Here is a 72,089-nt window from a genome sequence, read left to right as displayed (position 1 = left end):
CCCAAATCTTTGCAAGTATTCGGCATGTGATGGACCCTGAATGGTTGGAATGTATGTGCACGGTAGCTAGAATTACTTATCATACTATATTGCATGCATGATCATGTTGGTTGAGTCTAGGTGAGCGACTTTTGTCTCTTTCCCTCTTACATATAAATTGCTTACCATTTGCTTTGTTGAGAGAAGAGTGACCCGGGAGAGTCCAATCTTGAAAGTCTTGCAAGGTCAAACGTTCAACATCTTTTTGGAATATGCATAAATTCGTTTGCGTGACATTGAGCTATTAGTAGTTGATTCATATGCATTAAATTGGTTTAAGAAGACGATTTTCAGTTTGTCCATGTTTTGCTCCTTTCTATCTAGATTTAGTTCTGCATTTAGTTTGCTTGGGGACAAGCAAAAGTTTGGTTTGGGGAAGTTTGATGCGTGTCTATAATATGATGTTTTACATCTTTATTTCCACGCATTTTATGTCTATTATATGTAGTTTATTCTACTATTTCCCCTATTTCTGTCTACTCCCGTATTTTTATGTAATATTGCAGATTATTGCGGAAATGAGCAGAAAATGAACCAAATCTTGACCCCGAAAGCTAAGCATAGGAAGGACATAAATACTTGACTCGGACTTGAAGTTTAGAATGCATTTCAAGGCCTAAAAGGTGTATTTGCGTGAGTTTTAGAAGTGGATTATCAGCAACAGTGGTCTATAGACTGACCTACATGGTCTATAGACCGTCAGAATGCTTCTCGACAATTGCAGGCTGCTTCAGATGGCTATATCTCGAGTTCTAGAGCAGATAATCGAGTGATTCTAATTGGAGGTGAAAGCTTATCCTCTTAGCTTTCCAACGCCGCGTAGAACGCCTGATTTGACCAAGTAACGAAGAAATGGCAGCTGTTTTAAGATCAGTGCGCGCTGCAGGAATCGTCAGAATGCAATTCTGTACAGCGCTGTTGGTCGATCGACTGGTCCAAGTGGTCGATCGACCACTCCACGAGTCTGACGAGAATTTAAAAACGGGATTTAGCTTAAGCCCATTGTATATTAGGTTTAGGAATAAGAGTTGCGTGATACTCCTATATAACGTAGCTTTAGCTTTCAATTTTATTCATTCAGTTTTTCATCATCTAGTTCCAAAAAGACAGTAGCTATGTCGTAGTTTAGAATTCTCAATAAAGTTCCTTGCTTGCTTTCGGATTCAATTCTTGCCCTCTACTTCGGTATTATTTCGTCCTTAATTTCAGTTTCTACTTTATTTTGTCATTAGCATAGAATTGATAGATTAGAATCCCGAACCCTAGCCTCTTTATTGCGTTTTATTGCTTTAATCATTCAAATTATGTTTTCCCATATCGTTTATTTCAATTTCGTTGTTGTTATCAATTTTAATATGCGTAGGTAATCACCCTTTGCTAAGATGTGAGGGAATTTGTGGCGTAGACGACGTAGAATAGGTAAACTGTTTCGGGGTTTGGTCGATCGACTGATGTCAATAGTCGATCGACTGAAAACCTGGTCGATCAACTGCCCCAGCTAGTCGATCGACTGCATCGCGTAAGAATTAGCATTGTTCAATTGATTTAATTGCAATTTTTGATAAAAGACCGAGAGGCTATTTGTTAAATTCTTAGGAATTGACCGACCCAATAGATCGAAAGAGAGGGGAGGGCAATAGACTACCAATTGAACAACTAAATTATACTAAGATCGTAAGATAAGTAAAATTTAGGCATTAGGAATCACGTTTCAGGGCGTGAGCTAGTATTAGTGAGACCTAGGGACTAGTAGCTTAGGCTGAGCGGCGCTACTTGTTAAGTTGGTCTGAGAGGACTTCTTATTTTCCCACCTTACGTGATTATTTCAGATTTACCTAGGACTTGCGTCGTCGTAGCTACAATGAACCGATCATCTTAGCATCCTTTTTATCATCGTCAGTTTCATTTGCCTATTTATTTATTTGCATTTAGTTTAATTATAAATCAATCAAAACCCCCCTCATTGTTACCCTTAGACTAAAATAGAAAGCAACTAATAATTCCCTACCTCCCTGTGGTTCGACCCTTACTATCACTATCTATAGTTTTAGTTCGGATTTATAAATTTAACTTTGATACTAAACGACTGTATCAGTCACCATGAAGATCCCTTCTTACTTGAACAGTTCATGTTGGCTTTGTCAAGACCGCATGGCTCAACTTCTATAACTTTGCTGAGAGGAGTCGAATTTGTAAAGTCATATCCAGCCTTTGCCAGTAACTTGTAAGCGTTGGAATAAAATATCCCCATATTTCCTTCCCTCACTTAAAGATTGACTAGATGAACAGCCAAAACCAGTAGGAGGAGGTCTCATAATCTTCGGTTGAGATGAACTTCGCAGAGGTGCGATGATTTTTGCCACCCATTCTTGCTTGATCACCTGACTCGACTTATTTTTGTCCTTAGGCCCTGTCTTTAATGTTGGTCACTATAAAAAAAGAATCTCTCCATATTTGCGGCGAGACTTTGAGATGTAGCGCAGTACTGACGGTGTAGTTTTGTGCGCCAACTCATCCTTTTTGGGTGATGCAACAGGAGTAGATGTTTTTTTAGCTTTACTTGCATTCAGCTGGACATAATATTCTTTATCAAGACTCGCAACTGCATCTTCCTTGATTCTGTTTTCACACTTACCTCTCTTTCCAAATGAAGAGATGGTGGTTGGCATGAACTCAGTAGAAGTACCATTGTCTTCAAAGAATTTTTCATCGGCGAAGAAAGAGTCGACCTTAGAGAAGGGTTTGGCGTCTCCATCTATTTTTATTTCGCCGCAACGATAGTACTTCAAGCATTGATGGAGGGTTGAGGCGACGACTTCTCGTGCTTTCAAGGTCGTGCAAGCAATAATTTGAATGATGACTTGCCTTCAATGACATGGAACAATGTGTCAGAAGAAAGATCACCCATGGTAAGGTTTACGCGGATCATGCCAACTATGCACTCCCCATTCAAGTTCAAAGCATGAATCACTGTTTGACTTCTGGAGAGTTCATCCATCGTGATCCCTAATTCGTTCATGGTGGCTTTTGGCATAAGATTGACTCCTGAGTTTCCATATATCAAGATGCGTTTAACTTTTTGCCCCCGGATGTACCCAGACACATAAATTGGCCTTTTATGAGGCTTAGATCCAAGAAGCAAATCCTCATCTGAAAAACTCAAGGCTGCATTACAGGAGACGCATCCAGTTGATTGCTTAGTAGGATCGATCTTGTCTTTCATCTTACCCGCGTACAAATCCGGCTTCTCAAGTCCTTGAAGTATCAGTTAACGCTTCTCTTTAGGTAGATGAAAGATTTGTTTCCACCCCATGTTTGTAGGAAGGGCGTCAAGAGCAACCACTATTTCGCTCTCCTTTTCAGAATGAGACTGTTGTGGTGATACCGCATCATGTAGGCCTCGTTCCTTTATTTTCTATTTATCATCACCACCTTTATTAGCTGAGATGGTGCACACGGTAACCTTGTTCAAGAAATATTGCGGGAAGAATTCTTTTAAGGTGATGGGACTCAGTGGTTCTTGCTCTAGCAGATCGATATGCAAGACATGTGGTTTGACCACTGTTTTAGACTTCTTCTTCCCTTTGGATCGGCGAGCCTTTGTCTTCCTTGATTGTTTTCTTCTGCGGCGGACGGGTTGTATTATCTGCCTTGTTTGTTTCTTTGACTTCTTGCGCGTCACCAAAGTCCACCCTTCATCATCATCTTCATCTTTCTTATCCTTATTCTTATCTTGAGGAACTAACTTTTCTTTCAGTAACACTGGCGGTAGTGATGACAATGACCCTGGGACCATAACGCCATAGGCTCTAAATCTCCGGACTGCAACATATGCACATACCATCCCTGGTGCATTGTCAGCTCCTTAAGCTGCTCCAAGACTACAGTAGTTTTATTTGTGGCTACTATTTCATCCAAGTCAAGAATGATCTTCCCCTCCTTAGAAAGCTGCATGATATTCTCCTTAAGTGTTATACACTTTTCAATAGGATGACTCACCAACCTGTGGTAGCAACAATAGTTAGGATCACTTGTCTTCTTTGCTTGCTTAGGGTTCTTGGACTCTGGCAATTGTATGACATTTTTCTCCAAGAAGTCATCAAGTATTCCCGACAAGTCATAATCTGGGAATGGATAGTTCTTTGCTTATAACTCCTTCAATGTAGGCTTTTCTCGTTGGTAATTGTAAGGGAATGACTCTTTCTTCTTTTCGTGTTTTGGCTTTGACGAGATCTTCACCGGCACGCCACTAGTTTTAATGACCTTCGTCTCTTTTGTCGCCGACTTGGAGTCCTTATCAGTTCTATTGAACTCCTTCTTTTAACTTGGCGCCTTAGAATAAGTTGATCGAGCATTGCCGCGTTTTTTTATTGTGATCTCTATGTCATGAGCACGGGTTGCCAGCTCTTGAAAGTTTTTTCCTTTGATCCCTTTCAAGATGTAGAGAATTTCCCAACTCATCCCATAGATGCACATCTCAACTGCTGTCATTTCACTTAAGCGGTCCTAGCGTTCCAGACTCAGTGCACGCCTTCTGTTAATGTAATGGACGATAAGTTCATCTTCCCATTGAGTTGTTTTTGCCTACTCGCTCATGCTAACGATACGTCTTGTACTGTAGAATCTTTTAAGGAATTCATCTCCCATGCGACGCCAGCGGTCAATTGACTCAGAGTCCAGATCTGTGTACCAGTCGAATGCGATCCCCTTGAGTGAACGTACGAATAGCTTCCTTAAACAATCTCCTTCAGTTCCAGCATTGTTGCATGTCTCGGCAAAGTGAGCAATGTGTTGCTTTGGGTTCCCCTTCCCGTTGAAAAGTTAAAACTTTAGAGGTTGATAACAAGGAGGCATACGCATGCTGTCAATCCTCTTAGTATAAGGCTTCATGTAGTGTCCACTGCTTGTCGAGCTTTCATCTAACTGACACTTGATCGTCTTGGCTATTATATCTTGCAGCTTCTCTTCAGTGAAACCGCTCATCTCATTGTTTGGATTTTCACTGTCATCCTTGCTAATATCCTTATCGCCGTCACCATCCTTGTCGGTGTCACTATGCTTGCTCTTGGTTTTCCTGTCACAGAGTGCCACCACCTTCTTCTGGAGCTCACCAATTTTCTTGTTCTTTTCTTCATTCTCCTTCATCATCTTTTCAAGGAGCTTATTCATGCTCTGGACTTGTTCCTCAAGAGTAGTGCCACTTATCACCGTGACTGAAGCAGCAGTAGGAGTAGAGGCTTCCTTCTTCTTCGGTGACGCCTTAAGTTTTCAAGGGGGGGCCTTGTTGTCAACCTTAAGACTTCTAGGCAATCAAGAGTGTTGTAGCACCAGCAGCTATGGAGGCGACAGAGATCTTGCGCGGCCTAGTAGGGACGTGTGAAGAGCGTAGACTGGCAGCATCAGCGTTGACAGCAGCCTTCTTCGCCATTCCTCTTGTGCAGATGCCAACTGACTGCGCGGCTGGGGAGGTAGTAGCAGTGGGAGTACACTGCAGGATATTTGCATAGGTCTTCTTGGATGCGCTGGAGGAGATGATTTGCTTGGTAGACTTCATTAAAACGGCAGTAGATATGAGAGGTAGATATTTTCACGTCGGTTCACCAAAATTTGTAACAACAAATTTTGTATTGCGACAACTCAAATACAAAACAAGGAAACAAATAAATTTTATTAAAAAATATCAAAAAGTATGCGTACAACCTCTAATGTATCCTCTGATTCTAATATGTTGTAAGGTGTACGTGTACGCGCGCGGTACACGAGAGGGGTGCGCTGTAGACAACTTAAATTAATCTACGATCAATGTTAATTTGATTTATTGATAAGGTCGCGATGACTCGGATCTCTCTTGAAAGTTCGAATTTTTGACTGAATCTTCAGCGCAGGTGGCACGATTTGTTGTGCTTGTTGACTACTTGCAATGATTTTGATAGAGAGAATTTGTAGGAATTTGTAACTTGTTCTCTCTAGCTCATTTGCAATTATGAATTTTCAACCATTGAAATTAATGAGGAGAGCTCTATTTATAGAGTTTTGATTCTCCTTGTGGGACTTTGGTAGTCAGAGGCCCGTTTGTGGGCTTATTAGTGAACTTGGCCCAAATTTGCTTCTTTCTGGGTTTAGAGATCCAAATATCTTCTTTTGTAATCCGAATCGACCCATATTTCATTTAATCGGGATAAAATAATTATATTAAGTTTAAATGTGGTATTAACTCAAAATAATTAATTTATTTGATTTATTCGGCACTTAAATAAATTTTCTGTGCCTACAGTAATTAATCTTAAATGACAACAGAGTTGCATTGTGGGTGATGTTGTGGCGTAGGAAAAAAGCTTTTTTTTTTAAGTTCAAAGCTGTCGATCTTGATTGATGATAAAGGTCGTCTATTGAACGTGTTTTGAGCTTAAATATATTGTAGAGGAATGTGAAAATCATTTGGTGATTGCTTTTCCTATCATTATACTGTTCTTTAAATTAGGTGACACCGTGTGTTAAATTAAGTAGTATATTTTTTATTGTGATACTATATTTCATCGAGGTAAATTAAACGAATTGATAAGAAAAGAACTTAGTTACATTAAACGGATTGATAAAAAAAGATTGAGTTAAATTAACTGGAGTAATGTAAAAGGAATAATAAAAGGAATAATAACAATAAAAATAAAAATAATAACAATAACAACAACAACAACAACAACAACAACAACAACAACAACAACAACAACAACAACAACAACAACAACAACAACTAAAAATAGTAATAATAATAATAATAATAATAATAATAATAATAATAATAATAATAATAATAATAATAATAATAATAATAATAATAATAATAATAATAATAATAATAATAATAATAGTAATAGTAATAATAATATTAATAATAATAGTAATAATAATAATAGTAATAATAAAAATAATAGTAATAATAGTAGTAATAGTAGTAATAATAGTAATAATAGTAATAGTAATAGTAATAATAATAATAATAGTAATAGTAATAGTAGTAATAGTAATAATAGTAGTAATAATAGTAGTAATAATAATAATAGTAGTAATAGTAGTAATAGTAATAATAGTAATAATAGTAATAATAGTAATAATAATAATAATAATAATAATAATAATAATAATAATAATAATAATAATAATAATAATAATAATAATAATAATAATAATAATAATAATAATAATAATAATAAGGTCGAGTTCCGGTGAGAACGGGTCTTTAGGTGAGAACGGTAAGAACAGATCTCAACCCTTCCTTTATCTTACTGAAATCAACGATCAAGATCTGACTTGGAAATGAACCCAAAATCCACGACAATCCTTTGTCACTTCTCACGTCAGTACGACGCCAATGCTTTGCCACATCAACAATCAAGATCAAGAACTTTTTCCTTTATCTCACTGAAATCAACGGTCAAAGAGAATAAGCGCCACCATGTCCCTCGTCAAACCATCTCAGCAACCTCGTCGACGTTTTCAACCTGCAAGCACCGGTCAAGCCACTACTATAACCTCCCATTCATCATGCCCTTCCCCCTCTTACCACTAGTCGTCATTGATGATGACCCTACTCCACCGTCAAACATGACAAAAGGCGGTGTCGTCACACCGTTGATGACCAATATACCATTACATCACTTCTCTTAAATTTCGTCATCATCTCCCTACGTCGTTTACCGGCCAATTGATTGACTTTAAAGCACGTAAGTTGACGCCCACTGGTAAACCAGTGAAGCCATGATCGCTCCTTGCTTAATCTCCACTTGTCTTTTTACTGTCATGTCTCACCCGACATTTCCCTCATTTTCGAAGCTTTGAATTTTTGAATATACTTCATGTGAAAGTTATATTGTATCCATTAAAGTTTTTATGCAATTTCAAAATATATCTTATATGTACGATAAAATGTTCATCATGTGTACATATAATGCACCTACACGGTAGGTAAATTAAACCTCAAATTAAATATACGTACATGCGCCAAGTGTATATGTAAAATGTACCACAAGTTTACATTAAATACACCTAATGTGTATATAAAATTAATGTACCTCATATATACGTAACATGACTAAATATATATGTAAAATGTACCTGATCTATGTGTAAAATTCACGTATATGTAAATTATTGTACCGAAGGTATATACAAATATGCCTCACATATATGTAAAATGAACTCGATGTATATATAAAATGTACTTAAGACATTTTTTTAATGTACCTAAGATTACGAATAATCTATGTAATATTTTACGTGTGTATAGCTAGGTAGCACGGACACTCCTCTTAATCAGCCGTCTTGTGTTCGACACAATATCGGACACCGAAACTCGTCGGACACACGCCTAAACGTGTCATACGCCTATAAAGCCGTGTCTAGCTTTCTTCATTTAGTTAGGCACGTGTTTGACGCATGTCCATGGTATTCGGTCTTGTGCCCGACGCTTGTCCTTGGTATTTGGGCATCATTTGGGCAAACTGATGTTCTTTAAACGAGAAATGAGCTGTCAAAAGAGATTGATTAGAAGATGGGTTTGGGTGGGAATGAAAATGAGTTATAATCAAGGTCAGGTTTTACCATCACTTATTTAAATTTAATATCAAATACTTTAAAAAAAATTGAATGACTATAACTATAAAATATATATTTTATTAAATTAAATAACGTGTCCCGTGTCCTAAATTTCATGGGATGCGTGTCATGTGTCCGTGTCATGTCCCTGTCCGTTTTGGTGTTACCTAGGTGTATAGTACATTTTCATTATATATATATGGTACATTTAAAATATGCATATACGTAAAATGCACCAAATATGTATATAAAGTTAATGTTCCTCACATATATACTTTAATATATAAAATGTACCTTTCAAGTATGTAAAATGTACATGTTTTATGTATAAATAGTAACTCACATATACGTAAAATATGCGGAGTATGTGTGTAAAGTATTCCCATGACATTGGTGATTTATGTTACAAATATTATTTAGTAATATAATTGATTTGAAGAACTTTCTAATAACTCAATTATTACGAGTACTTTAAAAAATGGTACCTTACGAATTCGGAGCAAGCTCGTGCTGATAACGTGTTAAAAATTACGATTGAGAGTGAAATGTTATGTCTTTTCTCATTTATCGGGTACAGTATTTATACAACATAATACGATGTGTATACATTAAATGCACTCAAGACATTTGCCATATTTATGAACTTTGGGGAGGACGGTGGAGTAAATTCCGGAGTTGATATTTTCACCTTTACTCTTATGTTTACAACAGACTCATCTTATATTTTAAGAATTTTAAGACTTTTAGATGATTTCTCTCTAAAACTTTCAAACAATGTTATTAGGGCATCAGCAATAAGGGGTTCATAAAGAGGTTTGTCCACTATTTAAGAGGTTTGTCGACAAACTTCTCTATTATTGGATAAAGTTAAGAAGTTTCATCTATGAGAATGGTTACATTTTTGTATCTACGTTTGTTGATAGTAAGTGGGTCCTTATGGGTAATAGTTTATTGTTGTGTATGTATTTTCTTTGTTTGTGGCCCATATTATGAACCTTCAAATTTTTGATCTATTGTTATAAAGAGGTTTATTGTTAGAAAGGCTTGTATGGTGAATGATTTGGCATGAGATGAACCTCAAAAGTGGTTTATCTATTACTAATGCTTTAGCATCATGTCCAAAGTATTGTATAACAATAGGGACCGAATCTTGTAGAAGAGAATGAGACATAGATGTACCCTCCCTCGCATTGAGATACCATAAGAACACCCTAATCAACTCCTAGAGCTAATAAATACTTTCTCCATTTCATTCAATTCTATACATTTACTTTTTGGGCACTATACATTAGTGGGAAAAATCTTTCATACAACTTCTAATATATATAGCATAAAAGATAGTCATGTGAGATCATTTTTAAATTGTCTTACCGTATACATTGTGAATATCAAATTTTTATAATGTTTATTAATACATAACTAAAAATATGAACCAAATAAAACAACTATTGATATACGTGTATAAAACAAATGTATAGAATTGAATGGAGTGGAGGAATTAGTCCGCTTGGTTGACATCTAGGTAGCACGGACACTCTGTAATACCCGTCCTCTTAGGGACCCGATTACCGACGTTGACTGACCTTGGACACCTGCCTTGGCCTTCGGAAACCTCACGAGTGATGACTTGTGAGGATGTGAGTCTTAGTGTGCATGTTACTCGATCAAGCTAAGGTTACTCAATCGAGTAGCTTGGGAGCTCGATCGAGTAGATGTCACTCGATCGATTAGCGAGTTTGCAGCGGGGAATTATAAATCGTAAATCGTGAAACCCAAATCATTTCTCTACCTTTCTTCCTAAACCTAAATGCAATCATTTCACTCCTCCTTCCCCATGGTTCACCTCCTTGAGACCTTTGTGAGTGATTACACCTTAGAGATGGGATGCTTGAGTCGGGTAGCGGTCTTGACGCCGGATTGCTTTGTATAGGTATGTTGTCACCATCATCATCGCCATCGTTAATTTCAAATATGGTTACGGTAGTAGTAATAGATGGTATAATGGTTGTTATAGGTTGTTTTGCTGGTTGATTGTTATCTTGTGATCGGACACGGAATCGTTGCGGTTTGCTAAAGGTAGGAGCCTACTCAGTACTGTTGATTGTCTAGAGGGTCTGTTGTTAATGTTTAATTGGATTGGTGTCTTTGTTGATGATCGGTTGTGGTAATAGTAGTTGGTGATTGTTGTTTGTATGGCTGATTGTGATTGTTGTATGTGGTTCTCGAGGTGCGTCCTCGACTGAGTGGAGTCACTTGCGGGGGTGGCTTCACGCCCTTGATTCTTCTTCTGTGGAACTCGCCACAGAAGGGATGTGCACATTAAGGAACATGGGTTTATCGCTCGAATTGATGAGCGGGGCTTAGGTGGGAGCGGCTGCGGTCCCCCACTGGCAGGACTGAACCTTTGGATAGTCAGAGGTGTGTGGATGGTTGGAGGAGGGGTTGTGTGTGTGTTGCTTCAGTTGCGTTTCGTCTGCTTTGTACTTGTTTCCTCAATTACTGACCTTGTGTAGTTTTGTTGTGTTGTCTCTTTGTTTTGTGTCTGTCTTGATCCACTTTGGTGAGCAGTCAGTCTTAGCAGGTTGGTCTTTGGATCATAGTTGGGTGCTTGGAAGGATGAGTGATGTGTTCATGATAAGTGCATATTTTATCTATTTTCATCCCCTATATTAGCTCCATTTTATTTGTTATTTAGCACTTATCACTAATATTTGTTGTTCTAGTATATTTGCTTGTCTTAACACGTTTTTGTAGAAATCTAAGCATTTAGAGGCTTTTTCCTATCATTTTGTACACTAAGTCCACTAAGCTAAACAAGACCTAATATTGGACTAGCATGGAAGTGTTTGAATGGGTGTTTGCATTAAGATTTGATGGATTGAAGTGAGAATTACAATTGAAGCCTAATGCAAAGTCAAGCCCAAAATGAAGGCCATATTAAGGTGCAAGCATTGGATACCAAGAAGCTTAGGATGCTAAGAATTTAAAGAATTACCGGATGATTAAGGAGCATTAAAGCACGAGCATTGGGATTCCTTAAACAATTAATCAAGAATTTAAGGAGAAAACCCGGAAATCACACGACCCCGATCGGGGTCGCCCAACCCTGATACCGGCTGCATGCTCATTGATTTCTTACGTTTTCTTCTTCCTCTCCTATAAACAGGAGAGGCATTCCAAGGCTTAGGGCATCCAATTTTACGTCTCATTTTACTTTACAATAGCCTTAAGCATTATATTTCTCTCATTAGTTTTCTCATTTTAGTTTACAAATTGTTAAGCCTTCCTTAATTTAATCCTTCAACATTTTGTTCTACACTCAAGTTATTGTTCAAGCTTTTCTTATTCAAGTTAATTTGGTTATTTGTTCTTCCTTGCAAGTCCAATTCTTTATGGTATTTCTACTTCTAGTTTATTATTTTACTTTTCTACTTTAGTTATCGTATAATTTATCATTAGTTCGATCATCATATCATTTTATCATTAGTTTTGTTTATGTTTCATCATTTAGATTCTATCATTCGTACAACCATGTTTAGCATTTCTTATATTATAGTTTGCAATTTATATTCCAACATGAGTAGCTAAATCCCCTAGTCTAAGGGTTGGGGGAGCCATGCAAAATCAAATATATAATATGTTAAAATAGGTTGATAAATTATATTGTTCAATTGTTTCTATCACATGTTTGCTCCATAATGTTTAATCTTTGTTTAAGGCCTTATTCATAGATTAAGTGTGTTCATTCGTTCTAAAAGTCGAGAGGCATGGAACCGAATTAGACAAATCATGTGTAGTAGGACGACATAGTCATGGACGAGAGTTTCTCTAGGACCCGGTCTATGGCTGATGCTAATGCCGCAAGGTGGGTATCTCTAAGCCTAAACAATTGACAATGTTATTAGTACCGAATTTATCATAATCATATGTTTACCTTTGCATGAGTGACCCAAACCCCTTAAACTTCCTTTTAATTATATAATTCATACCATAGTTTTTATTAGTCATCAAACAAACAAACCAAACGAAAAACAAAATCGACCTTGATAAGAATCTTTCCATAGCATTTCACGACGTAATTCCCGTTTCCTCGTGTTTGACCCATATTGCTACATTAACTTGTTGTTTAGGGTAATTATCTTTGCATAGGTACATGACAAGCCTATCAAATTTTGGCGCCGTTGCCGGGGAAACGGTTTTATTGCGTTTTGAATTGTCGATTTTTATCTTGTTTTCTTTTGTCTTAAGGAACACTTGTTCCTTAAGACCGTTACTTATCATTTCTCTAGAAATTGTTGTCTTATGCCCAGATCCTCTCGTCGTGGAGAATTGCTTTCACCGGATTCCGATCCCGAGAAAACCTTTAGGAGAAGACGACGTTTTTGGAAGGAAGTGAAAGAAGCCTCTTCTCCCGTCTAAGCTGAAAGTGCTAGAAAGTCTTACTTAGACGATCTAGAAGCCCTTGAAGAGGAGGAGGTTTCAAGTTCATCATCTCCACCGCCACCACCATCTACTACCAAAAAGATGGTGAAACTTTTCGATCACGCAAAGCCCACCGCGGCCATGCTTCCGGCCGGTATCACAACCACTCAAATCATCGCGCCGGACTTCGAGATAAAACAGGCTTTCATTAGCCTTGTGGAGAGGAAGCAATTTGGGGGAAGTCCTTTGGAGGATCCCAATTTGCATGTGCAAAATTTTTGTGACTATTGCTCCATGATCCGTCAAACGGGCGTCACTCAAGCCCAAATAAGGGAAATACTTTTCCCTTTCTCTTTGAAGGACAAGGCCAAGCTTTGGATCAATAGCCTTGACCTCACCGCCATGGGAATCACCAATTGGGAGACTTTGGCTCTTGCTTTCTATCAAAAGTTTTTTCCACCGGAGAAAACTCAAACTTTGAGGAGCCAAATCACCGGATTCCGTCAACAAGCTCTTGAGAGCTTATATGAGGCTTGGGATAGGTACAAGGAGCTTCAAAGACAATGCCTACATCATGGGCTAGATGATTGGTTTCTAGCAATAACATTCTGCAATGGATGCAGTGCCGAGTCCCGAAGGATTCTTGATTCCGCCAACAATGGGCGGTTTGATCAAATTGACACCGATATTGCTCATGCCATGATCAAATCTATGGCGGTCCATGATGACCAATATGTCAATTCCCGAAGTGTGCCACTCAAAGGTAAAGAAGAATCCTCCGAAAACTCCGTCTTGCTAGCTAAAATTGCCTTACTCCAACAACAATTGGTGGAAAGAGATGCTAAAGATTCCATTCAACAACTCAATACCGTGTCTTCAACAAGTCAAATCGTTGTTTGTGATGGTTGTGGAGGTGCGGGTCATTATGCCGCTCATTGCCGAGCTCCTAATGAAGAGGTAAATGCGTTTCAAGCTTTTAGACAAAGTTGAAATCCACCGGGTACATTTTGCAACACTTATAACCCGAATACAAAATTTCATCCGAACTTGTCTTACACTAGCAACAATGTGCTTAACCCTCAACCCCCACCACAACAAAATGCCTATATCCCTCAACAACAAAAATATGTCCCTCCACTGGGTTATCAAAATCAACAAAGGCCCCCACAAAATAATTACCAACAAAATCCACCACAAAATGGCCAACAAAACAATCAAGGAGGTGGTAAGCTTGAGGGCATGATAGTCCAAATGCAAAGGGAATTATTGGCTCAAATTCAAAAGAATGATCAAGCTCATAGTGCCGCGGTCAATATATTAGAACAACAAGTGGCTCAACTAGCCGCTTCTAACTCTCAAAGGAAGAATGGTCAACTACCTCCCCAAGGTGAGCAACCACACGAGACCGTCAATTCTATCTCCTTGAGAAGTGGTACAAGCTATGATGGGCCATCCATGACTTTGGATGATGAATTGGTTGTTAAAAAGGCCAAGCTTAGGGGAGATGACAAAAAGAAGGCTAGTGGAGAGCCTCTTGTGAGGGACCATGTACCATTTCCCCACCGGTTGTTGATGCTAAAGAGGAAGAGAAAGTTTGATGCCAAGGATGTTGAGTACCCTATGCCCAAAGGGAGTGACAAGGTGGTTGTTGAAGAAGTCTCTCCTAATGCTACGGAGAGTGATGCCGTTTTAAAGAAGGTCAGTGTTCCCAATGAGAAAGAGAACGTGAAAGATGTGGAGGATGCTCCTCCCAAGGAAGTTGTTCAAGTACCATTTCCCCATCGCCTACCAAAGCACAAGGAAGAAGGTAAGTTCGGTAAGTTCATGGAAATGTGTAAGAATTTACAAGTTACCATCCCGTTTATGGAATTGCTTACCCAAGTCCCTTCTTACGCAAAGTTTATGAAGGAAATCCTCTCAAAGAAGCGATCCTTCAATGAGGTTGAGACCATTGCTTTCACCGAAGAGTGTAGTGCACTCTTACAAAATAAGTCTCCCCCGAAACTTAAGGACCCCGGTAGCTATTCTATTCCTTGCACTATAGGCACATATACCATTGATAAGGCCCTTTGCGACCTAGGACTAGTGTAAGTGTCATGCCCTATTCCCTTTGTGAAAAACTTAACATGGGTGCTTTAAAATGCACAAGTACAACATTGCAAATGGCGGACCGTTCTTTAAAGTGACCTTTAGGTGTCTTAGAAGATGTACCCGTCAAAGTTGGCAAGTTTTTCATACCCGTTGACTTCCTCATACTTGATATGGCCGAGGACTCACAAACCCCAATTATATTGGGTAGGCCATTTTTACGCACCGCGGGTGCGCTAATTGATGTGAAAAATGGGAGGTTGACGTTGGAAGTGGGTGATAACCGGGTTTCCTTTAGCAAAAACAATACCATTAGTAGCCCAATGTTACAATAGTCTTGTTATTTATTTAGCACAATGGACTCTTCTCTTGCCTCTACTACACTTGGCTCCTTACTAATGGATCCGTTGGAGGACGATATTGGTGTTGGTTGTTTTGTAGGTGAAGATGCTAAGGGCATTATTGCTAAGAGTGTCAAAAAGAAAGGGAAATTTTATTTGAAAAATTTCAAATGGTTGTGGAATGCAAGAGGAGCTATGAAATGGAGCTTGGTTGGTGGCAAGCTCAATGACAAAATTGAATCAAATAACTTCTTACGTCGTGCGGGACGTTAGACCAGCGCTTCTTGGGAGGCAACCCAAGCTTTTTTTATTTGCTTTTATTTATTTCTTGCTTTTTATTTTCCGCAATTTATTGTTTTTCGTAGATTAGTAATAAAATACTCGACTTGACGATGTTTCTTTTTGTGATTTTTTGGTGAAAATGGAGAAAGGAGATTTAGAAGAGAATCTGGCACGCTTCCCCATACAACAACCCCGTTCGGGGATGTGGATTTCGAAAAACGAGAAAAGAATTAAATCAAATGAAGAAGCAAGTCAAAATCCGGAGAATGCGTCAACCCCGATCGGGGTTGGCGGGCCCGATCGGGGTCGTGGTTTTCTACATGGCTGCGTGTTTCTTTATACGGGTAAAAAAAAGAACGAGAAAAATTTTCTATCACTTTGCAAAAACCCGACGGTATCTCTCCTCCTTCCTTCTATCATATTTTCTAATTCTCTTCACCTAAATCACAAGGAAACATCATTCCCCGAATTCATGTTAGCTTGGGGGGAGGCTAGCAAGTCGAGTAAGTTTTTAATTGCTTTGCATTTTAGTTTAGGTCTTGCAACCCATTAAACATAACCTCTAATCCTTCTTGTTTTGTGCTTTGAGACATTTTTATGGTTTGATTGGGTAATTTGAATTGTTGGCACATTGAGGACAATGTGATGTTTAGCTTGGGGGGAGATTGCATTTTCATATAGTGTAGTTTGCATGTAGTGTAGAAAATTTGAAAAATTTTGAGAGAAATTTTTGCTTTGTGCTTGCTTGTAACCTTCTTTCCTCTTTGCTTATCCTAATAATGGCTTGTTGCTAATGATTTATTCTTTCATGATGGGATATTAGCTACATGGGGATGTCTTGACATAGTAGGTGGGAGATGGAGAATGAACCGAATAGGCTTAATCTTGACTTGTGACAAGCTACAAAATGGTAAGGTAGAGCCTCCTTTTGACCGATGCATCCATATCCGGTCTCTCTTAGGTGAGTGTAGGTGTCTCCTTATAATGTGTGTTTCATCAAAACGCACAAGTATGGTTCTCATGACATCTCTTGGTAAGCATGCACTCATTTGTTATAGCATTTTGGAGCCATTCACATGATATATTAGCTTTTTGACCCCTTCACAAAATTTATCCCTAGCTGCATCATTGAAATTGCCTACCCTTGTTGAGCTAGTAGCTTAGTTGGATAATGTTTGGGTGCTCATTGGGATATGGTTTATTGCAAAAACCCGACGGTATCTCTCCTCCTTCCTTCTATCATATTTTCTAATTCTCTTCACCTAAATCACAAGGAAACATCATTCCCCGAATTCATGCTAGCTTGGGGGGGAGGCTAGCAAGTCGAGTAAGTTTTTAATTGCTTTGCATTTTAGTTTAGGTCTTGCAACCCATTAAACATAACCTCTAATCCTTCTTGTTTTGTGCTTTGAGCCATTTTTATGGATTGATTGGGTAATTTGAATTGTTGGCACATTGAGGACAATGTGATGTTTAGCTTGGGGGGAGATTGCATTTTCATATAGTGTAGTTTGCATGTAGTGTAGAAAATTTGAAAAATTTTGAGAGAAATTTTTGCTTTGTGCTTGCTTGTAACCTTCTTTCCTCTTTGCTTATCCTAATAATGGCTTGATGCTAATGATTTATTCTTTCATGATGGGATATTAGCTACATGGGGATGTCTTGACATAGTAGGTGGGAGATGGAGAATGAACCGAATAGGCTTAATCTTGACTTGTGACAAGCTACAAAATGGTAAGGTAGAGCCTCCTTTTGACCGATGCATCCATATCCGGTCTCTCTTAGGTGAGTGTAGGTGTCTCCTTATAATGTGTGTTTCATCAAAACGCACAAGTATGGTTCTCATGACATCTCTTGGTAAGCATGCATTCATTTGTTATAGCATTTTGGAGCCATTCACATGATATATTAGCTTTTTGACCCCTTCACAAAATTTATCCCTCGCTACATCATTGAAATTGCTTACCCTTGTTGAGCTAGTAGCTTAGTTGGATAATGTTTGGGTGCTCATTGGGATATGGTTTATTGTTGGAAGTCATGTGAGCTTGGTCTTAATGCTCAAGAAAGAAAGAGAAAAAAAAAATGAAAAACAAGAGTTGAAATGATGAAAAATGAGAATGAAAAGATGAAAAAAATGAATGAGAAAAAAAGAAAAGAAAAAGCATTGAAAAAGAAGTATGCATTGAAAAGAAAACGAGAAGAAGAAAAGATGTGAGAAATTCTCAAGCATTATTCATATTATTTTAGAGAATTTTCTTATGATTTGAATTGAAAATTGGGTTAGAATTGAGATTGAGCATCCTTGCATTTTGGTAGTTTCTAGCTTAACTTAGCTCCACATTACCATAACTCTTTTGTTCCCTTTTCTTACCCATGTTTATTTGCCTTCTTCCTACCCTTTTTGGCTTCTTTATCATGCTTACATTTGATTGTCTTTGCTTACTAGTCTTGACATGTTTACCGTATTAGATTGCGGGCACATTGTTATAAGTTGAGGATAGTTAAGTGTTCATTCACAAAATTGTCCTTTCACATATAAAAGAGTTTGAATGCCCCGTGTGTGTTGCTTCAGTTGCGTTATGTCTGCTTTGTACTTGTTTCATCAATTACTGACCTTGTGTAGTTTTGTTGTTTTGTGTCTTTCGTGATCCACTATGGTGAGCAGTCAGTCTTAGCAGGTTGGTGTTTTGATCATAGCTGGGTGCTTGGAGGGACGAGTGATGTGTTCATGATAAGTGCATATTTTATCTACTTTCATCCCCTATATTAGCGCCATTTTATTTGTTATTTAGCACTTATCATAGTGTTATGAGCTAATAATTGTTCTTCTAGTATATTTGCTTGTCTTAACACGTTTTTGTAGGAATCTAAGCATTTAGAGGCTTTTTCCTATCATTTTGTACACTAAGTCTACTAAGCTAAACAAGACCTAATATTGGACTAGCGTGGAAGTGTTTGAATGGGTGTTTGCATGAAGATTTGATGGATTGAAGTGAGAATTACAATTGAAGCCTAATGCAAAGTCAAGCCCAAAATGAAGGTCCATATTAAGGTGCAAGCATTGGATACCAAGAAGCTTAGGATGCTAAGAATTTAGAGAATTACCGGATGATTAAGGAGCATTAAAGTACGAGCATTGGGATTCCTTAAGCAATTAATCAAGAATTTAAGGAGAAAACCCGGAAATCACACGACCCCGATCGGGGTCGCCCAACCCCGATCGGGGCTGCATGCTCATTGATTTCTTACATTTTCTTCTTCCTCTCCTATAAATAGGAGAGGCATTCCAAGGCTTAGGGAATCCAATTTTACGTCTCATTTTACTTTACAATAGCCTTAAGCATTATATTTCTCTCATTAGTTTTCTCATTTTAGTTTACAAATTGTTAAGCCTTCCTTAGTTTAATCCTTCAACATTTTGTTCTACACTCAAGTTATTGTTCAAGCTTTTCTTATTCAAGTTAATTTGGTTATTTGTTCTTCCTTGCAAGTCCAATTCGTTACGGTATTTCTACTTCTAGTTTACTATTTTACTTTTCTACTTTAGTTATCGTATAATTTATCATTAGCCCGATCATCATATCATTTTTTGTTTATGTTTCATCATTTAGATTCTATCATTCGTACAACCATGTTTAGCATTTCTTATATTATAGTTTGCAATTTATATTCCAACATGAGTAGCTAAATCCCCTAGTCTAAGGGTTAGAGGAGCCATGCAAAATCAAATATATAATATGTTAAAATAGGTTGATAAATAATATTGTTCAATTGTTTCTATCACATGTTTGCTCCATAATGTTTAATCTTTGTTTAAGGCCTTATTCATATATTAAGTGTGTTCATTCGTTCTAAAAGTCGAGAGGCATGGAACCGAATTAGACAAAGCATGTGTAGTAGGACGACCTAATAATGGACGAGAGTTTCTCTAGGACCCGGTCTACGGTTGATGTTAATGCCGCAAGGTGGGTATCTCTAAGCCTAATCAATTGACAATGTTATTAGTATCGAATTTATCATAATCATATGTTTACATTTGCATGAGTGACCCGAACCCCTTAGACTTCCTTTTAATTATATAATTCATAACATAGTTTTTATTAGTCATCAAACAAACAAACCAAACCAAAAACGAAATCGACCTTGATAAGAATCTTTCCATAGCATTTGACAACGTAATTCCCGTTTCCTCGTGTTCGACCCCTATTGCTACATTAACTTGTTGTTTACGGTAATTATCTTTGCATAGGTACACGACAAGCCTATCAGTTCATTTTATATATACTTTTACCCCTCGTTTTAGCTCGGGTTTGATTGCATATCATACTTTAATTAGTATATTTGTGAGCTAATATTGCATTCTAGGTGTATTGCTCGTATTTGTTATATTTTGTAGGAATCTAAGCGATCGGAAGCTTTTTCCCGTCATTTTAGCAAACATCGGAATTTGCATGGCTAAGTAGAGGCAAGCTTGATCATGGCTGATGAGTAATATTTTAGTCGTATTTTACCCCGCATTTATAGCTTATTCCGACTCGATTTTTGGATGCTTAATTGTTTAATTAGCTCATTTATTTACTAATTTATAATAATTAGGTGTCTTAGTCGTATTTAATATTTAATCGTATTTTTATTGTAATATTCGCATTGCTATTTATTAATAATTTGTAATAGTTAGTCGTATTAGTTATATTTAATAATTAATCGTATTTTAATAATATTAATATTACTTTTGTTTTATTAATTATAATTTATAGGTGAGGCGGAATAATAAGGAGGAGATTCGAGCTAGAGGAACAATGAGACGGAAATTGGTGAGCAAATTAGGTTGAGAGGATCTTAAATATTGATTCATGTGGAAGAAAGTCAAGCATTGACTTTCATATTTTTTACCATTGAATAACTGCTTCATTCACCTGCAAGATCACAGTTATTCATCATCACCATTCGACAACAGTCCACCTTCACCGAGCAAGCAACAGCAGCAACTCGACTTCAGACCACCGTGAGCAGGCCTGCCATCATCACCGACTCGCTCCGCTGCCCTTGCTGCTCCATCATCCCACTCGGCATCAACCCGCATCAACATCTTACATCCACCATACATCACCATTTTCATTCATCTCCATTCCACCTGCACACAAACACCGCAACCACCACTCCTCCGTTTCACCTCCATCACCTGCACCATTTTTAACCATCATCACCATCGTCATTCGTACTTTTCACCATTATCAATCCATGAACACCACAACCGAGCATTCCCTGCTCCTCCATCTCCTCTGTTCTCCTCTGTTCGCACATCACCAGCAACAACATCGACAACCCATCGACATCTTCCTCACCAACAAACCTTCATCACCATTGAACCCGCACCTCCATTCACCATTCGTACCACCACCGTCACACAACCTCAATCACCATCACCATCAATCTTGACACCCACCATTAAACCCGCCCTCCTTCTCCGTTTTCATCATCACCACGACAGCAAACAAACCATCACCAGCCATTAGTGCATCACTAATCCGATTTCAACCCGACTATTAGCATATATATTGTATATATTGTTTTAGCCTTTTTTAGTTAAGTATATATCCTAGTTTGTAGTGTTCACATTGTAATTAGGTATGCTTTCCCTAAGTTGTAGCTAACCAAAGATTATGTACTTTACTATATATTGGAAATAAACTAACAACCCTAATCAAGGGACTGAACACTTTCATGGTATCATGTTGAATTTTCCGATCCTCCTGCATCCTCATTCTATTTGCCTCCGGCAACTGGTCGTGCCCTCCTCCTCATCCTAGCCTCACGCTACAATGGTTGACGGAGACACATCGATCCCACCGAAGCCTGCGCTTCACCCCGTCTACACCGTCACCAACATCCAAAATAAGGTCCGTGTGTTAGACGGCGTTAAGGTATCCTATGCATCGTGGGTGAACCTCTTCACCCTCCATGCTCGGGGATACAAAGTCCTTCATCACATTGATGATACACCCGCTCCGCCAAAGACCGATCCGCAATATAACGCGTGGTATGAAATCGACGCTCACATTCTACAGTGGATCTATGGCACTATGTCGGATGATTTGTTGCCGCGTGTTCTTGAACCCGACTCCACTGCTCAAGAGGCCTGGAACCGTGTCAAGAATATTTTTTTCAACAATAAGGGTGCTAGAGCCGCCAGTCTCGAGAGCGAGTTACACGCTCTTAAACTCGGTAAGTTTCCGTCTTTTGATGCTTATTGTCAACGTCTTCGCGAGTTGTCTGGTCAATTAAAAGACATCGGCGCTGCAATTACAGATCAGCGTTTGGTTCTCCGGTTAGTGCATGGATTGCCACACGAATATGACACGATGGCCGCGTATATCAATCAAAACCTACCCAATTTTGAAACCGACAGGAGCATGATTGAGTTAGAGAACCACCGCCAGTCTAGCCGTGAAGAAGCCACGGCCTTGGTTGCGCCTTCAGCACCCTCCTCTAATGATACCCCTAGTCCTTCTCGCAATAATAAATGCAGCAATGGTGCCAGATGCGGGAATAACAAGGGTACTAACAACGGTGGAAGCGGTCGCTCTCAGCCGAAGCCCACCCCTGATGCACCCGTGGTTTCACTATGGGGCCCAATGTCCAGTTGGCCTGGCCCGTGGACTCCTCCTCCCTGCCCATATCCTACATACCCAGGGTGGACTAATCCATGGTCTCAATGGCCTGCTAGCACCGCCCCTGTTTCGTCATCTGGGTCTCGGTCAAATCGTGGCTCTCGACAGCCTGCCGCCTTCGGGCAGGCCTATGTTGCTACTGAAGATGGCTCGCAACAGTAGCCTACTGATTTGGCATAAGTTTTCGCGGCTCTATAGATGCAGTCGCAAGCTTCTAGTCCGTTCTATATGGACATTGGTGCATCGTCTCACTTAAGTGCTGATGCAGGTATGTTCCCAAGTCCTCTCAATTCTAGTACGATTAATTCTATTTACGTCGGTAATGGTGCGCGCATTCCAGTTCATGGGTCCAGTAATACAACCTTAGCATCATATAATAGGACCCTCCACCTTCACAATGTGCTTTATACCCTATATATAATTAAAAATCTTATATCCGTTCGACAATTTACCAAAGACAATAACGTTTCCGTCGACTCAGCCCTCTCCCCTGCCATAACCCATGACCTCTACCACCCCACGCCTTCCCCTCTACCACAACCCCAACCGAACTACCCTCATACCCATGCCACACCAGCCACGCCCGACCCTCCACCTGACTCCCCTCCCATAACACCACCCGTTAACACACCTTCCCTCCTCCCTCCCCCACCTCCCCCCTCTCATGCCCACCACATGACAACCCGCGATATGCACGGCATTTTCAAACCCCGTGTAACCCCTAACCTTCTCGCCTCATCAGCTCCTACCGTATCCCCCATTCCCAAATCACCCAAACTTGCCCTTCAGGACCCGAATTGGCATGCGGCCATGACTGATGAATATCGTGCTCTAATTGACAATAAGACATGGGAACTGGTACCACGTCCTTTAAATGCTCCTATTATTCGGTGCCTTTGGTTGTTTCGTTATAAGTACAGGTCCGATGGTTCCTTGCAGAGGTACAAGGCCCGCCTTGTCGTTAATGGTAAAAGTCAACAGGCTGGCGTGGATTGTGATGAAACGTTCAGTCCGGTGGTTAAACCGACCACTATACGGACCGTCCTTAGCCTCGCTACCTCTCGTTCCTGGCCCATTCATCAACTTGATGTGAAAAACGCATTCCTACATGGCGATCTTGTTGAAACTATTTTTATGCATCAACCGCCAGGTTTTGTAAACCCCAGTACTCCTCATCATGTGTGTCGCCTCCGTAAGTCTCTTTATGGATTAAAGCAAGCCCCGCGATCTTGGTATCATTGGTTTGCGACGTTCATTCACGCGAAGGGGTTTAAAAGTAGTGTTTGTCATCAATCTTTGTTTATTTACCGGGATGGTGCTCATATGGCTTACCTTCTTTTATATGTCGACGACATCGTTCTCACAACTTCGAGTGATGTGTTGCTTCAACAAATAATATCCGCTCTGTCGTCTGAATTCGCCATGACCGATTTAGGTAAGCTCAACCATTTTCTTGGGATTAAGGTTCATCGTAACAAAACGGGCTCATTTTTATCTCAATCACAATACGCTCGTGACATTCTCCAACGCGCCAATATGGGCTCGTGTAATCCCGCTACAACGCCGGTAGTGGCTGGTTCGAAACTCTCCTCTAAAGTCGGTCCTCTTATGACTGATCCTACTTTGTATCGAAGCCTAGCAGGTGCTCTCTAATATCTTACTATTACTAGGCCCGATATCACTTATGTCGTTCAGCATGTATGTTTATTTATGCACGCCCCGCGTGAGCCACATTTTCAGTTCCTCAAATGAATTTTACGATATGTTAAAGGAACCCTTGATCATGGCTTCACCATTTCGAAGTCACCCGCCCCTCATACTCTCACTGCGTATTCTGATGCAGATTGGGGGGGTGTCCCGACTCACGACGATGAACTTCCGGCTATTGTGTTTTTCTCGGTAATAATTTAGTGTCTTGGTCCTCCAAATGCCAACCCACTATCTCCAAATCTAGCGCGGAAGCTAAATATCAGGGTGTTGCGAATGCGGTTGCCGAAACTAGATGGTTGCGTAACCTACTTTTTGAGCTGCACGTTCCCCTTACTCGCGCCAGCCTTATTTATTGTGACAATGTGTCCGCGGTTTATTTATCCGGTAACCCCGTTCAACATCAGGGAACTAAGCACATAGAGATTGATATACATTTTGTTCGATAAAATGTTCGTCTTGGCCTTGTCCGAGTTTTACATGTTCCAGCTGAGTACCAATATGCGGACATCTTCACTAAAGGCCTTCCCAAATACCTGTTCACACGTTTTCGCTCCAGTTTTAGCGTTCGCCCTGCTCCCGTTCCGACTGCGGGGGTGTATTAGCATATATATTGTATATATTGTTTTAGCCTTTTTTAGTTAAGTATATATCCTAGTTTGTAGTGTTCACATTGTAATTAGGTATGCTTTCCCTAATTTGTAGCTAACCAAAGATTATGTACTTGACTATATATTGGAAATAAACTAACAAACCTAATCAAGGGATTGAACACTTTCACCGACATCACCCTCAATTTGCACACAACCTCGACATCATCATTTCAGCCGCCATCGCAACCACCAGTTCACCACCTCACATCACCATAAATAATTCAATTCATCACCAATTGTCTTCCCAGCCGGCCTAGCACCGGTGGCCGGCCAACCGGCTCGTGCAACAAATCAACCGTTTAACGCATCACTTTTGTATTCCCAGACGGGCCACCGACTGCCGCCCTCCATCCCGGCTGGGAATACCATTGATTTTACTCCTTTCTTCCAGAAGACTCCCAGCCGGTGCTATCACCGGTGGACGGTGGACCGTTTGGGAGAACAAAGCTGCGTATTAATCCGTTGTTTTGCCCTTTTTGTCCCGTTTTGTCGTTCTCTTTACAAACTTAATCCCCTTTCCCCTTTTTCATTTTGAGGGGGTGGAAGTATATTATTATAATTATTATTATTATTATTATTATTATTATTATTATTATTATTATTATTATTATTATTATTATTATTATTAGATTATTATTAGTAGTAGTATTATTAGTATTAATAAATAGTCTAGTATAAAAGACACACATTACACACTACAATTAGATTAGAAATTAGAATAGCTTAGATTATTTTCCTCTCAATATTTGTAGAACCCTAATATTTACTCTCTCAATATTTATTCAATTAAAGTTTTAGTCTTTCCTTAATTTAGTTTAATCGATCTCTAGTTTATCCAAGTTCATCTCCTTTCATTAGTTTACATTTAATATTTGGGTTGTAATTTGAAGAAAGAAGAAATTCATCTTCCATTATTATCCAAGCTTGTTACTTTCATCTTTGTTGGTACAATTTCTCTCTTATTTAAATCTTATTTTCATTTGTTTACATTTCTTTTGTTGTTTAATTATTATTCATCCAAAGTATTAATCTTTATCATGTTTACAATGTTTGGTTGTGTTTTGTTGCAATTTGTTGTTAATTTCTCACCCATGAACATGAGTGAATTGTCTTATCTAAGGTCATGGGGGATCTTGGGTGATTAAAGGGGGTGAATTTGGGTTGTTAACCCTTTGAATTAGGTAATTAATGGGTCTTACTCTTGTGCATATGAAGTGCTCGATGAAATGTTTGAACGAAAGTTTGAGTCTTTCATTAGCATGTTTAACTTATCTTGGTGCATTATACTATTGGATGGTTTTAGAAGTGTTTAATGAGGTGCTTAAAATGAAAATTGGAGCCTTTCTTAGACATATTTGATCCATCTTGGTGCATAGCCTATGCTATTAGATAGTCTTTATGCATGTTTGTGATGAGTTTGTCTCAACTAAGTGAAAGCTTGTTTGTAAACCCTTACTCCCATGCCTATGAAATGTTTGATGGATTGCTTAAATGAAAGTTTGAGTCTTTCATTATCATGTTTAGTCTATCCTAGGTCGAAAGACAATGGAAGGCCTATATGGCATGGTCGAGATGAGTTTTTCATACTAAGTAAATGCTTGTTGGTTAGCTCTAATTGACTAATAAATTAGGATCAATCATAGGCCCTTATCATTACCCATTTCTTGTTAACAATCTTCTCTTCCCCAACTTACCCAAGTGAACCCAAAGACCTTAGCTTTCATTCATTTGATTAGAAGCAATTTTCATTTAGCTTAATTTTATATCTTATTTGCATCTTAGTTTACAAATAATCAATCTCATTTTTATTTGACTAAAATAGGACTTAAACCGACCAAGTATCTAACCCCCGCCATCTTTGTGTTCGACCCCGATTAAATACTACTTTTTAATTGGGTTTTATAAATTGTTTTTGGTACCGGAAGTGACGGAAAAAACCGGTCACCAATGGCATGCCAATTTATAAGGAGTGTTGGTCCAAGCAAAAATGACACTAACTTATGTTAGTAGAAAAATGAAGAAATGAGCCCAAGTATAAAATCAAGTGTTAAAACCCAAGTAGAGAAGATGGGAGAATGTCTTGGATGCTCATCTTAGGATGCTCTTTGGATGCTAATTGTGCAATTAATCGGGTGTTTAAGAAGGAGTTGATGGCCAACATGGGATTCTCTAGGCAATTACTCAAGCAATTAAGAGAAAATATTTGGGGTTGACCCCTTGTATTTACTCTAAGTTTCACCCCTCATTTCCTATATAAAGGGTGTAAACTTCAACACTTCTACACACCTTTACACACCAGTCCATATACATTTTTCACATAATATTCTCTCTAAGTCTTAGATTACTTTAGTCTTTAGTTTAGTTTAGTTTAGTTTAGATTAGAATTACCTTTAGTTTTATGTTACAAACATTTTACCTTAAGCATTTCAATATAATTTCCATTCAAGTTCATTTACAATTTACATTTCAAGTATTGTTCTTCCAAGTTCCATTTCCATTTCCATTGCAAGGTAATCCTATTTATATTTTCATTATGTTCATCATTTCATTTGTCATTAGTTTAGTTTGCATTTTCATCATGTTAGAGTAGTTTCATTTGTCTAAGGAGTAAGGGGAGCCATGCTTGTTTAAGTAATATGTAAATGTCAAAATGAGGATAAGTTAATATTGTCTAATTGTTTCTATCACATGTTTGCGCCACAACGTTTAATCTTTGGTTCTTGAACGTAATCGTAGATTAAGTTTGTTAATTCATTTTATAAGTCGAGAGGCACGGAATCGGATTAGACTAAGTATGTGTAGTAGGACGACCTAGTCATAAACGAGAGTTTCTCTAGGATCCGGTTTATGGTTGACACTAATATCGTAAGGTGGGTGTCTTTAAGCCTAAGCATTTATCGTAAAATCAACTTCCTAACTTGACATGAGCATTTACATAATTAGCATGTGTGACCCGACCTCCCTAGACATTTTCTTTATTATTGTTTTATCATTACATCAAACCAAACCAATCAATCAACCGTTAAGCTACCGAGATAAAAGTTCAATCCATAAAAACTAATTAACAACTCCCGTCTATCTGTGGTTCGACTCCTACGTACTACAATCATTTGTTTTGATTGGGGATAAATATTATCTTTGCATAGGTGTGTGATAGCCTATCAACGAGTCTATCACGAGTCATGGCCGAGATAGTTTCACATAGCTGATAGTAGTCTTGAGTGTATCTTTTATATCGTCTGTTGGTTTTAAATCACTTGTAATATAATATAAACGTTCTTTTATCGACATTTACTTATTACTGTCCTCGGGCAACCGAAATGGTAACGCCCTTATCTGCTAGGGAAGGTCTTGTTAAAGCTCCTTGGTAGATGGGGGTGTTACAAAGTGGTATCAGAGCGACAATTTTGGAACCTGTAACTAATGAGCCTAATGAACGTAGTGAGTCTAATAAAATGAACCTGGTGTATGTATGTTGGGAGCCCCAGCTGATGCTTGATTTTGGGTGAGTATGCGCCCTCATTTCTGTTAGAAGTTAATATTAATCTCATTATACAACATATTCATATATGTTACATTTTAATTTAGTCATAAAATTAAAACTAGATCTTATGCATGCAAACATAAATAAGAATGAAAAGAAATCGTCTTTCTTACTATGGGAGTTTCGGATTAGAGGGCACAACTAAGATCTCCTTCTTACTTGTTCTTGAGCTTTCCTTATATGGAAGAACAACGATTCAAGTTTAGAATCCCTCCCAAAGATGAATACTCAAGATAACCTCTTAAAAAACTAATATTATTTGAACTAGAACAATATTTTTTTTTTGGGGGAAAGTTAAGTATATATTAATAAAGCCCATCAAACAATTTGACAACTAGAGGTACACAACCCTCTAATTAGTTACACTTTGACATAAGCTATTGACCCAATCCTGACTTCTCCTAGAACCAATTTTCACACGACTATATCTCACTCTCCATTGTAATAATTCCTTCACCTGTTTTATAAGCATAACAGGTAGAGGAATGACAGACTCAAGCCTACATCGATTACGAGCATGCCAAATCAAGTACATTAAGTGTGCAACAGCAGCTGCAACCACCTGTTTCTTCACCAATGACCGCTCCCTAATTGCTATCCACCAATCAATGACCCCCTGGTAAGGCAGGCAAATACTCAACCAGTCCTCAAGCAGCCTCACACACTGCCTACTAAAAGAACAACTAAAGAACAGATGATTCAAGTCCTCCTCATCAGCAGCACAGAGATAGCACCTGTTACTCTGTGTTATGTGCAGTCTCATCAATCTATCCTGAGTGAGCAGGCATTTATGAGCTACTAGCCAAATGAAAAAATTGTGTTTTGGCAGCATAATCCTATTCTGTATCCATGGATACCAGAGTACATCAGGGCCTACATCCACAAGCCAACTATAGCCAAGCTTGACTGTATAATCAGACCCACTGTCTCTCCAGGCTTCATCATACAACCACGGTTTCAACTGAGTTTTGACGGCACATAGTCTTCTCCATGCCCAGCTAGTAGTGATAGTAGGTTCATAATCTTTCCAGGTGGTATTCTTTATATAGATAGTATGCACCCACTTCACCCATAAATGATCAGTTTTTTTCTCAACCTACCATACATACTTACCCATCAAAGCTACATTCCACTGGTGTAACAGTTTCAAACCCAAACCACCCTTTCTCCTTGGTTTGCATATCTGGTTCCATGATAAACTAGAACAATATTAATCTTATTAAAAATCAACCCAAAATATTAATTTTGGTCTCTATTATTTCGGTCAAGAGAGGATGAATTTTTGAGATTTTATCTCTCTAATTTCTTATAAAATGTAGAGAGGAAAATTAAATTTCTTACACTAGAAATTTTTATGTGAAGTTGTCAATGAAAATTAGAGAGAAAACTCTCTATTATGGCCTTAGAAAACCGGTCATAGGGAGATGGCAAGGGCCAATGCATGACCAAGATGCTCTTCACAAAAGCAACTAGGTGTGCATGGCTATGTATTAGGTCTTATGATTATGCTTTCCACTTAAACATAATTAACATAATTTAAACCTAATACTCCCTCCTTATTTTCGGCACTTACATAAAATGTAAGGTCCATTTTATATTTTGTCATTTATCAATTGTCACATGTCACTAGTCATGTGTAATTGTAATGTATTTTTAACATATTAAAAATCAACGTATTAATAAAAATACGTCATGTACAAAATCGACTTAGTAATTCATAATTACTTGTATCAAAATGGTTTGCCAATTATAAATCACAACATCTTGTATTTATAATAAATTATTCATTCAGTTTCAATTGTTTCGTAAACAATAATTTTATCTAAGTAATAAAACAATTTGATTACTTAGATCGTATCTTATTCAATCGAATTACAATAAGATACTTCAATAATACTCACAAAATCGTCCGTCAATTTTTAAGCAATTTAATTAACCCGTATCGACATACGATCAATTAAATAGTCAATTAAGAGTGTTACCCTTTAGGTATGACCTAAGGGGATCAACTGATCACCACCGTCACACGACAGTAATGTCAAACTCTAGTCAGCCAATCATTACCGATATGTGTGGACCAGTTGACTGTAAAATATTACTTCCCACATGTATTCTTAAAATGAGACTTAAACATGTGATCATCATGATCGACAGTTGTGATCACATTATTGTCGGAGGACACATATTCCAACAATCTCTCACTTGTCCTCGACAAGTGTGCGTCACCAATTCTCTTGTCCTATTACTATCTCCCACTCAATGCAAGGTGCCTTTTGGGTCGTACTTGCAAGTGATCATATCGAGAGTGGTTTCCTCGATCTGGAGAATAACTGATTGACCGGAATTATCCACCATGAATACCTTCTGAGCGTGGCCACGCATTTCCAGTTCATTACTCCTCGAGTGGCCCTGAGATATTGTTATAACCCTGACAAGGGGTGGACAATTCCTATCGCACTTATTCCCTTCGACTAGCCACAGCCATCATAACCACAAATATGCCCATTTGATCCCATTTACGAAGGTCGTAGTAACATAAATCAAAGTTAATCTGTAACTGTGCCACCTTAGGCGAATAGTCTTTAGTCAAAAGAATCGACTCATTAGAATACTATAGTAGCTCTCGCCACGACCAGGCTATATAAATTTGCCAGAACTCTATAAGATGTCATAAGGCCCGACAAAGTGTTCCTAACAGTCTGCCTATGTGATCGACTAGTCATCTCACATGACTCCATGGCACTTGAACTTGCCATCAATCGCATCACACTCTAGTCACTTCGAGACGTCACCTCATGTAAGTGACTATGGGCGAATACAATGCTAATCCGTGTTCACTTTAACGGGGTTCAATTGTCTCTACAACCCGTTTGGATGTAACAAGGTATAAGGTGAGTTAATAATAACTCAAACGACGAATGTCGACATCACATTTGGGTAGTCAATACCATATTACAACCGTGTGATGTATATCGTAAGTGTGCAAACACTAGTCGTTTGCAACATGAGTTTAACATACCATGTGTCCATGTGTTCAAACTCTTGGATTTCATTTTCCTTTATTTTCATGTTTGTCTCACATAGCATGAACCTTACCAAGTACACATCTAGGTTCTCAACCTAGGTTCAGGTTATTTATCTTGAAAGAACTTTCTTGTTGTTTATCACATAACCAACGAATTGTGGTGGATGATATAACTTGCACTGGTCAAGTGTTCTACCAACTCGCAATGCACTAGGTATATGTTTTGTAGGGTCTCGCAAAAATTGTCAAGATGATTAGCCTAGCACTTCTCATAAGTCCTAGCATATTAGAAAATATTAGTTTTGAGTAACTTCTTACTATAACTAAGTATCTTTCCAACTTCTTATTTCTCCTTTTAGCTTGAATAGCTTAGGATTTTCATAAATCCTTACGCGTGTTCGAACTTCAATATGTGCAACTTCTTGTCACATAACAGAGTGTTCTGTCAAACACTGGAATAGCTCATTAGTTCTCCTCGAGAATTCATGACGATTCTTCTATGGCTTGCCAATGAGTCATCATGCTCTTAAGCATATGATTCATTATTGGACATGTGCATGATTATTCTAATGGCGGAAACATTAGTAATCTTTAATCATGTGATCAACCATTCTTAGGTTCAATGAATGACCATGACTGCTTATGGTAATTCCATTTTCATCGATGTGAATAACCTACGTTTCTCGTTGATTTGATGTGTATATCTCAATACCTATCCAACATCCCATGATGTGATTGGATTCATCATAGTCCATTTTCATCCAGAATTGAAAACTCAAACATATCTTTGTGAAAGATAGTATTAGCTCGTCATTCTCAATGAGTAATGAGTTATAAATTTTACAAGATGATTGCTCCCACTAAATTCCATGTCTTCACATGATAATTTCAAACTCCCACTCAATTCCACATGTTTCACAATTGACTACTCAATCGAAACATTTCAAGAATTGAAATACATTTTGCTTTGCCAAGTTATTAAGATAAAACCAAATATGTTCCCAACATATCTTTTCAAAATACTTATTTGGAAAAGGTTTCAATCTTAAACTTATGGAAAGAGATTTTTAATCTCTAACTCATTCATTTTATAATGATGCGCAGCAATGTCATTATTTAAATGTGAATTTCATTTAATACACGTCCTTCTCAAAATACCCTTTTCTGGAAGGAGGTTTAACCATTTCATTTTCATAATGAGGTTAAGTAATGACACTAGCATGGTTAACAATTAACTTAGCTTTTGTAGATATCGGTATATCTTTCTTTGCAACTTTTAGTTATAAATCTCATTTATTTTCAAGGATGCAACTTTGTTTCATTTAGTCTCTTAAGTAAATATCAATATTGAAACTCTTGGTCAAAAGTTGTTCATAAACTAGTCAAATCTCTTGTTAAGACTTTTCTTTAGTCATTTTCTTTCAAAACTTTCTTTTGGTCTCCTCGTGTAGTTATCTTAAGAACATATTCTTTTGATTACTTCACTTGGTCTCTTTTGTCATGTAGATCTCATCTATTCGAGACCATATATCTCATCTATTCGTGTATACTATCTATTTAGGTATACAAATCATTCTTTCTTTCGTAGATCTCATTTACTCAAGCATACAAATCATTCTTTGTATTCTTTGTGTCTTCATTTTTTTTCCCACTCTATATTTAGAATAAGTACACTAGATATTCAAAGATAGCTTATGAAACATAAATAATGATTTTGAAGTATAAGGAGGACTATCTCATAGATTGACTAATAGTTTTAGATTTGATGAGTGTACTTGGTAATTGACATTCCTTTAGGAGAGTTCATCAACTCAACATCACTTTATAATTGATCAAACACAAGCCTTAAGCTTGTGAACATATAATGAATCTCATCATTATAGTTGTCTATTGGATCACTTTAAGTAGATGATCATATGTTTCTATGTGCAAGCAGATAAAGACGAATTTTTAAAACAAAGAAATATGATAAAAGGGGTGACTTGGGTTGAAAACCAAGCCACCATAATCCAAAATACAACCATTGTTTTAGAAAGGATCAACTATTTCCATGTCGAACACGGAAATCAAAATAGTTCTAAAAATCCGAAACATTACTTAAAATAAGACAATAATAAAAAGCCAAACTTCATTGGAAGCTACTCCTAGCTCCTTGATGATTTCTTAAGCTTGCTTTTCCTTTCCCTTGTCTTTGCTTGGAGGAGGCCCTATTTACAATAAAAAGGGGATACATTATCACAACTTTGTATCAAAAAACCATAGTTGAATTAGAAACATCTGGAGTAAACTTTCCAGCTTTGATGTCACCAAGATATTTGGAACAATTCCCCTTCCAATGTCCAACACCATTACAATAATGGCATTTGTCAAGAGGACCCTTCTTGGTCTTGGAAGTGCTAGCTTCAAAAGTCTTAGCCTTGGTGAACATGGGAGCTTGCCTCTTACCCTTTTTCCCATTCCTTTTGAACTTCCCTTTGCTCTTAGTACTTATATTAAACACGTCCTTAGGTGGGTTAACATTTAACCCCATGTCTCTTTCGGCTTGCACAAGTAACTTGTGCAACTCTTCAAGAGACACGTCCTTGTCTTGCATGTTAAAATTCACCCGGAATTGAACATATGCTTTGACTTTGGATAAGGAGTGTAGAATCCTATCTACAATGAGCTCTTTGGGGATTTCAACTTTTTGAATCTTCAAAGTCTCGACTAGCTCCAATAATTTGAGCACGTGAGGGCTAACCTTTTGGCCCTCCTTGAAATCGAGATCAAAGAATGCCGAGGCCGCCTCATATTGGACGATCCTCGGAGTTTGTGAAAACATTGTCACAAGTTTGGAATAGATTTCATTAGCGGTGCCCATTTTAAAGGCTCTCCTTTGGAGATCCGCCTCCATCGCAAAAATCAACACATTTTTCATTGCGGCGGACTCTTTGTGGTAAGCCTCATATTCTTCCCTAGTGGCGGCACTCGACCTAGCATTAGGTTCGGATGGAGAGGCCTCGGTGAGGTAATGAAGCTTGTCGTCACCTTGGGCGGCTAATTTGAGTTGGGCATCCCAATCGGAGAAATTTGACCCATTCTTTTCAAGTTTACAACGATACATGAAGGATCGGAGCCATGAAGCATTAGTGAGAGGTGCGGCGTTGGTGTTTGGTGCGGCCATTTGTTATGAGAAATAAAAGTGGTCTACAAAACGAAAATAGAAGAAATAAAACATTTGTCGTTTTCACAATAATAATAATACTTGTGAATTTAATTTAAACAAGTTTTATTGCATTTATCTAGTGACCTCTACCCAACTTGATAAATGATTCCAAGACCCAAATTCATATCAACTTAGGGCACGGTGTGCCGAGATACCCTTTATTAACATAACTTGGTGGATTAACCTTTTAATCGATTCTACTTTTAGAACTCTTGGTCGATAAAATTACATTAATATTTATCTCTAGCCCGAAACACATCCGGAAATCGTCGTGAATACTTTCGTTGAGCTCAACCCAAATTTTGAATAAATGTGTCCATGATCCAAATTTATACTAACTTAGGGCACAGTGTGCCGAAATACCCTTTATTAACATAAATTCGGTGGATAGACATTTATCACCCATTTCCCCTACATAACAAGGTTTGTACCCCGGGGTGGCCGAGTGCAGTCCCTCGCGAAATAGGTTTTCATGGTTTCTACTTTTTGGTAAGGCTAAATCTCAATTGTTTGTTTTAGCGAGAGGTCATGTCAATTTATTATCTATCACGTTTTAAGTGAACTAAAGCGGTGAACTACGATAATTGTAATTGACACAGTCGATAAACTCGATAAAAATGACAATGCATGTTTTAGTTATGACGATTTAGTGATTCATGCAACATATAAATAAAATGCAAAGCATAAAAATAAATCCTAGTATGGCCTTCCTAAAATAGTAAATCTAATAAACTATTAAAAATTCGGAAACCAACTCCTTTGGTCCCTTGAACTTCGGTCTTGGCACGCAAATCAAGGCAACATTCTTTGATGGATCGCCTTCTCGAGTGGCACCGTCTTCAAGGTACTCCGAAATAAATAAATTACATAATTTCCTATTATACATTTGTAATTAAAATAAAAATGAATCTATTAAATTACAAAACGGTGATACGAGATCGCAATAAATTACAACTGAATCGATATTCCCATACATTTCGGGCCATACCAATTAAAAACTAAGGCCATACTAAGTAAAATTACATAATTCAAAAATTAAATAAAATTAAAATATGACAATCATAAAAAAAAAAATACAGCATTATAATATGTATGAACATACCCAATTTTAAGCTAAATCGCCTTTAAGGAGCCAATATCGTATATTAATCGGTTTTTACGGATTTGCGTTATTTAACCTTTTAAAAATCACAATAATTTCATAAAATCATATTTATGTACTAGTTAATTACCCTAAACTTATCTTAGGACTCAAAATTAGTCTTCACTAATATTTGACAATAATTAACTTATATTTCTTAATATTGTTCATAAATGGACCCAAAAATACAAAATTATTCCATAAACTTCAAATTAAATCATAAAAATTTCAAATAATTTCAAAATTTGAAATTTAAACTCATGAACATTTTGGAAAAATACCATGACACTCATAATGCTCAAAAACTTAGGTTAAAAATTTCGAAAATTTATCGAGAAAAACAATGTTGCGGTTTATCAGATTTATCAATTATTACCATAAAACTATAAGAAAAATTATTTTTATTAACTTTTCACTTTTAGATCTGAAATATATGATAAAATGCAACATGTGACGTTTTTCCTTAGTCATGAAGTATGTGTTAGCAATTTTTACTAATTAAAGTCACTATTTATGTGATTTTTCATCAAAAATTCATAAATCATGCAAAAAGACTTCATTATAGCCAATTATTTTAAACACATCTTGTAAAATTTCATATGACAACATACTAAATTTCTATGACCAGATTCGAAATATAACTCATATTAACCTATTTTCCCGTTTAAATACGATTTTAACTTGAAAAATCCATATTTCGAGCATAACAACTCCTTTTATTATGAAAATTTACAGGCCATCATTAGACAATATATGTGAAAACATATCCAAAAACCACTGGAAAAATCAAAGTTTAGATATTTTTAGTCCAAAAATGACATTTTTATCATAAAAATCACATTTTAATGCCATTATTATATAAAATGAACAATAAAAATCCATAAATAAACCAAAATATACTAAATACATTTTAGGACCAGAAACTTTAACATGCATAATAAATTTCGTGATATTTCATAATAAACACAAATTTATAAGTTTTTTTGTTAATCGTATAACTCGGAAAACAATAACCGATTTGCATGCAAATAACCTAAGGCTCTGATACCACTTGTTAGAAGTTAATATTAATCTCATTATACAACATATTCATATATGTTACATTTTAATTTAGTCATAAAATTAAAACTAGATCTTATGCATGCAAACATAAATAAGAATGAAAAGAAATCGTCTTTCTTACTATGGGAGTTTCGGATTAGAGGGCACAAGTAAGATCTCCTTCTTACTTGTTCTTGAGCTTTCCTTTTATGGAAGAACCAAGATTCAAGTTTAGAATCCCTCCCAAAGATTAATACCCAAGATAACCTCTTAAAAAACTAATATTATTTGAACTAGAACAATATTAATCTTATTAAAAATCAACCCAAAATTTTAATTTTGGTCTCTATTATTTCGGTCAAGAGAGGATGAATTTTTGAGATTTTATCTCTCTAATTTCTCATAAAATGTAGAGAGGAAAATTAAATTTCTTACACTAGAAATTTTTATGTGAAGTTGTCAATGAAAATTAGAGAGAAAACTCTCTATTATGGCCTTAGAAAACCGGACATGGGGAGATGGCAAGGGCCAATGCATGACCAAGATGCTCTTCACAAAAGCAACTAGGTGTGCATGGCTATGTATTAGGTCTTATGATTATGCTTTCCACTTAAACATAATTAACATAATTTAAACCTAATACTCCCTCCTTATTTTCGGCACTTACATAAAATGTAAGGTCCATTTTATATTTTGTCATTTGTCAATTGTCACATGTCACTAGTCATGTGTAATTGTAATGTATTTTTAACATATTAAAAATCAACGTATTAATAAAAATACGTCATGTACAAAATCGACTTAGTAATTCATAATTACTTTTATCAAAATGGTTTGCCAATTATAAATCACAACGTCTTGTATTTATAATAAGTTATTCATTCAGTTTCAATTGTTTCGTAAACAATAATTTTATCTAAGTAATAAAACAATTTGATTACTTAGATCGTATCTTATTCAATCGAATTACAATAAGATACGTCAATAATACTCACAAAATCGTCCGTCAATTTTTAAGCAATTTAATTAACCCGTATCGACATACGATCAATTAAATAATCAATTAAGAGTGTTACCCTTTAGGTATGACCTAAGGGGATCAACTGATCACCACCGTCGCACGACAGTAATGTCAAACTCTAGTCAGCCAATCATTACCGATATGTGTGGACCAGTTGACTGTAAAATATTACTTCCCACATGTATTCTTAGAATGAGACTTAAACATGTGATCATCATGATCGACAGTTTTGATCGCATTATTGTCGGAGGACACATATTCCAACAATTTCAAAATCACGGCCCCATTATGCTTAAACCAGTCACCGGATATGGGAATATCGAGTCGGGAATTATGTGCTTACTGTGTATGATGGTTAAGTTAGAAATAACTGTGATGGAGTCTCTGGTAATGTTTTGTGCGTGTAATTGGTAATGACGAACTGTGAAGGTTCGTAGCTGGGTGGAAGTGTGTATGGATGTAGTAGAGACGGTGAAAGCACCGATAGTTACATGATAGTTTTGGATAATGTGATGTTAATAAAGAGTTGTAAGTCTTTGTATGCGTATCAGTTTATAAAGGAACCGTAAGCTTGTATGTGATGATAGTAAGTTGTAAGTCTTGTGCTAGTAGTAATATTGGTCAAGAAGTAATAGGAACTGCAATGGATGAATTTATTGAGTACCTTTGTAATATGGCATAATTGAGTCAGATATATGGTTGATGAATTGTTGTGACATGATTGGAATTTTTTTGCAAACTTGAGTAATATAGTATGGTTTAGTGGTAGATGGATGTTTAGAGTAGTGTATACATAAGTCGGATAGTTGAATTTGCAAGTGCATAATTAGAAGTGAAGTAATGTCTTGATTGCATGTGCGAATAAGTTAATGGTATGGTGAATGATTTTGTGTAATGTTTGTTATAGGATGGAGTGATATGTGTCATGTTCGGATGAAGTAGTTGAGTTACATTTGAGTAGTAATAATGTGTCGTGAATGAATGTAATAATCTGTGACGATTTCCAAATATACTTTGGAATCGACACGAGTTGTTGTTTTGCAGGAATCGTTAACTAAACTCGCAACTTTTGACCTTGTTCCTAACCTTACTCGACCGAGTACGAGTGCCTAATCCACCGAGTAGACGTCATTCGATCTAGTTGAGGAGTTATAAGATCAGAAAAGGTGGAACTGTCAGCGAAAACTCGATCCAGTAGCTCCAACTTGATCGAGTAGAGGTCACTCGATCGAGTGCCTTACTTACTCGACCGAGTAAGTGAACAGTACACGGGTTTATACAGGAATCTTATACCTTTCCCAATTCTTTTCTTCTTTACTCTTTCATTCTTAAAACCATAATTTCCTCTAAGTCTCTCTTCTTCTCTCAAAGAACTTGGAGATTTTGTGTTGATTCTTTGGTTATCTTCTTGTTTGTTTCATCTTTTTCACTTGCTAATCATTCAAGGTAAGGATATTCATCCTTTTCTTTGTTTACAATCAATTAGAAACATATAGAGTATTGGTGTTTTCTGAAAATTCGAGTCATAGACATGAATTCTTGCTTATAATTGTTGTAACATGATGTAATTGCTTTAATTTGTTGATTATTGATGCTAGAAGTAGAAAAAAATCAAATCTTATGGGGTTTATATGGACCGAAATTTCTAGGGTTTGGGGATTCAAATTGAATTTTGTTTGTCTTTTGCATATGAAAGGGGGAAAATTAAGTAATGTATATTGTGGGTATCATGTTTAGTGTTGATTTTGATGAGTTTTGCTCAAAATTTTGTCTTAAAACTTCGTCTTGAAAGTGCCCCAAATGGAAAATCGCCCCAATTATTTTTTATGGTTATTTAATTGGAAAGCTATTTTGGAAGTTTAATACTTTAAAGTTGTTAAGTTGATGTGTTAACTGATGTTATACTTCTCATAATTTTGATAGCTGTAAAGACCGTCTGATAAGGAATTTGAAAGTTATATACTTGAATCTTTTTTGGATTGTTTGGTGAAAGTGTGTATATAGTTGTTCTTTTCTATGGCTATGCATGAAATTTTATGTACATTCAAGTAAGTGTTTGTTTGTGTGCCTAAAATGTGTTGAAAACAGATGCCGAGACCTACAGTTGGTACCCGTCAGAGTAAGAGGAGGAGGGCTACTGAGCCCGAGGTTGGTGAGGGGAGTGGGGGACCCACGGTCCCACCTGTGCCTGAGAACCCTACCATCGTCTTTGTTGATTTCAAGGAAAGAGATGCGTTTGTCGAGTTACAGAAGCATCATTTGAAACCTACCCGTTGTATCAACACCACACTCTTAACGGACCTAGGGGTGGAGACGGATGTGGGGCACATCTTTGAGACTTTGGGTTTGACCGGGTTGTACCGTCTTAGAAAACACTCCTATGCTTTCTTGACTTTGGAATTCATGATTTCTTTTCTTTATGATGCGGCGGAAAAGACCGTCCAATTTCGTCTCATGAACACTAGTTTCCTCTTGACCATGGATACGTTTGCCACCCATCTGGGCCTTTCCCGACCGGAGAAGGGAGCCCTTAGGGACATCCAGACTGAGTGTGGAGCCAGTAGTTTCATGCCTTGCTTTACCGGTAAGAATGCCCTCACCTCTAGCAACATGTTGATCAATGATGTGCAACACATCACTTTGAAGATCTTTATTCGTGCCTTGACTTGTTTACTCTATGACCGGAAAGATGTGAGTAAGCTTAACTTACATGAGGTGATGTTGCTTGTTGTCTACCTTAACCCCTCACGAGCCCTGAGAGTCTCTTTCAGTGCCCCGGCCATAGTATGTGTTAACTTAGATTTGATAGCCTCGTCTGACACCCATTTCTTGAGTTGTGGTGCCATCGCCACACGGTTGGCGGAGAGATTGACCACCTTTGAGGCCTCCTCGACCTATACACCCATGGCCCCTTTCGTGCCTACTTTGAACCGTGAGTATTTCCTCGACCAGAAATGGTTGAGAACTTTGGAGGGTGGTGGGTTAGCCTGGAGAGTTTGGGGGATGAGTTGGATGAGGATACCTACCCCCGAGCACCTTCCCGTGAACGGGCCTTTACCGGCGGCAGTGGTGGCAGCGGATTCGGATGATGAGGAGGAGCTCCCTACTCGGCAGTTTTACCTCATTGATGCTGATATTTTGGAGGTGATGCCTGAGCCAACGAAGAGGGATCAGGCTAGACCCGAGGATAGACACCCTAGGGTGGGGAGAGGACCGCGACGGGTGAGGGAGAGGATGGCTGAGACCCAGCCAGAGCAGCATATGCCTCCATAATTTCAGTTTCCCAGCTACCATTCCTTCTTCAGTCCTGAGATGAGGGTGAGTGAGCTCACGGAGAGAGTCTCTGCTACCTTGACACTCCGAAACCTCCATGAGATGGCTTATGTTCAGGGCATCGGGACCGAGGCGGCTCAGCCGGTGTGGTGGAGAGGTGTTGGAGATGACAGCGGGGTCTTCCATTCCTTTGGCGTGGAGCGGTCTACTTGGGGAGAGCCTACGAGTTACCCCTACGGTTGCTTGGCACCATGGTGAGTGGGAGCCGATTCTGGCACTGGTGATGTCGCAGGTGCGGGTACAGCTGGAGAGGGCACGTCCGGAGGCGGTGGTGGAGATGAGATGATGGATGAGCAGACCTTGGAGTGATAATGCTCCTTTTATTTCTATCTTGTTTGCATGGATTTGTAGTTGTTGGCACTTGTTTTGGTTGGCACATTTGTTAGACCTTGGTTTGTATTTTGGCCATAAGACCGTACTTTGGAGGTTTTTCAGACTTTTATGCCGGTTGTTATTGTCGGGAATACATTTCCGACTTATGCACATGTTTCTTGGCCCTCACGAGGTGGTGAATTGGGGGATATCGACCTGTGGCTACTCGATCCAGTGCCCCTCACTCGATCGAGTAACTGCAAGAGTGACTTTGGGGATGCATTCTGATCTCGACGTACTCGATCGAGTGTCTGGCAAACTCGATCGAGTAACGTCAACTCGATCGAGTGCCTTACGAGCTCGATCGAGTGCCCGTGTAGGATGGTGAATTCGTTTTTAAATGTGTTTGTGGCTTCGATTTGGTGGTTCTTGGGATGAATGTTCCTTGTTTTGGGTGAGTGACAACATTACCGTGTGTCAAGTGTGGTTTATGAAGTGATATATATAGATGTGGTATATACAATATGGGTTTACTTCATACACTTTTGCATGCTAGATCGTTTGGCCTCAAGTAACATGTTGTACAATGATTATAATTCTTGTTGCGTAAGTTGTATGATCACATAAGGAATTATTTCATGTCATGTAGAATAATGGGTGACGGAATGCGTAATCGCATTGTTCACTATCCCGTTGGTTTCATATAAATGAATCATAGTTATGTAATGTCACGTATCATGGTCGTCGTGAGTCTCAACGTATAGCATGAGTTGTTTGTAATGCCAATGCGGAATAAGAATTTGTCGCTTTGTGTAATAGTTAAGTTATTTTGATGGTGAATTTCGCGGACGAAGTTCCTTTTTAGAGGGGAAGGGTAATGTCGCATGGGGAAAAATGACTTAATTACGACAATCTTATAATATTTCAAGTAATTGTTTGGGTAGTTATGTTGGCAATTGTTGATTAGATAATCATATTGTTGTATGTTCGTTTTCAAGTAATTGCTCACAAGTCGTTATATAGTGGTAATTGTTGAATTGTTGTATGATAGTTGTTAAATAATCAAATTTGTTGCTGCATGATTGACTAATAGAAGTGGCTTAAAAAGGAATTACTGTGAATGAATGATATGATGTGCGTGTCAGTAATCGGTAACCTGTTGCTTTAGATGCTTGATAAATAGCTGATTGTTGGCAAGTAATTGATGGAGGAATAGACTGATGGTTGTGTTGGTTTATATTTGAGTAATAACATGAGATGAGTGCAAGTAATAGACGAGTTGGTTGTCTTTGTGTACAATGTGTATTCGGTGATTCAATAGGAAGCTGGTGATTTGATAGAAAGTAGTGTTGTATAATATGTGCTAAGGTAGATGATGATGATGATGGTTGATGAACATTCATAGCGGGATGGTATTTCTAAACGGTTGTGTTGACCTGTGTCGGGTGGATAGTGGTAGTTGCCTTAGTTCCTTTGACCTTGTGTCATAGGGGAGGATGGGTCGAACTTCGGGGACGAAGTTCTTTTTAAGGGGGAAAGACTGTAATACTCGTCCTCTTAGGGACCCGTTAACCGACGTTAACTGACCTTCGACACCTGCCTTGGTCTTCGGAAACCTCACGAGTGATGACCGGTGACGATGTGAGTCTTTGTGTGCATGTTACTCGATCTAGCTGAGGTTACTCAATCGAGTAGCTTGGGAGGTCGATCGAGTAGATGCCACTCGATCGAGTAAGTGTGTTAGTCGATCGAGTAGCGAGTTTGCAGCGGGGAATTATAAATCGTAAATCGTGAAACCCAAATCATTTCTCTACCTTTTTTCCTAAACCTAAATGCCGTCATTTCACTCCTCCTTCACCATGGTTCACCTCCTTGAGGCCTTTGTGAGTGATTACACCTTAGGGATGGGATGCTTGAGTCGGGTAGCGGTCTTGACACCGGATTGCTTTGTATAGGTATGTTGTCATCATCATCATCGTCATCGTTAATTTCAGTTATAGTTACGGTAGTAGTAATAGATGGTATGATGGTTGTTATAGGTGGTTTTGCTGGTTGATTGTTATCTTGTGATCGGACGCGGAATCGCTGCGGTTTGCTAAAGGTAGGTTCGCCTACTCTGTACTGTTGATTGTCTAGAGGGTCTGTTGTTGATGTTTAATTGGATTGGTGTCTTTGTTGATGATCGGTTGTGGTAATAGTAGTTGGTGATTGTTGTTTGTACGGCTGATTGTGATTGTTGTCTGTGGTTCTCGAGGTGCGTCCTCGGCTGAGTGGAGTCACTTGCGGGAGTGGCTTCACGCCCTTGATTCGCCTTCTGTGGAATCCGCCACAGAAGGGATGTGCACATTAAGGAACATGGGTTTATCGCTCGGATTTATAAGTCGTTGCGGTCCCCCACTGGCAGGATTGGACCTTCGGGCAGTCAGAGGTGTGTGGATGGTTGGAGGAAGTGTTGTGTGTGTGTTGCTTCAGTTGCGTTGTGTCTGCTTTGTACTTGTTTTCTCAGTTACTGACCTTGTGTGGTTTTTTGTGTTGTTGTCTCTTTGTTTTGTGTCTGTCGTGATCCACTAAGGTGAGCAGTCAGTCTTAGCAGGTTGGTGTTTGGATCATAGCTGGGTGCTTGGAGGGACGAGTCTATCACGAGTCATGGCTGAGATAGTTTCACATAGCTGATAGTAGTCTTGAGTGTATCTTTTATATCGTGTGTTGGTTTTAAATCACTTGTAATATAATATAAACATTCTTTTATCGACATTTAATTATTATTGTCCTCGGGCAACCGAGATGGTAACGCCCTTATCTGCTAGGGAAGGTCTTGTTAAGGCTCCTTGGTAGATGGGGTTGTTACACACTCCTTCAAACTAGTTGTCCCGTGTCTGACACTCGTCGGACACACTTCTAAATATGTTATAGCTTAGACGAGGAATAAATGTCAAAACAGATTGATTAGAAGATGACTTTGGGAGGGAAATGAGAATTAGTTACATTTAAGGTCAAATTTTACCTTCACTTAATTAAATTTAATATCAAATACATTACAAAAATAAAATCATACTTTATTTATAACCATAAAATGTCGTGTTCGTGTCCGTTTTGGTGCTTCGGTTTTTATGGTTAATGTAGAACTTGCTTCAGTTTTCTTCAATAACGATAATTTTCATTTTGGAATTATTATCAGTCAGTCTTGTGTGTGACAATCGTATGATACACCGGATAAAATGTAATGGGTTAAATGATAAAAAAATCCATTTATCCTAAAAGTAACCACTTTTTATTACTATTAAAAAGTGGTCAATTTCTATTCATTTTAACGATTAATCAACTTCATTCTTTTCTCGTTTGAAACTATATTCGACTTAACATTTAAGCGATATGGGAAAAAAAATACAGAGTACAAAATATTCTTCATTAATTTGTCTTTTATTTTATTTTCTTTTAAAACGATTGAAAACAGAAATAGCATGCAATAACAGGTTAAAAGGTTGAGAAATGACAATAAATATAATGATATATGTTACTTGAGTAGAGCTGGCAAAAGTTGACCCGGCCCGCCCGAAACCCTACCCGATACAATCCGAAAATTGGGTGAACCGAAACCGAACTGAATCGACCCGAACCGACCCGATAACCGATAGCAGCCCTATTTTTTCCAACCCGAACCCGAACTAAACCAAACCGACCCGATCTGACCTGACTTGACCTGTGACCCGATATTTTCTCAACCCGATAGATGAACTAGCTTAATGATGGTTTAAATGACACTAAATTGACATTCATTTTAATTATTTTCATTTAAAACTATAATTAATACACCTACCAATTATTTAAACATAAAGTTATCATCTAAAACTAAATATATAAGATAAAATATATGCTGATAACCTGAACCGACACTGACCCGCTAATTACCCGACCCGACTTGCCACCCGTTGATGACCCGAAGATGACCCGACATGAACCGAACCGACCTGCCACCCGTTGATGACCTGGACCCGATATGACCCAACCCGCCTTAACACGACCCGTAACCGACCCGAGTGACCTGACTGCCACCTCTATTCTTGAGTGGCAATAACAGAACAAAAAAATTTACAATGGCAAATTTAGAAAAAACAAATTTTTATAATGGCAGTGAATGGTTTTATTTCCTTGGTATTGTTTCGTATTAAGATTGTCTGTTTTGATAAAATTATTTTGTCAACTTTGTATTATTTCCAATTATTGTTTATTTTATTTTTCATCAATTAGGAAAGATTTGGTTCGAATAAATTTAGAGAATCAGAGCAATAAGAAACTTGCCAATTAATAGAACCAATTAAAAAACTTGCCAATTAATCAGTAGTACAGTACGAATAATATTGCACGCAATTTTCAGTACTTGAGCTGGATTTTTGAGCGCAATTTTTAGTGCTTGAGTGGGAATTTTGTAGACGTGTTAATCTTTTAGTTAATAGGGAATTGGAATCGTCAATCATCATAATCCTTAAAGCAACATTACCCTAAAATGGAGAGACGCCGAAAGTCTTGCTACTGTGTTAAGGCCGAAGGGTTCTAAGAGTATCTAACAGCAATTTTGGTCCAAGAATTTCTAGGAACATACATGCCACTGCCAGCAGGTTTGATTTGTTATCATGCTACTTTATTTGCTACTCTTGAGGATTTACAGAGCACATGTAATGACGCAAGAAGCTGAAGGCAAGCTATCTATAAACTTCTATCGCCATTGTTCAGCTACAACAGTTCAAAATGAAAAATTAGGCCTGGAGAATGAGGCTATCAACATCGCTTGTACATCAATTAGCCCTAGAGAATGCGGCTATGTACATCGCTTGTGCATCAATATGCCCTTTCTAGTTTCAAAAAACAAACAGGCACCCAAAAGGCCACAGTGTTTGATCCTTCCTAAAAGAATATGTACATCATGTTGAGATCCTTCCTAAAAGAGTATGTACACGATACCTTATATGCAAGGAGTAAAAAATCGGATCAGTCCGTCGTGCCACATCCACCCATTTTTGTGACTACACATCACGTTTCGCCATCACTCAAATTTGGCAGTTGGTATCAGAATGAGTATCAGAAATTCTTCGATAGAAAAGAACGTAAGCGGCCGATGACTTCACATCTTCCACTTTAATAGGTTCAACAAGGCTATCATTGAACTCATACCACCTTGAACCATGCTGCAAATACATACAAGCCCAGAGTTTATATGCAACCAACTGTATAACTAACTGGATATAAACATCAATCCTCATCAACTATTAAAGACAAATCATATGACAAGAAGCAGCCTAGCAGACTCAAGATCATAAGAACTTCTTGCTTGAACAGAAAGTAATATTATTTGTGGTAATCAGATAGTCTTTTTCTCATGTCTCTAATGGAAATATATGAAGTATATGGGGGTTGTCCATGCTAACTCAAATCTTCATTCCTACCTGAACGCATTCCATTAAAAACTAAGCACACAATTAATTTTTCTGTTGACATACTACTTATTAACAAACGTACCATACAACTGAAAAACAGTGCATTTTTTAGGCTTGGTTAACCAAAACAGTTTTGACAAAGCAGTTCAGTGAACCAAACTGCTTATCTTTGACATAAAACCACCAGTTCAGTTCCAGTTTGAAATTTTAGAAAAACGGTAACTGAACTGTTTTACTCAAACTAAGTAAATAATAACTAAAAAAAATAAAAACAATACTCCTTTTTTTCATATTATACTAGTGCATCCAAACTTAAAACTCATAAATTGATTGATTGACATTAAAGTTTATCTAGTGAAGTTAAATACTCCCTCCAATTCAATCTAAAGGTAACATCTACTTTTTGGAGGTCAACTTTTGGATACTTTGACCGTAAATATAGTAAAAAGTACTAAACTTTGAATATTGAAACTAACATATTTAGATTTGTTACGAAAAAGTCTTGTGTAATATAAAAAATTTCGTAAAAAAAGTGGTGTTTAAATGACGAAAAATCCGGTCAAAGTACCGCATCAAAGACACCCCCCCCCACAAAAGTAGATGTTACCTTTGGAGTTTGGATTGGATTGGAGGGATTATTAATAAATGAGGAAAATCTAATTGAATCACTAAAAAAACGATAATTAAACCAAAGTATATATGGAATGATTAACGGTAATGGTTAACCGAAGTGTTTAAAACGGTTTTAAGCAGTTAACCGAACCGCTAACAACCGTTTGAAACGGTTCGGTTTGGATTCAGGATTTGGTCAAACTGAATAGCGTCCAAACCGAATCAATTTAGTGGTTCCGTGTACCAGATCAGTTTTTAACACTCCTTGTCATCACAAGGCTGCATATTTAGCCACACAAAACGCGCTCAAAATGGAAATGGAACAATTTTAAGAGTAGACAATGGATAGTTTCTAATTTCAATGATTTAGAGGGAATATTTGTTTAAAGCATAAATAAACCGTCTCTTTAGTGTTCTACCATATGCGGCTTTTGTTGCTATCTAGCAAAAATATACAGATACACCTTATTCACTGCGACACAGAGATTATCACTTTTAGTTCAAAACTCCAAGTTTAATTTATAAATTATAATGTAAATTGTGATGTATGTTTTTTTAGAATTCTGGAGGAGAATATATAAACATGTGAATGCAAACAGCAAAGACATAGAGCACTTACATACGCCAACGCCGTATAATGACCTCCACCCAAACTGCCATAGTGGTTACTAACCGCAAATAACCTATAACAATCCAAGTGCTGACTATTCTTATGTGCAAGGAAGCCCGCCAAATCAAGTTTGTCAATTGGGAAATCAACAAATGTCTCAAGCTTGTTTTTAAGAAACCGGCTGTAGGAGAATCTCTTCAGGTGAACCACCAAGATCTCAGGCAATCTCCAAAGATCTAATTTCTTGCTTGCCTGCTGGTGCTGTTTGCAGGACGGACAATACCTTGAACAGGATGCTTACAACTTAGATATATCATCAAGCACAACAAAAAAACAGTCTCTTATGAGAGACCGTCTCCCACTAATTTAGTGGGAGATATAATAGGGGAAAAAAATATTCAGTGGGTCCCTCACTCCATCATGTGAGAGGTCTCTCAATAACGCTATTGAGAGACCGTCTCTCCGGAGTTTTTGTGAAAAATAAAAAAATAAAAAAAAAATACAACCAACAGGCCAAACTCAGCAAGAATCTATAGCTCACAATCAAATAAGAAGCCAAACATTACACGTCCAATGTCCCTCATATTTTTAAGGAAAGTAAAATTGCTGCTGTTACAAATATGTCATGGCTACCTACCATGTGTTAAATTTAATGTGAGACACTCACATGTGGGTAAACCGCACAATAGGAGCTTCTAACACCATATATCCTGAAAAGCGTAACTCGATGGTATCACATATTCACATGAGTATAATATACTTAGCCTACAATCCTCAGCTTTTAAGGAACCTCCGGTTTATTGAGTTAGCAAAATTGGCCCACTTTTGTGAGGGAACACGTGCACCAATGGGACTAGTTCAATAAATGGAAGGAGTATACAATTATATGGATCTCAAACAAGTAACCAAGGATTAAGAAAAAGGTAAAATCAAGAACCAGGAATACTGAGCACAATGTCTGCATTATGCCATAAAAAAGTAGAAAAGGAAAAGCAAAACAAAAAGAATGATAACATCAGACTAGCACCATAAAAGACAATGTAGATGAGGGACAAGTAAGAAAATCACACTAGGCGAGAGGTTCTGAATCCCTACATACAAGGTTCTTCTAACATCAAGATTCTCTAATTACACCCGCATCAAAAACTGAATCCGTATTTTCCCACTGCAGTACCTCTCGGATAGATTGTTTAGAACTCATATTAAAGTCATTTTGCTGCTTTAAAAACTTAACAGTATACAGTTAACGAATAAGCTACTCTGGACTAATGTACATCCAAAAATCACAATGGCCAGGTTGCTCTTGTTATCTAATGCACCTCAACTTCAAGAAGTCTGCACACTACTTTCAGTTTTATCTAGCATCACTGGCCATTTCATATTAGTAAGTTCAGCTATAAGCTAATTATGTCTTAATATATAACAGCTTTGAGTTATTAGACAGAACATGACATGGGTGCTCATTGGGATTATATGTCAGACAGGAATTTGATTACTTCCAAACAACTATCAGCTTCTCATATTTAAAAACTCATCTCGAAGACAAAACGACTTACTTGCACTAACTTGATTCATCCTCATGATAATATCATACCAACTAGTAGTTGAAAGACTCAGTTTACAGCTTACCAGACTGGGAAGGAGGGTATAAGATCACGTCTATTAAAACAAATATTTTTATGACCAAGGACTATATACATATATCGTTATCAGAAGCATGTAAAATTTAACAGTTGGCAGTATTGTATACTAACCACATATCTTCGGGGCCCAATGGCTCCTCCTTCAAGAAACCTTCCAGGCATTTGTATAACGACACTGACTCCTGCATCTTGAAAGTAGAAAAGTTTCGTCTAAAAACTTCCGGCAACAGGCTGAGATGAGAAGTATCATACCGCCCCACCATATTTTCTGGCCAACTTACAAGAACATTTAGTTTTTCAGTGTCACCAGTGAAATTTAGCGGTTTACTCAGCTTTATCCTGTGACCCCTCATTATACCTCGCTCGTCAGTGAAGTGAAATTGGAAATTAGAGCATATATGCAAGTCAGCTCTTGCTTCCTCGTCAGAACTCAAAGAATCATCTGAACTTAACATACTAGCCTCCATCTTAGCTGGATTAGTATCTGAACTTTCAACATCGTCATAATCATCTACATCCATATTCAGAAAAGGGCGAAACAATTTCATGTATTCATCACGAATTTGGTACCCATTCGCAAGATTAGAGACCCTTGCCACAAAGGGAATTCCAAACTTCCCGCATGACCTTTCCTTCCCATAGCTTACGTAACTGAAATAACAAAAGTACACTGGTGAATACTAATGAATAATAACATAACATTATTGACAAAAAAATTGTTCAAAGGATCACTTGTTCAATTATTTAACAAATCATTTTTGGAAGGAAACCGACAGAAAAATGAGGGTTATCAAATCGCATATTGCAACTTCCAGTATCTTATGAATAACTCATGTGTAAGGTAAAAGACAAATATAGCAAAATACGTCCCAGCCTTAAATCATATTTTGGACAAACGATTGAGGGCAGATTCACATGGCTAATGCACACATTTGAACACATCTGAAGCAAAATTGGCATGAAGGCACAAAACATGCTGACCCAAATTAACCCACTAGTTCGTAATTTTCATGTACTCGGTAGAAGACTACTACTAGCACAAAGTAGAGTAACCCTCTGCTTTGCCCAGAAAGCACAAGGAAATAAAAACAAGGAACAGTGAAACAAGAGTTAGGTTACACTCCGGCCATATCTACAATGTTTTCTAATACTATCCAGCTTTGTGTGAAGTGCCATAAGTTTGTCCAATCTAGCATCAATTCCATATTCCAGACACCTTATGAATTAAATTCAAAAAATCAGGCGTCAGTGAAGTAGGTGAAAATCACACATCAGTCTGACATGACACTCCGTCATCCCAGCACGACATGACACTTCTACATTTTATTGTAGGCCAGAAGCATGAAACTTTTTCATAAAATATTTGTTTGCGGTACTTCCACTCCTTGTTGAATCCGACATCAACTGTTGAATCAGAGTAATATAGTCTTTCAGAACAACCAACGGTCTACCAGTACCCAAGATTGCATCAACTCACTTGGAGGCAATCTTTAGCTAAAAATAATAATGAGAAGAATAGTCACGTTCACATGAGTTACTATTAGAGTAATTGATGATGTATGGGTTAAACTTGCAGGTCAACAAAGTACCAATAGGGATGGTGAACAGGATACAATTGAAAAGGCTACACAAGAAAAATACCTTTCACTCCGCTCATTAATGAAAACCACCAGTTGGCAACTCTCACGTTCTTTCGGTAAACGGTAAGCAACAAGACAATCGCCATCCCGTATTAATGCCAGGGAATCAAAAGGATCTTCCAAGAAGCGAAGGATGAGGTGATTATACACCTGCATAAGAAGAACAAATGAAACACTTTCACCCAACCACCATTCACAACATACTTCCTGTGCTTCAAAATGCCAATGAGTTTCCTACTTAAGTCTCTTCACACACATTAATTTTCTCAATGTTTTCTCTCTCTCTAAAGTTACAACAGAAAATATCACATCTTTGTCAAAAGTGAGAGTGATTCATTTCATAAGTACAAGAGCCTCAAAAAGCTACTCCCTCCATCCATGGATGAACATCGTTTTTAAATTAAGCACAGCTATGAAGATCTCCTCCACCAAAGTGGAACAGCCAAAAGGGAAACCAGGATACTTATTCAAAGATGTGGCTCATTAAACTTAAGTGGGGGAAGGGAATGAAATGAGGAAAGGGATAGGAAGGAAAAGGAAAGAAATTACCCCTAATCTTCCTCATTGCTTGGTTAGCCAAGGAAAGGGAATAACCAATTAGCAACCCTCACCCCCATTTCTCCTTCTACCACTAACACGCACCACCACCAACCACCACCACCTCTCATCAAGCACCTTAAGATGGCCGTCGGCTGCAACGTTAACTGATTTAACTGTAGCCACACTCATAAATCATGTGCATGATCCGGGTTGCATGGTTTATAGTTCCATTTGGTTCAACGAACGAGTTCAAGTTTGTGGAATGCTACCTATCCTGTAAACAATGTTTGCGTTTGGATGATATTTTTTAAAACAACGGAAGCTAAAAGAAAAACTCCTGATTTGCCAAAATGCATGGTTGCTAAAAATTCTACAGGGTTACTGGTGGTAGAAGTTTAGAGAGATAGGGCGGGAGTTATTCTTCGTTAAAATTCAACTAGATAGGTAGCATGGCTTCATCATTGTTTTTATTCATCGGTAAACATTTAAACTTGACTATACAAACAGAAAATTACTTCACAGCACTATACAAAGTACAGCATTTTCCAACGGGAGACACTGAAAATTATGACAACATACCTCAGCCACCAAGAGAGTTTCATCATCCCTCAAAGAACAAGATGTACCTAAGGCGTGAACAAGATCCTCGCACCTTCCACACTTAGGTACAGTAACAGTAACTGATGATGGTAAACTGCTTCCATCAGTGCTGATAATAGTTACAGTCATGGTCCTCATAGTTGTTGAAGGCAAAGGAAGAGAAAGGTACATAAACGGATCAAATGTGACAGATACCCTTTTGCAAATTGGACAAACCAGCGTTGATCGGTATTGACCCTAAAAACAAGAAGACACTTCAGGACCTACTATTCAGGCGTTTTAATACAGAAGAACATTGTTAAAATGAAGCCAGACTACGGAGGCCAGAAGTCATCAAAATCATCAAGTCATCAACCACGCACCCTGAACAACGTACAGGGATGGAAAGGGGGTGGGGCAACATGCATGTGTTAATGGTCTCAATCACTGGTTGCAAGGAATAATTCTTGAGGAGTTGGTGAAGTGGCATTTCGTGATTATGTAATACAACACCATATCATAGTGCAAATTGTCAAAACCCGAAGACAAACAAAACATAATATAGTTGACACGTACACGAACACAACATGACCCGGCTTGTTTGTCAGGTCAAATGAAGCCTACACAGAACACCCATATCAAAGGGCTGTATTTTCTTGGGGGAAGATATCAGAAAACAGGGTTCCATACAGTTCATATCAAAGAGAAAAGTATATGTTATACCCCCTTCTATCTATTCCAAACTACCCATCCACTTCTCAAAGTCAAACTTGATAAATATTGACCTCGATTATAATTATTTTCAAATTTTAAAAATTTAAATAGAACATTGACATATTTACCTTCATTATAAAAAGAGGTTTCGTAAAACTATAACTTCAACACAAAGAAATAATAATATATAAATGAAGAAAACCGAGGTCAAAGTGTCGTCTCGTAGACCGTGAAAAGTCAAATGGGTAGTTTGGAATGGGTAGGAGGGAGTATTTCGGAGTACAAATCCTGAGCCTCCTACAACGAGATAGTGCCAACTCAAAATCAGTCAAAAATTTAAGATACTTATTCTACATATTATACAGGTAAGGAGTGTATGGTTGCAAGTTATATTAGCTGCATCAATGTGTGTATCGATACTCCTGCCACAGACTAGAGATTCCAAGACTTTGAGCACGTAGACCGATTTGACTAGGATGAATCTATGATATCTTATTGGCGCTTGTCCCCAATTCAATTAAGCTCACTAAAGGAAGAGTACGCATCACGATCAGACTAAAAAACAGAAAGGACCCTGACACACTGCCTAATCTCAAAATATTAACACGTCACAACTCACAAGTCAGGTATATGGTTAGCCACAAACTTTGTTTTACAAGATAACAAGGCTAAATCAATCTTACACCTTTTGAATTCCAATTACGCAACTATAAAGTTCTAAATGATACAGCAGATGGATAATGAATGGTAAAAGACTCACATGGCACATGTCAACAATTATGGAATTGTTACGTGCTAGATGATTCCGCCAATATTCATCAGCAACCATCTCATCTGGGCGGCCCACTGCATCTATAGCTTCAATATATGGTTTATGTTTCACTCGATTCAAGTCTTCATGAAGCCCATCCAATAGAAAAGACAACAGTTCCTGCAAAAAGAAGACAATGACGGATGAGAAACTACACACCCAAAATAGGATCAGTAGTAACATACTCAACAAGCCAGCGAAAATATACTTGTCATGGCTTCTATAAAAGGTAGATGAAAGATTGTCCTTAAAGCATGACCCTCCATTTAGGAGGGGTTAAATTTCCATATCAAACTTCGCACTGAGCTTCAGAGATCCAGAGCTCAAGCTATGAACACTACAAGCAGGCAACCAAAGAAGAGACTATACTACCACTTACCAGTCAACAATAACCCATCTTCATTCAACCCCCAACTAATCAGAGCACATGAAAAATAACAAAGAAAAATGTCACCAATTTAAGCAGCCAACTGGCAACTGCCAGCCCAAAGCAAAAGTACGCCGTCACATTATAATTGATACACGATCTCATATATAGTTTGCGAACATCCTCACACGTCCCAACAACTGTTCTTAACTGTTGACAATCACTCCCTTCTGCTCTCAAAAACTGAAAAACACTTCACAAGCAAAGACAAGAGAACCATGCGTCACTAACATCATTATCTAGGCCCAACTCTTGATTATCTATTGATCTGGGATGGACCCCTGTCAAGTTTCCAGTTTTAGAGAGCTGACAATAGAACGCACTAAAATAGCTATATGAGAGTATGAGACTAACCCTCTTCTTCATAAGACTCAAGTACCATCACAAACCAACAGACGGAAGGAAGAAGAAGAAGGAAAAGCGATAAAAGGCTACTTGTCATTCTCAAAATATCTTAGTACAATTTTGAATTTTTCCCTAGTTTGTTCATCTTGATTCTTTATTTCTCGATTCGGTTTGGACGCAGTTTATACGGCCAAATACCGAGCCTACATCGAACTGTTTCAAACAGTTATAAATAGTTCGGTTAGTCATTAAATGTGCCATATGGGTAGTACATTTAGTTTCCGTTTATTTTTTCTAGTGATTTCATCAAATTTTCATCATTTACAAATACTCAAAGCAATTCTTCATTAAATAAACTTCGGTATCAATGGATTTAAGAGGTTTGAGTTTGGAATTTGGATACACTAGAATATTGAAACAAAAGAGAAGGCTTTTTTCCTAGATTTTTTTCAAAAATGGTTTGGTCGGATAACCCATTTTTAGAATTGTGAACCGGAACTAAACTGTTTCCATGTCAAAGATAATAGCTTGGAACACCGGTCCTCTTTGTCAAAATGGCTTGCTTAACCAAATCTAAAAACGCACGGAATTCCGTTCAGTTATCACGGTTCAGCTTTTCTTGCACACTCCTAGGTTGAATACTACCCTCATTTGATAAGCAAAATTAGGATTAAGTCAATTTATAACTTAAAACACAATGATTATAATGGGCTCACTTCTAGAAAACAGCCAGTGAAAATCAGAGAGATATGTGAACCCACTAGTTCCAAAAGACAGTTACCTGGGAATCATGTTGGTTATAACCACTGAACTGCGGAGCGAAGTTCTCAAGAGTATACTTGAATAATTTTGGAGCAACAGGCATTCCACCAGGAACCCACAATTTCCTTAACAAGTCTCCAAATGCCAAAGCAAGTTCACCCTAGCCACAGTGAGTTACAAATAGCATGAGATGAAAATATATTAATATTACCCAAAAGGTTTGCTCCACATGAGGCGACCAGTTTCAAAAGTCAAAACGATGCATAAGCATTAATTAGGAGAGCAAGTGTAGAATCACTCACATTCATGCCCAAAGGATTTTCATAATTTATTTCCTTCTTGTAATCCCCAAGAAAATAATCGACAATCTCCGGAGTGTGAGCCAAGCACTGAATGGCACTGTTCATGAAGCAGGTGTTTCCAAGATTTACAAGTCCAGTCAAGCCAAGAATACCTGTTTCTCCATATCCTTTATCACATGAATGCAAACTACCTAATGGAGAAGGAACGTCATTCGAAGCAATTCCATTCAATTTAGTTGAAAAGCTGCTGTAAGGCACTTCACTTCTGGACCCTTCCTGTTCTGCACTCTCAGCTTTCCTCACTTGCTTGCCTTCGCAGAAATAACGGAATCCATAAACTTGTAATTCCAGTAGAACCTAAGAACGAGCACAAGGCTTAATAGATAGATCAATACCTCTTCCAGAAATTTATTAAAATAACAATAATAATAATAAATATATAAATAAAAAGAAGATATAGCTGAAGAAGCAAATGATCCTGATAACTGCGGCGACAAGACCTTATTTTCTAACACGCTATAAACTAAGGTTCAATTGAAAACAACATCTCCATAGTTACAAGTAGGTTGCTCTCTTTATTTCTCTGATAGCTAACACAAGAAAAACAGGGAGCAGCAAAATAACACAACATATCCTCTATTAGGACTTTAGAGTGCAGACAACTTAAAGAGGCAAGCTAGTTAGTAACACTGGAAGATGAGTCAGTGCAACAAAAAATTACCTCTTCAACAGCGTGGTCTAGACCACCATTTGGTAACATAGGGCCAAAACCCTCAAAAAACTGGGTCATCTGCCCAGAGAAATCCCAAATATGAACCTACACCATATAGTACAGTTAGAGAATCATTGAGCTAACAGTTTAATGAAAAAAGAAAAGGAAATACAGACAAGGAAAAACATACCGGGCCACATTCTGTATCAAATATTTGACAGGCTCTTTCATAACATCGAAGAGAATTATCCTGAAAACATGCATATGAGTCAGGCACACATCAAGTAATAAGCGGGTAATGGACATATTGTACTTGTATATACTTCTATGAATTCTATGCATTAAGCAAAACAAAACACGGTATGCACACATGTGATGTTGCGAGTAGTGATCCACAAAATACCATACTTCATTTGATTGTATACGTTTTTCACAATCCCCTTGCGTATTTTGAGAAACGTATACAACTAAATGGAAAGGAAGAAGTATAAAAATACTGTTCTTTCTGCTAAAACAGATGATGAAAACTACAAAATTTAGAAATACAAGCCTACACAAAAGTTGGCATAATGGTTAAGCACTCAATCAGACACATTACTTAAACAATGACTTCCCATAATTATTTGCCAAATTGTCAAGTCTGAGCTACAGCTTCGGACTATGAAGAGTCTAGAACGAGAACATTCTAACGCAAAAGCCAAATGAAAGAAAGTTATTAGCTCTGTTGGAAATGTTCTTTTGAGCTATCGAAGTCTACAAAAATTCAATAAGGTGATCATATTACAATATCTGTGCTGATTGGGGGGATAAACATGGAAAATTTGAGGTTCTCTATCAAGTGACACATAATGAATACCTTATCTAAGTTTATTCTGTTGCATTACGGTGGAGAAAATAGGCTTCGAGATTTATCAGGCCACATGTAAACAAAACATAGCCAAGAGTTAATAAGTCCAATAGCAGTGCAGCCAAACAACTTCTAGACACTGAAAAAATGGCCCAGTTTGGCATTCAACAAATTAGTAATAGGAGAGATTTTGTGCGATAGATTGACTATCAAATTATCGTCAGCATAATTTTTTGAAGGTGTTTCATAATCAGCAACTTAGCTATTAGATTAGTTGAAAGATATGTTTACGTGTGAAATGATGTTTAATTGCATATATTCCCTAGATTAGAGCCATATACGTTAGAATGACACATACAAAAGTACAATCATAGATTAGGGCCATATATGTTCTTTAAATTCTACCATTCATCAAGCATTTCAATTAGTAGATAAATCGACTAAAACATCACTCCCTCCATCCAAAATAATCTTGTTACTTTTTTTTTTAGTCATCCCAAAATAATCTTCCTACTTTCTCTTCTCAGTACTTAAAAGTATTGTTGTTTGTGTAAACTTTCCCCCATTTCTCTCTACTTTTCATTACTCAATTATAAAAATTGGTATCCGCGCTTTTTACAACCAAGAACATAATATTGCATATGCGACCAACTGGTGTGCCCTATGCAAGACAAAGGATGGAATGAATTCTCTCTTTTTCCTCCCTAGAGAAGTTCCACCAAAAAAGAGGAGCCTAGTCATTTCCCGTAATAGCTTCAAACTCAATTAATAAAATATGAAAATTAAAATACAGGTTCAAAAGCGTACGTTTCTCCTATACGCATTCACATTTACCAGTTACCACATCAAATGCCTAAAGATAAACTACCTGCTAGGTGCTACTGTTTCAATAAGCTATGTTCTCAAACACTTTTTTCCGGACAATCAAAAGCTTATGCCCCTAGTGCTAACCAAAAAACTAGCAAACTCGAACAATGGGCAACTATTGACAACTCTATCGTCAAACTTAGATTAGGTACGCATGCATTCAAGTGGCCATGCAACATACAATGGACTAGCAGTCTAGCACATACCAAGTAAAGTAATTGAAAATAATAACAAACATGGCCTCTGGCATTGAAAAAAACATGAGGGAAGTGTCCAAGGGATTACCATAGGAGAAATCTTCACCAGCAATGATAGAGTTTCACGCAAAACCGAAAGTCGAACTTGTAAAGGAAAAACCTCCCGATCACTATAATCTTCAGCATGCAAAGTAACTCCTTTATCCTTACTCGGTCTTGAACAGAAATTATGACTGTGCCTGTAACAACAACAGCAACAACAAATTCACCTCACAACTTCACCCTAGTTCGTCTATAATATACATGTAACAAAATGCAATTCAAACAATTAGTCTCACCATTTGAGCGCTTTAAACCACATGCTCTCAGAAATCAACGCAAACTCTCGTCCACTAAACAATTCTCCCTGATCATCCTCTTCTACATCATTTCCCCCTTTTTCATCATCGTCATTGTCGTAGACACAGCTGCCGCCGCATTGTTTCTTTAGCCGAAGAACAATATCATTACTCGTAGAAACTTCTGCTTCGGCGAGATCATCATCACTCGACGACGCCGTATAGAGCACACCTTCTCTCGACTTATACTCACTAACTTTCGCATCTTCCCACCACCTGCACATTTCCACGTCATTCAAAATTCAACAATAATCGCAATTGCACATCAATAGAAGAGAGAAAGAGACACAGACTTGAGAGGGACGAAGAAGAGGCGGTCATGACGGAGAGAGAGAACGGAAGGCGGCGAAGATCCGGCGAGTCGACGGCGTCGAGCGCTGCGGAGGAGGAAATCGTCGGCATCATCGGCGGCGGCAGAAGAGGAGGAAGAGCCGAAGTCGAAGAAGTCGTCCATGAAAGAGGTGAAGATAGAGAAAATTAGGGTTTTGAAAAGGCGAGAAAGGAGAGAGAAAATGAGGAGGAGTGTAGTGGTTAGTTTGCGACGAGGAGTTAGAGTTGACGATGAAGAAGATGGTGGTGATGAAGAAGGTGAACAAGAAGAGGGCATTTAAATTTCAGAAAAACTGGGGAGCAATCGAATGTTTTCGCAACTGTTGTCTGTATCAGTACTATGTACCAAAATTAATTTGAAATTGGTGGGGGATGAGATAATTACTCGGCGTTAATGTTGTGCAAACATCTTTCTTTGTCTTTCGTCTCTCTCACAATTTTTACTTACTAGTCGGAAATGCGCGTGCGCCGCACGCGGTGTTTACATTTTCTTACTTGCAGAGGTACTGTTTGCGGTTACTTATACTAAAGTTGACAAAAAAGCATGCAAGGGAGGACATATGTAATTAGGCAAAACCAGAAAAGGATACTTTTTTTGCAGTTACAAAATCAGAAAATATTAATGCTAACAAAATATTTCATCAATGCAAAACTCAAACCATGCATAAGAAGACAATAGTTGTGGGGGGGAGTAAAAAATTAAATTACATAAGAAGACAATAGTTGTTGGCGTCATTTTTTACCTTACTGAAAGATGAGGATGACTACTATTAAATTAATGGTGGGTGGTTTTTTTTGTTTTTTTCTGTGAGATGAAAATAGCGAAATAGTGGTAAGTGAGTAACTGAGTACTACTCAATTGGGGAAAATTTTAGTACATTCGGTAAGGTAAAACGAAGACCTAAATAAGGATTACGAATCGATATCACCATGCGTGGATCTTATCTTTTTAGTAAACAAACTGATCTATTCTATTCCCTGCTCGTGTTAACATCAACAAACAACAACTAGGGCAGAGTACGGATCGGGTATTTGATCCAAAGTGCTAGTTCGGATCGGATATCCATATTAAAAATCTTGAAGTTAGATATCCAATATCCAAACCAAATGTTTCGGATATCCAATGTTCGGGTATCCAAAATAATCGGTTCGGATGCGGATATCCATCGAATAGCCATACTTTTGAATTTACTTTAAAATTAAGTTTGAAACACGATTATATTCATAATCTTACATGATGGTTTTCTTTAGTATTCTTATTCCAATGTTCTCGACATAAAATTTAAGTACCACCTAGATATTTCTCTAATATTTTAAACATTAATTAAGCTGTTGTATCAAATAAAATTTTATTTTCTCGAAATTATACTAGAAAACTATAGTTTCGGATCGGATCAGATATCCAAATGTTTTAATTCTAGTATCCATATCCAAACCAAAACCAAAGATTTCGGATCAGATATCCAAACCAAACTTAACTTTCGGATCAGATATCCAAACATTTGGATCGGATTCGGATCGGATATCGGATCAGTTTGGATAATCGGATTTTTTGCTCTGCCCTAACAACAACACACAAACACTTCATCATCAAACCGAAACTCGCAAAGCACCCGATTTCAGAATATCGCAACTCGTAAATCAATAATTTAAATTTACCTTAGAAAGAATCGTAAGCGAAGTTAACCACTGAACATTCCTATCGAAATCAACTTCATTTAAGAATAAGAGTATCTACACAATTAACCCAAAAAACAAGACATCAATACATACATATAAGAAGTGTAGAACTTAAAAGGCAAGAAGTGAACCAATTGAGCATCCTCTTTCGTCATATTGACTTTGCTTTCTCTTCCTATATATGGTTAGTCGAAGAATCGATGCGATTTTTCTTCAGAACAAAACAGCGAACACTTGGTGACCATATTTGTAAGACAAATTATACTAACAAATCAGTAAATACGAAACCTCCGAAACTCATATAAATTAATAAACAAAATGTTTAAATTCCGTCAAAACCTCATGAAATAGATTTCGCAAACCATGACCTAACATAATGTGTATCTTATATGTTCGGATTCAGCAAGTACATTTGTCTACCCACTCCAACGTAACTCCAAAAAAAATAATCAATTCGATCTTTATAGTGATAGAACTTGTGTAATCTCGAAAATGAAAACGGAAAATAAACTAACAACTTAAACTACACAAAAATAAAATAACGAAATGGTTGATAATCATGATTGAAGTAGATGAGTTAAATAATTTTGTGTGAATGAAATAATAAGGATAGATAATGTATTAATGAATCAATCTTGATGGACAAAAAAGAGACAACAAACATGAAAGAAGAAAGGTTCGTAACATACAGACAGTAGTCAAATAAAAAAACCAAGAAGAATGGCAAAAATGTAAAATCTGACGTCATAGAAGGGCACAACACACTGAAACATGTGTCAAACCAGTATTCTCTTTTATAATAAGGATAGATTCACAAAGACATAAAATGACATTATCTCTCGCAACTTTTAATTAAAGAATAGTATTACAACTAGTAATAGATTGTTATGAAATAGTATGGTATAATATTATATTGATGTTCATATCTTAGAATATTCTAGAATGATTTACCCTCATCATTATATATCTATATATACTCCTTATAATGGAATAATATATAGTTCTCTCTCTCTATTTTCTCTCTAACTTTCTCTATACAAATTCTCTTGTGTTTATTTCACAACACGTTATCAGCACGAGTCTTGACCGACTGAGCGAAAGGAATTAATAGTCTTAGTTTGTGCATATATATTATTAAAATCTGATAATCGGAGGGTTATATCAAATCTAAATATTTTATTCCGCTAATCAAGGTACGTCTATGTTATACAACATAATTTTTTTATTGAGATATATAAAGGAGTGATTAATTTCCTGCGGAGTATTATATTTGGATGTTATAAGATTGGATTTGTAAGTTTCTTTAGTTATAAAGGTATGATCAATTTCCGCCAAATTAACGCCCTCGCCCGTGGCTAAAGTTCAAGTTTGCTGTTTAGGTAAAATTTATACACTACCTAATATGAAGTATGTTATGTTAATACTTTAATACTTTTTTTTTTTTATTGTTAAAAATCACCACTTTAGCTAGAGGGAAGGTAAATACGTATACATTCATAATCATATTTTAATTGTTGATTATCTTTTTAATACTTATAATGAATTAACTAGGTTTGTGACCCGTAAAATTCATGGATTTATCTGTTTTAGTTTTGATATTTTTATCGTATTGTTAATATTTGTTCGAGCAATTAGTTGTTGATCCATTTAAAAATATACAGTCTTGAAATACATAGAAATTAGTTAGTTGATACCTTATTTCTTTTACAACTTTGGTTTATTTTTTTAAATCGAATCCTGCAAGTGACAATGTGGTAGCTACTAATTTTGAGAAACTTGACAACGGAGCAATGGCAAAGACGACTCATTATATATACATGTGTTTTACTCCGCAGTATAATAAAGTGAGTTTTTTAAATATTAAAAGTTGAAACCATCCGTATATAATAAATTTCGTATGGAAAATTCTTCAATGACGCCTTATAAGGTTGTAAACTCAATACCTCAGTATAGTTATCTCCAAATTATTTCCAGACATCTTCATCAACCCTCTCATAGAAATATCTTTGAAGTCTAATCACCACGTGCATGCTTCAAATATTATTTACATCCGAAAAACATTTATTATATCGTTAGAAAAATATTAGATACGATTCAACGGTATGGTCGGTATCTACTCCATGTATTATGAATTAAATTTTCATTTCAATTGCTCAATAATCTAAAAAACTATATTCCCTAAATCCGAATTCCAAAAGGTTCATAAAATTTTTTAAGTTCTTTATCACTATTTCAAGAATTTGATCCATCTCTTGTTATACTTATGTCCACGATCCTATATAAAAATAAAAATAGTATTAAAGACTCTAAAATAATCTATTCCGGTTTTGAAATAAAAAAATACATAAACTTAAAAATATACGGATTAGAATTTAGAAACCATACTATTTAATATTTATCTGAAGGTTCACTTTCATTTTCTTTTAGTACGCTTCCTTTTAGTACATGCTTTGATAATAGTTCATATGAAATGAAAAAGAAAAATATATGTTAAAGATGATTATACTCATGAATACAAAAATAAAAATTCAAATAGGTTGATCGGGAAAGCATAATAGTAAAATTACACAACAATATACACTTAATAACAAATTTAAAGAAAAATTATAAGATCTCCATTTTGAGATCAACGATCATCTTATCTTATAATGGTTAAAAAAACAAAAACCACTTTAAAAAAGTAAAGTAAATTTTATAGAAAAACAATCAAAAGGTGGGAGTTGGAGAAAACTTAAATTGGAAGAGGAATGACATAATTAGAATGATTAATTATTCTCATGATGGTTCAAAAAGTAAATTGTGAAATTTTAAAGATTTTTCATTCAATTATTTGTACTTATTTATTTACCATTAATTATGAGAGTAGGTTTTTTTTAAGGAAATTATGAGAATAAGTTTTATGTATTATTCCTGTTTTGACAAAAAAAACACATAAACTTTAAAACATACGAAGTAGAATTTAGAAATCATACTATTTGATATTTACCCGAAGGTTCAATTTCACTTCCTTTTATTACATGCCTTGATAATAGTTCATATAAAATGAAAACGAACTCGTAAATACAAAAATACAAATTCAAATAGGTTGATCAGGAAAGTATAATAGTAAAATTACACCACAATATACGTTTAATAACAAATTAAAGAAATATTATAAGACTTCTATTTTGAGATCAACAATCATCCATTACTTATCAGTCTCTACCTTACATTTTGTTACCTTTAATTTTACCTCAGTTTCGTGCCTTTTATATTTTTTCCCTTTTCAGATTACCCACGTTATGGTTTGCCTTATTTGCATTCACATACGTTTCATCGTGCTTTAAAGTTATATAAAAAATACATTGACCAAAAGATAAAACATCAACCTGGCAAAAACTTGACAAACGAATCAACACATTGTCACATGTAAGTCACTTAGGGAGCGTTTGGTTTATCAAAGGGTAAGGGAATGAAATCAAGAAAGGGTAAGAAGGAAAAAGAAATAGAATTACCCTAAAATTACTTTGTTGTTTGGTTATCTTATCAAAGGGAATAAAACTAACCCCAATATACCGCCTATTTATTCACCACCACCAACCACCTACACCATAAGCATCTAAGACGACCTCAACTGCTACCCTCAACTGTCGCCATGAACGCCGGTGAAATCCCCGCCACCGTCGCCGGTTCGCTCCCTGCCCCACCCGACGTGCACGCCTCCATACCCATCAGAAAAATGAAATTGTTTAAGCCTTTGTTCCACGAACGACAACAATAATCTAAGCCATAGATACACTAGTATGATTGGCTGCCTTAGATTTGACGAACTAATAATATACTTCTACTCTAATTAATTAACAATAGTATGATTGTGTTAGTTGCTGAAAACAACGAGAATCCTTGGTTTTGCAAATCTGGATTAGTGGAAGATATAGTCTTTGATTGTCGTGTATGACGGGTGGACCAAGGAGTGCGCCTACGACGATAGCTTTGGTGTCGCCGACGTCAGTGGCTTTGGTGTTGGCAGTAGTCGACGGTGGTAGTAGTAGCCATTGACATGTGTTGTTAGTTGTGGACATGGCCCACCTGCAAGCCCATTTCGATCTATGGACATGCAACGGTCTTTTGAAAGCCACGCTCGGCAGCGTAAAAATGCTTTCGACCGGATCGTTTTAGATCGGTCGGTTTCGTCTCAGTAAGGGTCTCGAAACGATTAGAGATGTTCGGAGTCGCCACCAAGCATTTGTGGGATGCTTTGTAACACCCAGGATATTTAAGAACATTGTTGACCGGTAATGTTGACCAAACAGACCTTAGGGATGAATGGGTGAGGGATCAGACTTGTATCAGGAGGTTTACAGGATTGCTTACTCGACCTAGCTGAGGCCACTCGGTCGAGTATCCCCGATACTCGACCGAGTAGAGCCTACTCGGCCGAGTACTCTTGTACTCGACCGAGTATGGCTGCTGTCGACACATTAATATAAACGCAAGTTCGCCAGATTCATTTCATTTCTCATTTCTTCGACAGTTCCTCTTTCTCTAACCCTAGTCTACCTCTCTCCCCTATCACCCCATATCTTCACACTCTAGTGAAATTAGCCTAGACCCTACCATGGGAATGACGGGATTCGCCGAGAAAGGATGACGGAAGTGGTGGTCGTCTATGTCACCGTCGATGTGTAATATAGGATGCTTATTGGAGTCGTGCGTGGCTGTAAATGGAAGTCTTGCATGCTTTGCGATGAGGTAGGGTTTCCTACTCAGTTTACTGTTATTGTAAGACATGTTGTTGTGTTTATTGTTATCCGTTGATCATCGGAGTATTGAGTTTGTGGTGATGATGTTGGTGTAAGGGTGTTGAGAGACTACTGTGATATCTTGTGATTATGATTGTGGTGGAGTCACTTGCGGGAGTGACTTCACACCCTAGTTCGCCCTCCGTGGAACCCGCCACGGGAGGGGATGTGCACATTAAGGGACAGGGATGATTAGTCGCTCGTTGATGAGCTGGACTAGGTGGGATGGGTGCGGTCACCCATCGGTGGCGAGGATTACGTTGCGATGGGTAATCTGGGCAGGGGCTACACCCTTCGGGCGTAGTCGATTCATCGTACGTGGTTGTGAGACCGGGATAGAGGATGATCATTTGTTTATATTGTTATTCTGTCTTACTTGTGATTAGTCAAGATCGACCCGTTGTTGTTGTTTTTGTGAAACTGCGGTGATCCATTCGGGGATGGTGAGCGGTTGGCTTAGCAGGTATTGTTGATTGTGGCTACTAGGATTGGAGGGATCGAGTCATCACGCTACCGTTCTAGAGAGGCAGTGTCATTAGTGTCTTGGTTGTACCTTTATTATAAAGACGTTGTAGCAAGTTGTATTTTATAAGACATGTTAATAATATATGATTGTTCTTTAGTTGTCTAATTTGATCTACTCCCTCGGGAAACCGAGATGGTAACACCGTCTTACACTAGAATGGTCCTTGGTAAGGCATCCTGGTGTGCGGGGGTGTTACAAAGTGGTATCAGAGCCGACGATTTTGGAACCTGAACCAATGAATCTAACGAATATAGGGTGTCAACTAAAATGAACCTGGTGTATGTACGTTGGGAGCCCCAGCCGATGCTAGATTTTGGGTGAGTAGGCGCCCTCATTTCAAAATCATGGCCCCATCGGACTTAAGCCAGACACGGGAAAAGGGTAGCTAGTGAGAGTCGTTGATTGCTTGGTAATGATTGATGTGTGTATCTATTATTAGGGTGATATGTGTTTGATGTATGTGTGGAAAAGTTGAAATGAGCGATGGAATTGTCGCAATGGGAGATCGGTGACAAGTTAACTTATTTGTTTCACGATGAATGTGTTGTGTGTTGGATTGCTACGTTGCAAATGTGACTATAGTGTATATCTGGTGATTTAACGGAATTAGAGATGATGTGACATGAGAGTTAAACCTTGCAGGTACTGTAGTTAGATTGTTGAGTATGCTATAAGGATAGAATATAATAATTTCATGGCAAAGTGAGGAATGAAGGTAGGAGTAATGATCATTCCGATGATGGATGTGATGTTGTTATGTGTTTACGTGCTTATGTGATAGAAATCAGCCTTAACAGTGACGAGCCGGATGCACGAAACTCCGAACGATATTATCTGATTTTGCAGGAATAATGAAAAGTTACGACTTCTTCTTTGTTTTCGGAAAACTCGACCGAGTAGATGAGTATACTCGACCGAGTAGACCACACTCGGCCGAGTACTAAGCTACACAACCGAGTGCCCGTTTTGTGAGAATATTAATCGCTTCTGTTCTTCAGAACTCGATCGAGTAAGAAAGGTACTCGACCGAGTAGTAAACACTCGGCCGAGTATCCTAAATACTCGACCGAGTAGTCGACACTCGGCCGAGTATTCCCAATACTCGACCGAGTATTGCTGTAGCGGGACTTATGCGGGTTATACAAAAACCCTATTTTCGTTCCTTTCTTCCTTATTTCCGCCTCCCACCTTTCCTTTTCCTTCTCTCTAAAACTCCATATCCTACCTCCCTCAAGCTATTGGGTAAAACTTGGGTATTCCACTTGTTCTTGCTTGTCTCAAACCAGTTTAAGGTAAAGTTTAAACTCAATTTTCTCTCTTGTTTTCAAAGTTGTGGTATAATAGCATGTTATATCTCGATTTCTTTGCTAAAACAATTGATTTTTAGTCTTTAATTTGTTGATTCTTGGATTCAACTGTATACCAACCTTATGTATGTCTTAATTGATTAAGTTCATGGTTTAAAACTCAATTTCTGAAATCTAGGGTTAGCAAAAACGAATTGTGTCTGAAATTTTCTGGTTGTTGATGATTATTCCTTAATTTGAAACCAATTAAAGCTTGTAAGCATATAAGTTGTAAAGTAGTTGGTGATTTTCTGATAGATTGTCTTAAAAGTATGGTTTTATAAATCGATATACAATTGAAAACAGTCCGTCTTTTGAGCTAAGAATTTTGTGTCAACCCCCTGTTAAAGCATTGTTTCATTGCAGTATGGTGAAAACTAGAGGCTTACCCAACAAACGAACTCGTACTAATGTCCAGCTTGAGGCTGGTCAGTCAAGCACTGAACCGATAGTTCCGCCGGTGGAAGCACATCCATCGGTAATTTTCTCTGATTTCAACCATCGAAAGGCTTTTGTGGCTCTTATGCGGCGTCCTTTTCGCCCCACCCGCTGTGTTAACCCTAGTATCCTTGAGACTTTGGGGATCAAGGAGGACATAGTTCATATTTTCAAGATTTTGGGCATGGAGGGGTTGTATCATCTGAGAAAGAAATCCTACCCCCACTTGACTTTAGAGTTTTTGAGCTCTTTTGTTTATGATAAGAAGGGAAAGACCGTCTCTTTTCGTCTCATGAATGAGGATCATGAGCTTACCCTGGACGAGTTGGCTGACCATTTGGGTTTAGAGGCCGAGGAGGATGACTACCTTAGTGATGTGGCCAAGAATAGTGGTGCACCCCTTTACCTTCCTTATTTGATTGGTAGACCTGCCCCTAGTGCCAGTGCCATGCATATTAATGATGTTCAAAGACGTTTCCCTTCGTATGTTTCGAGGATGATGACCTGTTTGTTATACTCGAGAGATGATGTGAGCAAGCTTAATTCTCATGAGGTCATGTTGCTTATGTCTTACCTCAACCTCCACCGTCAGAAACCATTCTACTACAGTACCCCTGGTGTAGTATGCTCTAGTCTGGAGCGTATGGCACAGTCCGAGACCCGACACATTGCTTGCGGGGCCATAGTGACTCGTCTAGCTCAGCGCCTGACAGATTTTGAGGCCCCACCTCCTGAGAGGAATGAGTATGTAGAGATTGTGCTTACCATGGACGCTCAGTACTGGTGTCAGAACCGATGGTTGAGGAAGATGGATGATGGGTCGTATGCTTGGAGAGTGAGGGGAACTATGTGGATGGTGCTTAGGACCCAGCTCATCTCCCCGTTGTTGATCATTTGGCGAGTGGGAGCCTTGTGGCATTCCTAGACCCGAGCCCCGATCCCACCGATTGACCCACGGATTCTCCCGGACCTACCCGAGGCGTCACCGCACCGAGGGACAAGAACAGCACCCCCCACCTCGGGAGCGTCGCGGAGTGAGGCGATCTAGGCGGAGACCCGGTTGTATCCGAGCCCTCTTACTCTACTCCCGACTCCTATCCTTGCTACCCTTACCGCATTCGCCCTACCCCACAGTGCATGACCCTAGGATGCAGCCGCATGAATTGGCTGAGCGGATCTCCTCTACTTTGGTGCTCCGCAACCTTCATGAGATGACCCTTAACCAGGGCATAGGGACTCAGTTGGCACAGCCTGTCTGGTGGAGGGGACCGGGGGTGGATACGGGAGTATTTCTGACTATGGAGTTGACCGAGTTCGGAGACCTCCGGGAGGAGACCGAGTTTGGCTACCTCGCGGGACCTTGGGAGCCAACCACGGCGATCGATTAGGAGGGGACTACTCAGCAGCAGCAGACTTTCCGGGAGCGGGGAGTTGGTGCGGTACTTCAGTGCGGTGGTGATGATGACATGGAGGAGGGTCCTCGTTATTGATCTTATGTTGTTAGACTATTTGGTTTTGATGTTGGATTTATTCGGTTGTGATGGATTTGTTTCGTTGTGTTGATTTTAGTACTTTTATTTTGGATACTGCGTTCGGGACTCATTATCTGTTGTTGGATGACTGTACTTAGCCATAAGGCCGTTATTTACTTAATTATCGTATGGAGACGTGTTAAATGTTGTTTATGTTAGGAACTGGTTGCGTCTATGGTTGCTGTGAAGAAATTGATGCACGTTGACAGTGAATGCTCTAGGTAATGTTGTCAAAAGCTCTCTGGATGTGATAACTCGACCGAGCATGGTTACTACTCGACCGAGTAGAGCTTACTCGGCCGAGTATACAAATATACTCTACCGAGTAGAGCTTACTCGACCGAGTAGCCTTTCATACTCGGCCGATTATTGCTGACACAGAGAACTAAAAGAGAAATAGCTAGGTGGATTACGTAAGTTAAGTGATAATTGTATGAAAGAGTTGTTAGTACCTTATTTTGCTATTTTATACTATAACATGTCCCACAGTTGTTTTATGATCGTATTACGGATACGTGATTGTTGGATTAAGCTGTGAATGAGTGAATTTTTCATTGTATGACATTGGTGGGTTACCAGAATCGTAAATTATTTGGGGGGGATAACCGAGTCATTAAAACATATGAAACGTAACATCATACTCATATAGCGGGGTAACGGTAACAAGTTTTATACGTATAAATATACTCGGTTACAGTGATAATTGCCTCAACGGGTTACGCATCAAGCTGCTATTTCTTAGAAATTCCATGTTTTAATTGTTATACTCTACTTGGTTGCTGAAACATTTTGTCTTTATAAGCCACAAGTGTGTAATGTCATAAAGTAAGTTGTGCTAAAAGAGGGGGATGGTCGCGGTGGTGTTTCGTTTGGTTAGTTGTTTTGTTTTGAGTCGGGGTAAACGACTTTTGTGACGACTGCTATAACTCTTTGGTGATGTTATACGTGATTAGTATAGTCTGGTGGTGTAGTGTTTTGCTTTGTCTTATAGTAGCGTGTGCCGTCGGGATGTACTGGTTGGCTTTGGGCACGGAATTGGCTAGTGGTGAACTTCAGGGACGAAGTTCCTTTAAGAGGGGAAGAGTAATGTCGCGGAGAATTAAGTATTTAATTACGTGAAATACGTATGTAGTTATACCTATGAGAATTAAGTATTTAATTACGTGAAATACGTATGTAGTTATACCTATGATTTTGGAATCACATGTATGTTGGGCACGTTAACATTCGGAAATTATGTTCATGTTTCCTTGAAGCTGTAGCTATGTTGTATTCAAGTAATATGAAGGTTATACTGTGCACGGATGTCTCAACCCAATTTTTATGATAATTGATCGTGGTAGTTCACATTTGTATATGGTTTGCATTTGTATGTTGCTATGATTGTATGGTTGAGTGCTGTTTTGAGTATTGTTTCGTTTCTGGGTGTAGTTGATAATAGTTATGTCGTGTTTGGCAAAAGAATGCATGTGAGTTCATTAATTTCTGTAAGAGTATGTGAAAGTTGGTGATAGGTGATTATTGTTTGAGTAAGTTGGTGTGATGATGATGCCAGGACGGTGTGAATTTGTGCACCTTGGTGTGGGTGGTCAATGTCACGGTACGTAAACCCGAGGAGAGGGTCGTGTGGGCTGAACTTCGGGGACGAAGTTCTTTTTAAGGGGGGAAGATTGTAACACCCAGGATATTTAAGAACATTGTTGACCGGTAATGTTGACCAAACAGACCTTAGGGATGAATGGGTGAGGGATCAGACTTGTATCAGAAGGTTTACAGGATTGCTTACTCGACCTAGCTGAGGCCACTCGGCCGAGTATCCCCGATACTCGACCGAGTAGAGCCTACTCGGCCGAGTACTCTTGTACTCGACCGAGTATGGCTGCTGTCGACACATTAATATAAACGCAAGTTCGCCAGATTCATTTCATTTCTCATTTCTTCGACAGTTCCTCTTTCTCTAACCCTAGTCTACCTCTCTCCCCTATCACCCCATATCTTCACACTCTAGTGAAATTAGCCTAGACCCTACCATGGGAATGACGGGATTCGCCGAGAAAGGATGACGGAAGTGGTGGTCGTCTATGTCACCGTCGATGTGTAATATAGGATGCTTATTGGAGTCGTGCGTGGCTGTAAATGGAAGTCTTGCATGCTTTGCGATGAGGTAGGGTTTCCTACTCAGTTTACTGTTATTGTAAGACATGTTGTTGTGTTTATTGTTATCTGTTGATCATCGGAGTATGGAGTTTGTGGTGATGATGTTGGTGTAAGGGTGTTGAGACGGCTGTGATATCTTGTGATTATGATTGTGGTGGAGTCACTTGCGGGAGTGGCTTCACACCCTAGTTCGCCCTCCGTGGAACCCGCCACGGGAGGGGATGTGCACATTAAGGGACAGGGATGATTAGTCGCTCGTTGATGAGCTGGACTAGGTGGGATGGGCTGCGGTCACCCACTGGCGGCGAGGATTACCTGTTGCGATGGGTAACCGGGCAGGCTACACCCTTCGGGCGTAGTCGATTCGTACGTGGTTGTGAGACGGGATAGAGGATGATCAGTTTGTTTATATTGTTATTCTGTCTTACTTGTGATTAGTCAGTA

At 38.0% G+C, this 72,089-nt stretch overlaps 2 protein-coding genes and 1 non-coding gene across 3 annotated transcripts; all 3 read right to left on the bottom strand.

The window, feature by feature from the left end:
- Positions 1–13,527: 13,527 nt before the first annotated feature.
- LOC141619863 (small nucleolar RNA R71) lies at positions 13,528–13,634 on the bottom strand. The gene has a single exon (XR_012531825.1). It is a non-coding gene; the product is annotated as a small nucleolar RNA R71 (small nucleolar RNA).
- A 15,057-nt stretch (positions 13,635–28,691) lies between these two features.
- LOC141648790 (uncharacterized) lies at positions 28,692–29,532 on the bottom strand. The gene is made up of 2 exons (XM_074457508.1): positions 29,453–29,532; positions 28,692–29,337 (listed from the first exon to the last, which is right to left on the bottom strand). The coding sequence occupies exons 1-2, from the start codon at positions 29,530–29,532 to the stop codon at positions 28,692–28,694; spliced, it is 726 nt and encodes a 241-aa protein (XP_074313609.1).
- Positions 29,533–46,094: 16,562 nt separating this feature from the next.
- On the bottom strand, positions 46,095–59,618 carry LOC141606453 (ubiquitin carboxyl-terminal hydrolase 8-like). The gene is made up of 13 exons (XM_074425590.1): positions 59,149–59,618; positions 58,796–59,071; positions 58,546–58,696; positions 56,737–56,796; positions 56,556–56,651; positions 55,835–56,191; positions 55,552–55,692; positions 53,948–54,118; positions 52,474–52,731; positions 51,356–51,504; positions 49,826–50,365; positions 48,081–48,354; positions 46,095–46,600 (listed from the first exon to the last, which is right to left on the bottom strand). Exons 1-13 carry the CDS (start codon positions 59,460–59,462, stop codon positions 46,463–46,465), a joined length of 2,925 nt encoding a protein of 974 aa, XP_074281691.1. The 5' UTR covers positions 59,463–59,618; the 3' UTR covers positions 46,095–46,462.
- Between the last annotated feature and the right edge of the window lie 12,471 nt (positions 59,619–72,089).

The sequence above is a fragment of the Silene latifolia genome, chromosome 1 (genome assembly GCF_048544455.1).
Source record: "Silene latifolia isolate original U9 population chromosome 1, ASM4854445v1, whole genome shotgun sequence".
NCBI lineage: Eukaryota > Viridiplantae > Streptophyta > Magnoliopsida > Caryophyllales > Caryophyllaceae > Silene > Silene latifolia.
This window is presented reverse-complemented; position numbering and strand designations above follow the sequence as displayed.

Bases quoted from the DNA above. Each gene is read 5' to 3' on its own strand.
- LOC141648790 (XM_074457508.1), bottom strand. From the start codon at position 29,532: ATGGAACCAGATATGCAAACCAAGGAGAAAGGGTGGTTTGGGTTTGAA. The intron at 29,338-29,452 runs GTAAGTATGTAT...TATCACTACTAG, and splicing joins GTGGAATGTAGCTTTGATGG to CTGGGCATGGAGAAGACTAT.
- LOC141606453 (XM_074425590.1), bottom strand. From the start codon at position 59,462: ATGCCCTCTTCTTGTTCACCTTCTTCATCACCACCATCTTCTTCATCG. The intron at 59,072-59,148 runs GTCTGTGTCTCT...GGAAATGTGCAG, and splicing joins CTCTTCTTCGTCCCTCTCAA to GTGGTGGGAAGATGCGAAAG. The intron at 58,697-58,795 runs GTGAGACTAATT...TTGTTGTTACAG, and splicing joins TGGTTTAAAGCGCTCAAATG to GCACAGTCATAATTTCTGTT.